The following is a 72,089-nucleotide window of genomic DNA, read 5'->3' as shown; positions in this document are numbered from 1 at the left end:
CATGCATAATAGGTCCCTCAATAATATAGGTTGTGAGCTGTGATAACGGGGCAATAGGACACGTGTTATACTTCCTAGTGGGGTGGTCCCATATAGTTGTACACCTTGTATGAACACGTGCTTCTGGGTTCACCACAAAAAAAATAAGGTTTAGTGACATGGTTATTTGGGGCATTTTTGGCCAAAAAAAACGTCTATTGATTTTACAACGCTTAATTAGAGGCACTTGAGACACGTCGGTTTTTATGGCGACTAGAATTTAAGTTTGAGACCTTTTTTTACTAAAAAGCGCATCGAAAAGGGGACGTTTGAAACAAAGTGCCCCCCTTTTTAAAAGGGGGCGCTTCCTAGGCAAGCGCCTCCCTTTTAGAATGTGGACGCTTTCTAGGCAAGCACTCCATTTTTTAAAAGCCTCGTCATGCATCCTTATTTTGACTGCACCAATACCAACAATCTTGCAAGCAACATTGTTTCCCATCATGACTGAACCACCATTGATTGACTCGTAGGCAGTAAACCAATCCCTTTTAGGGGACACATGAAAAGTACATGCAGTATCAAGGACCCACTTGTCGTAAAAATGATTGTCAAAAAAGGAAACTGTAAGAGCAAATTCTACATCCTCATAATTTTCTTTGACAACACCAGTCACATAAGAGGAGCTTGCCTTATCAACTTCCTCTTTATTTCTCAACTTCGGACACTCGGATTTATAATGCCCATATTTTTTCCAATAGTAACACTTAACTCTGTTCTTTGAGTTGGACTGCGATTGGCCTCTTTTATCTGAGTCTCTCTCACTGGATCGACCTCTAAAATTAGAGGAATTTTCTGAACGACTCCTAACAAATAAACCCTCAGCCTAATTGCCACTACCTTTCCCATTCAATCTTGTCCTCAACTCCATAGAATTCAAAGCAGATTTAACATCAACTAAGGAGATAGTATCTCTACCGTACAACATTGAATTAATGAAATTATCAAATAACTCAGGTAGTGAACATAACAAAATCAGGGCTTGATCCTTATCATCAACTTTAATATCAATATTTTTCAAATCCATAAGAATTTTATTAAATTCATCAAGATGATCACAAAGAGGCATACCTTCCTGCATCCTGAGGGTATATAACCCGTTGATTCAGAAATAAACGGTTGGTGAGAGACTTCTTCATGTTCAAACTTTCTAGTATCATACATACGTGATTGTTAAATTATTAATTGTCTTAAAAGTTTCAAAATTTTTAGTGTTTAAAAAGGAATTGAATTTTTTCGCGCTAATATTTAATAATAAAAAAAAAGATATGGAAATGTGAGGTATCGATCCCCATTCCTTCTATCCAAGCATTGATAGAGGCTCTACCAATTGAGCTACGTTCCCAACAATATTAAACTATATGTTTATACAATAAATAAATGACCCAAATTTAATTAGAAAATAAAGCCATAGAATGATTGTGACCTAAGAGAAGGCACTCAAGTCATATTAGCACTAACCAATAAATGATAGAAAAAAATCATGGGAAGCCAAAGGAAATTCCATGTTGAGTGAAAGAAGTTTGGAGAAATAAGGAAATTAACCCATTAGGTTATCATTATTTTTCTGCAAGTATCTCATTAATTAAATCGAATAACTTGGGATTTACATGAGAGCTATATTTTTAAATATTTTTTTGCTTTTATTTTTGGATGCGGGTATTTCAAGAAGGACAGAAATTTCCTTAAAAATGATGTGAGGAAAATTTCGTCCAACTTAATCTAATAAGTGCCAAGTGTCATATCTCACATGTTTTTTTTTTTTTAATATTTTAAGAGTCATTTATTGTCATTTCATTAATTTATGAACCCAAACATTAATTTTTGAGAAATTTAAACATGTTGAATGACACTTGTCATTTATTAGAGTAGGTTGAAGGAAATTTCTCCTAAACCAGTTTGAAAAAAATTTGTGTCAAAAAAAAAAAACCGGTAAAGAGTGATGGTGCTAAAATTTGGATATATATTAGAACTATGCATGATCATTTCAATTCAAAAGAAATTGAAATATTGTATTGAAATTATCAGCATATTCTAATAATTAGTAAAATAACAAATCAATAAAAGAAAATTTTAATAAAAGGAACAAATGAAATTACAATGTAACAAAAAAAAAAAGTCGGATGATTCCAGAATCAACCAATAAAACAATAAAAAAAATGATTAAATGAAATTAGAACGTAAAAAGCATAATATTTGCCATTTTCTTTTGGCAGTTCTTCAAATGTTGATTGAATGGCGCGTACCATTGCACCACGTAAGTACGTACATGTAGTGGGTCGATTAATCATAGAAATAATTTGAATCAAATACTGCATTGAGGAAACCTCGATTCTCTATTTCATACACCGGAAATAGTAGTTCCGATGTTGTCGGAGCTAGTTCATACACCGGAAATAATGGTTTTGATGTTGCCGGAGCTGAATATTGGAGCATCTCGCCTCCCGAAACAAATTGCGCATTACCCATGAGGCTTGTCTTTACAGGATCCAGTTCATCACATGCAGATGTTTGATAACATGCATTAAACTGTGATTGTGTTGCTGAAGATGCTTCGAGGTTCATCTTTCTTGCATTCAAGATTTGGATCTCGTGATTTTGAACTTGTTGACTATTATGTTTGTGCAAATCTTGGGGCATCTCGCCTCCTGAAACAAATTGTGCATTACCCGAATCCAGTTCATCACATGCAGGTGTTTGATAACATGCATTAAATTGTGATTGCGTTGCTGAAGATGCTTCGGGGTTCATATTTCTTGCATTCAAGATTTGGATCTCGTGATTTTGAACTTGTTGACTGTCATGTTGGAAGCTTTGTACAGGATATTTCATGTTATCCATGTCTTTATTTCTGATTCTACAAATAACGTACTTGTCAAACTGCAAAACACCCAAAAACAATAAGAAAAAAGATAGATATAACTTTAGTTGTCAGAATATTAAAAGATATGAATACAAAAACATTAAACCTTCATGGATTTGTGTTGTATATTTTAATTAAAAGATTCAAAGTGATCATACAAGTCAATTAGTTGATATGATATATATTTTTAAAAGATATGTTGTGCGAGTACAATAACATAAAACATTAATGAATTTATAGTAATTTATTTCAATTTTCAGTTTCAAAATAACCATACTAATTAATCAAGTTGCTCCGATATATTAAAACTCTAAAAGAATTATGTGATACGTAAACTAACATGCATGAACAGGGTAATTAACGTTATTCAGTTGTGAAAAACCAAAATAATAATAATAATAATAATAAAACATAAATCAAATACAAGGAAGCTTCAAGAAAACAAATAAAGATGGATGAAGGAGCTGAAATACTTACATCTTCATGGTGTGAATAGTCTCGAAGAGAAAACTCATGCATGATCCAGTGTCCATTACCAACACCTTTGGCCTTGTTCTTCTTCTATTCGAAGACAAACGATTTTTTAAACCTAATAAGTTTATTTTCACCATCATGAATTGCTTCGGTGTGTTCTATTTTCCAAGTGCCTAACCCAACTACTCTCTGCATCCTTGATTTGCTTTTCTTTTTCAGCTTCTTGAAGACGAAAAAAGCTGTTTCAAAGTCTTATAAAAAATCATCCATGGCTCCTTGTCGCCATAGAGGTCACAGTCAACCACCCAATCATGAGGTAGCGGCTCTCCCCTGACTTTCTTTTAAAGAAAGTCAACAAGAAGTTCTTTATCCGTCGGAAAAAAAACGAAATCCGACTGGTACTACTAGGCTCCCTCTCTCCATGAAATAATTTGCCGATGGATCGACTTAACCTACGAAATTAAGAATTAGAATTATGGGAGGGCCACACACATAAACTAACTATGGAGCTTTGGAGTATTAGAAACCTAATAGAAGAATTAGATTGTGGGTGACGTACCATAGGCGCGAGAATGAAGCCCGAAGAGACGATCTGCAAGAGAAGAGACGATGGTTGTGATTTGTTTAATGAAGCAGGCTGGGTGTTCTTTTATAGTAGCCATATGAAGAAGCATGTCCGACTACAACTACTATTAATTCCCAAGTCAGTCGAAAATACTAATTCTATCTGCATTCATATTCTTCTTGATGTTTATAAAAAAAAAAAAAAAAAAAAAAAGATTCTTCTTGATGTTATCTTTTACTCTATCTCCCCCTTCGGCGTATGCGGCAACGGCATGCCACCTGGGTTAATTAAAAAACAAGCGGCAAACTTAACACGTTAGAACATACAAATTACTCCCTTTTCTCTTTCCCATCTTTCATTTCTTCATGGCTCTGTTTTGCTCTGTTTATGGAGGCCAGAAACATAGTAGCATAAAAGCTCCTTTTGCACGAGCATGGAGCGTGGAGCACTTCACGAGGTTGTTGAACTCGTTCTGCAGAACACCTTCGTACGGAAACTTCATCAGAGAAAGATAGTGGAACCAAATCCAGTAGAGTGAAACTCGTCCTGCTGAACAAGAGGAAGTAGGTCATTTACTGTGATGGTGAACACAACATACCAAAAAGGAGGAGGTATTGTAGTTTTTTTTTTTTTCTTTCTTTCTTTCTTCTTTTGGAAACTTCACTTTATACTCCTGAATTGCCGCGCATTTTGACAAGACCTCCCAAACTTCAAAACCTCTCAATTTGAACCATTGAACTTTTAATTGTAATCAATTTAACCCACTCCGTCAGATCTAAAAAGTTAAAAGTGAGATACTAACGTTTATACCTCTGACTTTTTTATTATTATTATTTTTTATTTTATTTTATTTATAAAATTCTAAATTACAAAATAAAAATAAAGTTAAAAAAACGAAAGTCATGGATATATTGGTCTTTTTAGGTATTGCCGTTAGAAGGTAACAACTAAATTTGATGGAGGGGTTCAAATTTACTGCAATTGAAAGTTCAGGGGTTCAAATTGAGAGGTTTTGAAGTTTGGGGAGTTTTATCAAAACGCGCGGTAATTCAAACGTCTAAAGTGAAGTTTCACCTAATATAAAAGGATTGTTGGTTTATTAAATCCTGAAAAATAATAATGATAATGGTTGTATGATAGATGCAGAGCATACTGGTCACCATTTCATTTATAACTAACTTATCCTTTTACCTTATATTCAAGCAGAGGTCATGCAATACCAGATATAAGATGAGCCTTAACAGGTTATGCTCTTGTTCTTGAGAAAACTTTGTGAGCCTACATTCACAGTCATCTTCAGTCATCAAAGAGAATATCCTATGGAGAGATCTTCACACCAACTGATGGAAGATCTTGATATTCTTGATCTATGATCAAGTGTTCAAGAAATGCTTCGTGAATATGATGAAGAACATAAAGATGTTCTTAAAGTTCACAAAGAATGCAATGAAGGCAAAATGAGTATGGATGTTAGAACTTCAATTACTCAATCCAACACTGACAGAAGAATCAATGGATACTTCTACGATCTCATGCCTAGGAGAGGCCGAATCTACATGTAAGTAACCAGAGACGAAGGAGGGGGGGACCGGCGAGGTCCCCCCTCTTCCCAAAAAAAAAAAAACAAAATTTAGGCTGTAAAAAATTAATGGTCCTCCCCCCTCCCCCCCAAAAAAAAATAATAATAGACTGGTCCCCCCAAAAAATTTTTTTTAGGTCTACTTCTTGACTTCCTTATATCTCACGCTCATAGTCCCGGATACCCCCTTCTCTTCCTCCTCTTTCCTTCACAGCTTCATGCACAGCACACCTGACACCACCGAGAGAGAGTCAGAGAGAGAGATCGACAGTGACAGAGTGAGATGCAGAGATTGAGAGAGAGAGTTTCGAATTCAGAGAGAGAGTTGCTGAGTGTTGGCTGGTTAGAAGAAGAAAAAAAAGTGGGATTCTGCCATTCCGGGTTCCGGCTGCTGTGGGAGGTAAAATTCTTATCCTTTTCTTGTAAGTTTCATTATATTCTTGGGATTATAAGCAAGAAATTGTGAGGATTTTTGAATTGTGAGACTTTGGGTTGGGTGACTTGGGTTCGAAAGTTAGGATTCTTAGTACATGGGATTTTGGGGATTTCTATGTTTTGTTGTTGTTATTTTCTTTATGTATGTATGTAATAATGTAAATCTTGGATCTTTTTTCAGTGGGGATTTCTGGGTCTTGATTTGGTATAGCCATGTTGTGGGAATTTTTATGGGTTTTCTTTCTAAAGCATTTTTGTGGAAGTTTTTTTGTTATTTGGTAAATTGGTATAATGGTATAACCGTTGATTTGGTATGGCCGTATGGAATTTTATGCTTTCTCAGTGGATTGGGTCCGAAGTCTTGATTTGGTATGGCCCTATGAGAATTTTGATGGGTTTTCTTTTTGTATATGTGTTTTACTGTTTTATGTATATTTAAGCATACACAATGGTGCAAATGCACTGGTTTTTATAACTAATGGGTTTTCTTTACTTTGATGAACATAGAACATGATCTTTTTAAGTGAAGTTTCTTACTGTAAGAGTTTCCAAGTATTTGCAGGACAAATTTTGTTCTTGTTCATCTCCATGAAATTTGTGAGTTTTCTTATGCACAATTAACGTTAATTAAACATACATTAATACATAAATACCTGTTTGTTGTGCATGCTCGGTGTGTGTGAATATATATACATACACATACACATATGCATATCATTATCAGCATAATAGCATATGTATATATTAAGCTTTTGTTTTGGGGAATTAATATGTTTCATATTTTGGCAGACATGTTTGATGGGTGTTTTTTCAAAAGCATTTTTGTGGAAGTTGTTTTTGGAATTTTATGCTTTCTCCTCATTTTGATTGTGGATGATGGAGAAATCAAATACAATACTTGATTTTTTCAGACCAAAAAATGCACAAAGTTCAATTACACAAACTTCAAATGCACAAACTTGAAATGTCAATGTTGATGATACATCATCGCCAGCTTCTGATATCCTAATTTTTGAAAATTCTTCTAAAAGACTTCGAAGATTTGATGGGAATGAATTTAATATTAGTTCATTGGAGTTTGATCCTGGATTACGTTGTCAAATATGGGAATATAATGTTAATCACCGAGATGAAATTTAAAAAGCTTACATTAAAGCTTATTTGTACCGACCCTATCTGAAATCTAAAAAGCAAAGTCATCTTCGTAGCTTTCAACTTTCATGGTGCAATCTATTTCCTTCATGGCTTGAATATTCACGTGAGAAAGATGCCGCCTTTTGTCTACCCTGCTTTCTCTTTAATAGGCCATCTGGGCATTTTACCTAACGTGTAATCACTGTAGATGGATTCAGTAATTGGAAGAAGATTAGAAATAGAAAAGATTGTGTTTTTCACAATCATATAAGGAAATATCCTAATTCATTTCACAAAGTTGCTGAGAGGTCATATGAAGATTTGAGGAACCAATCTCAATATATACAGAATGTGTTAGAAAAGCTCACTTTTGAACAAATTGCAAACAATCGACCGCAGTTGAAAGCCTCAGGGCCTGTTTGGGATTGCGTTTGAGAGGCCTAAAAGTACTTTTAACTTTCCAAAAATCCGTTTGAAGAAAAAAATACTCATTTGGTAAAAAAATTAAAAGCGTTTTTAAGGGTCCAAAAAGCCTAAAAATGGTCAAAACGCACTTTTGGTAAAAGCTTACAAATGAAGCTTTTGCCCAAAAGCTTTTTTTGACTTAAAAGTTCTATTTCTCAAACGCAATCCTAAACAGGCTCTCAATTGATGCTGTTTGAGTACTTGCATTTCAAGGTGTTGCTTTTAGAGGTCGGGATAAAAGTGTGAGTTCAACAAACCATGGAAATCTTCTTGAGATATTGGGTTTGACGATTTCATATAATGAACAACTTGCTGAAGTGATCGCTAAAGCTCCCAAAAATGCCACTTTCACATCACCAACGATACAAAAACAAATTTAACATGTTTTTTCAACCAAAGTGAAGGAAGTAATTCGTGATGAAATTGGTGATGCAAAGTTTTATCTAATTGCTAATGAAGCTCGTGATGAATCAATGAAGGAGCAAATGGCTATAGTTTTAAGATTTGTTGACAAGAATGGCTTTATGTGAAAACCTTTTTTGGACTTGTTCATGTCTTTGATACTGCGACATTAACCTTAAAAAAGATGTATATATTCTGTATTGTCTAAACATTAGCTAGACATTCAAAATATTCGAGGGTAGGGATACAATATCACAAGTAATATACGAGGGGGGTGGAATGGGTTGCAAGCTTTGGTTTCAAATGATTGTCCATATACCTAGTACATTCATTGTTTCGCACATCGTTTGCAATTGGCATTAGTGGCGGCATCAAAAGAATTCATTTCTGTTCATCAATTTTTTATCAATTTGAATTCCGTTAATTTTGTTTGTGCCTCATGCAATCGGTATGAAGAATTGTAGGTCGCCCAAGCTGCTGAAAATGCTTACATGATTGCAATTGATAAGATTCAGAGTGGAAGGGGACATAATCAAATTAGTACACTACAGCGAGCATGAGATACGCGTTGGAGTTCTCACTTGAGATTAGTTTCTAACTTGACCAAATTTTTAGTCCAGCTTGTGAGTTATTGTTAAAATCATTGATGTGAGAACTACTTCTTCCCAACGAGTAGAAGCTGATTTAGTTCATCAGGTAATGACTTCATTTGAATTTGTATTCATCTTACATGTCATGAAAGAAACTATGCAGATCACCGATCATCTATGTCAAGCATTGCAATCCAAATCTCAAGACATTTTAAGTGCTATGCATCTTATTTCATCCACTAAAAGGTGTATCCAATGATATAGAGATGGTAAATGGGAAGTTTTACTTACCAAAGTGAAGTCGTTTTGCAATAAACGCAACATAGATGTTCCAGATCTGAATGCCCGTTACGTTGAGAGAAGAGGTCGAGCTCGCCATCAACAAGCTGACTATACAATGGAGCATCATTATTGTGTGGATATTTTTTGTGCTAGAATAGATTCTCAATTGCAAGAATTAAATCGCCGGTTTAGTGAGCATGCAGTGGAGTTGCTTATTCTCGGCTCGACTCTTTATCCTCGAGCTATGCGTGAGTCTTTTAGAATTGATAATATTTGTCAGTTGGTAAATAAGTTTTATCTGCAAGACTTTACTGATCTTGAAAAAGAATAGTTGGAAATATAACTTCACCATTATGAGCATAATGTAGTTCAAGATTTAAGTTTCCAAGGATTGTTAAATATTTATGAATTGTGCCAATGGTTGGTTAGAACCGGAAAATCAACTATCTATCAACTTGTTTTTCGAGTTGTTGTACTTCTGCTTACTCTATCCGTTTCTACCGCAACTACAAAACAAGCATTTTCAGCCATGAATATCATCAAAACTAGGCTTCGCAACAAAATTGAAGATAAGTTTATGATGGATTCTCTAATGTTGTACATCGAAAAAGAAATTGCTGCGACACTTAGTATAGATTCAATCATAGATGATTTCCGGGATAAGCAAACACAACGAGTTCCATTTTGATAGGCGTTTGAGCTGAAATTTGAAATGTATTATGAAACTATCTATGTATTTTTTTCTTCGTATGTTTATCTTTTTGTTAAAACTGAATTGAAAATAATTTTGTTTTTATACTTTACTTTTATGCATTTTGAATTTATACCTCGATCCCTCATCAAACTTTTTGGATCCATCCCTGTAAGTAACTATAACTTATACGTTTGCTTTAGATTTAAACATGTTTATCTTGATGATAGGTCTTAGGGATCATTTTAATCCGCTGCGTAAAAAGAAAATTTTTGAAGCTTACTTTCACAAACATACACATATCCCAACAATTGGATATTATTATTATTATTGCTTGGCTTCGAATTATTGAATAATTCATGCAATGTTGTATCTGTGAGTCAGCAGTAGACAATAAAAAAGGTTTGATGGAACCCCACAACTAATAATAGAATTATATTGATAATAATGACTCCTTTCGGGTAGGAGAGACCACAAACTCCAATTAGGGATGATGGAAAACCACAATGTTTATTACTTTTTTGATGAAAATAAACTACACATATGATCCCCTATTTATAAGATAAGGAATCCAAGTAAAAGAAGGACTAGAAAGACTAATTAATAAATGACTCCAACATAAATTAGGACTCAGACTTCTACTTGGAATATAGACTCTTTATTGTACTAGTAAACCTTTCTCATTGTCCCAAAAGAACAAGTAGACAAGTCCCTTACTTCTCAAACCTCAATTGCCATGTTGCCATGTAAGACCTATATGGCATTGGTTCTCCATCATTTGCACCCCCCCCCCCCCCCCCCCCCCCCTTTGAAGGGGAACCTTGTCTGCAAGGTTGATGCTAAAGAGAAATTAATAGTCTCTTGTTGTCGCTCAACTTATCATGGTCTTTCAATCCTGATTTCGGTATGTATGCTTCAATAAAAAACGCTTGAGAGACTTGACATCTATGGCTTGGAACAAATTTTTCATTACAGTTAAAACAAAGACCCTTTTCCCTTCATTTTTGCATTTCTTCCCAAGAAAGTCTCTTGGCTGGACCTGATGGTGTTACACGTGCATTAGTGGCCATAGTAGAGTTGTGCAGTGTTTTCTCTGGCTTGGAGACATTGGACTGTCGTGGATTTTCAGGCGGTTGATTTCTTATTTGTTTGTTGACCGTCTCATCACTCATACGGGCTAATTCAATTGCATCTCGAAGAGTGCACGGCTTGAACATCCTCATTCCCGCCCTAATCTCTTCCTTCACTCCTCCAAGAAAGGTTCCCACAAGTGCCTTTTGAGGCCATCCACTTACACGGTTTGCAAATCGTTCAAACTCTCATTGATATTCACTCAACGTGCCATGTTGCTGGATTCTTGACAGCGCTTCATCATAATCTTCTATTTCAGTAGGCCCGAAACAGACAATTAGCTCCTTCTCAAATACTTCCCGAGTGATTGGCAAGGTTCTCCTCCCTATACACCTTCTTCATCCATTGCCACCATTAGTTAGCTTCCCCTTCTAAGTGAAAGGCCGCCAATCTTACTCTTTGATCATCGGGGGTCTACTGGTAGTCAAAATACTGCGTCACCCGATCCAACTAAACCGTAGGATCATCTCCCACATATCGAGGAAAATCCAAGTTGGTTGTTCATGGCATATATGGATGGTTGTCTCCACTCATCACTTTGGTCCCACTTGAATGGCCGAAATTCCCTTCTGGGGACCCCTTCTCATTATTGTCCTTCGATGCCGATTGGGAGATTAATTCCTTAATCTCACGGAAAGACGCTGATCCATTTATAGACAAAAATTTCTATAATCTTTCAGATCAAGAAATTAGAGGGTAACTGTTGGGCCATGGATCCGCAGTTAAAGCCCAACGGGCCCCAAACCCAACCTAAGCTAAACTGAATACCCGACAAGGCCTCGGACAAGCTTTCCTCGAGCAAGCTTCGTAAACCGAGGAGGTCTCGGACACAAGTCCGAGACCACTCCTAGGTAGGTATCAGATGCCAGATCTGAGACGCAACTCTTCGAAAGCAAATAAGTCAAGTGCCAAGGGTGAAACTGTCATTTTACAACTAAAGATATGCGAATATTCTTACTAGTTCCAGTAAACATTATCTCGCATTCAAAAAAAAGGTTTTCTACAGCATAGAGTTTATCCACCTACAAACAATCCCTACACAAGCGGGATAAGCAGTTATTCAAATTCAAAAGGTTATCTAAATCAAAACAAGAACCTTATCACTTCGTCTCAAGATTCCTCCCTTATCAAAGTAACTGCGAACCAGATATTCAGGGATAGAAGTCCCGAGATATGCGGGGAACAAATTGTGCTCCATGCCTATAAATGCAGGTCTCGATTTCTATCAATGGTACGTGCAATCCTAGCTCTGAAAACTTTGGTTGCTTAAACACTCTTTCCTCACTTTCTGACTTAGGCATCGGAGCTCCCCCGCCGGGACACCACCGGGGGCTCTAATCCTGTTTGTTCTTTCTGTGTGTAGCCTGAAGCATCCACGAAGTTGTCAGCACCACCTCAAGGTGTGCCACGTCACCATCCCGAAAAACTGTTTTTTTGGACTTGTTTATGTCTCTGATATTGTGACATTAACCTTAAAAAGAGATATATATATTCTATATTGTCTAAACATCAGCTAGACATTCAAAATATTCAAGGGAAGTGATACAATAGCACAAGTAATATACGAGGGGAGTGGAAGGAGTTGCAAGTTTTGGTTTCAAATGATTGTCTATATGCCTACTACATTCATTGGTTCGCACATTCCAATGAGGGGGATGGACGGGCTTAGAAAATTTTTTAAGCTTACTTTTACAAACATACACATATCCCAATAATTGGATATTATTATTATTATTATTATTGTTTACTATTGCTTGGCTTCCAATTATTGAATAATTCATGCAATGGTGTATCTGTGAGTCAGCAGTAGACAGCTAAAAAGGTTACTACCCACACACACAAAGGGGAAAAGGTTCCCTGAATCAGCTGGTTCGCATTTACTCAACGGGGGCTAAATCTTGAGTCTTCTCAACATTTGTTTTCTGTTATTTTTCTTGTTCTTGTTAGTTTACACTTGTTTCATCGCTTCTTTTTTTGTTTTTAGAAATAATAATAATAATAATAATAATAATAAATAAATAAATACATAAAAAATAAAAAAAGGAAGGAATTGGAGAGCACTTGAGGCTGCCACATTAACAAAACTCGTTTGCCATGAAACTCAAAGTGCTCTGACTCTCAATTGCCATAGAACTCAAAGTGAGAGAGAGCAATTTTTTGTTTCTCAATTTGAATTCCATTTTTTTGTGTTCTCTGACTTTCAAGACCAATGTAAACCTACGTTTTAAAAACATGCATTTTGAGAAGACTCGAAAAAGCTAAGCGAAAAGACTTGTGAAAATGTGACAAATGTATGTGCTTTTTAGTTTCTGTTTTGTTATCATTATTATTATTATTATTATTATTATTATTATTTATTTTAGAAAAAAAGAAAAATAAATAAATAACAAAATAGCCCTTTTGGAAGACATTCTCTAGGCATGCCAAAACTAGTGGTCAAAATAGTAGATCTATTTAAATTTGGTGCAGAAAGAAAGAAAACTAGAAATGGCCAAATGGGATCAGAGATTGGTCCAGGCCATCTCTTTGCCTCTATCATGGTCATGTAGGATTTAAGTGAGAGGCTGGTGGCATTCTTTAATCTTGTTTGAAGAAGAATCCTCATCCTTTATGTGAGATAAACGTTAATAAGACCACTCAACCAACATTTCTTTTTTTTTTTTCTTGTTTTTACGTTTTAAAAGTACAAATTTATGGTGATTAAGCAATCTCGTTTAAATGCGATTTTATTATGTTTGAATGCAATTTTATGGCGTTCTAATGCGATGCGTCAGTCAACATTAAATACGTGCCAAATCTCACATAACCGACATATGTGACAGATTTGGGCCATTGATCTTCATCTACCACTCATGTGCATAATGACCATGGAAATATCATTGCATTTGAACAATGCACTTTGCATGTTCGAATGCAATTAACCCAACTCCGTACCATATGGAGATTTCTCCTCGTTCAAATGCAGCGCATGTGGATACAACACAACCCTCGAAGACTCTTTAAAATAATTTTTACATCATAGAGCAAATCATTCTAACCATAGAGATTGATTTTACAATTTTCCCTTTATAAAAAACCGAATCTCCATGGATCAATTTAGTAATTTTTCTTAATTTTATTGAACAAGATAAAGCCTTTACAACACAAATGGAAGAACAGAGCAAAATCCAGTTTGATTAATTAGGCCGAATCCTACGTTTGGAACATTATTAATCATTTCAATCCATAAAATCACGACATAAATGAATCACATTCCTACAATTATAGTTGTAATCTAAAAGATAAAAAAGATTAGATAACTTCAAACATCAAAAGATAAAAACACTTACCCCTTTTGACATGAGACTTCTAAACTAACACCACCTTCTTAGTATTTAGTTTTTTTCCTTTTGTTTAATTTTTAAAAAATATAAAAATGTCTAATTTGACCTAAAATATTTAAAAATGACATCAAAAGACAAATTAGACCCTTCAAATAGTGAAAAAAACTGCTTATCAAGGGAATTATGGCGTGATAGTAGGAAAAGTATATTGTAAAACAGAGACGACAGCTGCAAGTATTTTTCTGCATCGGAGTCCATGCTTCTCTCGTGGGAATGAATACGCCAAATCCCACAGCTGGCTCTTGTGCCTTTGTGGCTCCCCGATCCAATTAAAAAAAAAACAAAAAAAACTCCAATGTACGCAAAATTATACACGATTCCGATCCAAATTCTCCTCCAACAAAAAAAAGAAAAAGAAAAATAAAAGCTAAAGCACTGTAAAAAAGAGAGTAACAAACGGCAAAAGAGAAATCAAAAAGCAAATTTAATAAAGATATGATTGACTAGCATAGAATATTAACTGCAATATCTCATTCAAAAAGAATCAAGAATGAAGAATAAGAATTCCAATCAGCAAGATGGTAGTACAAAAATGATAAAAAGAGAACAACTACTACAAATGATAATAACAATAATGATAAACCAATACCAATTGATTATAAGAATTTTGTTTGTAACCTCTAATCGTGAATTTTTTTTTTTTTTTTTTTGGTATCACCGCCGCCTCTTCAAAGAATCTCTCTCCTCGCCGCGTATCCGTACTGAGATCGCCGAATGTTGTCGCGGCGCTTCTTGTACACGAAGCCTCCCACTACCACCAGTCCGGCCGCCAATATCACTCCGATCGCGATCCCGCCCTTCTTCGCTCCGCTCATTCCCTCGGACGAGCCCGTGCCTTGTCCATCGCCGTCGGCCGATACGTGACCGATATCGCTGAGGGCGGAAGGAGCCGGAACCGGAGCCGGAGCCGGAGCCGGAGGCGTCGATTTCGGGGCCAACGGTGACTGTGACGGCGTCGGAGAGGAGCCTGGAGAGAGATCTGACGGAGGAGGTGCCGGAGGAGACGAAGTCGACGGTGAATTCGCCGGGGAAGTAACGTGTGGAGCAGGAGCAAGTGACGGTGGCGAGTCGGCGCCGAGTTCTGGCGGTGGACTTGGTGAGGTCTCCGGCGAATGCTCTGACACAGAAAATCCAACCAAGGCGAACGCCAAAAGCAGAGCGAGACTGAATTTCGCGAGTGCGGCCATTAGCAGCGAAAAACCAAGAATGCGTGAAAGAATGAGATTGAAAATCTTTGGATCTGAGAGCAACGAGAAAAGCAAAGCTAGTGAGAGTGAGAGTAATATAAGCAACCGTTCGAAATGCAGTAGATCTGAGGGAATCAAAGAGGCGGTTTGAGAGAGAGATACAGGATTGGACCTCGGGAGGAGCGAAAAGCGGAGGGCCTAGATTGACGGGAACGGAAAGGAAGGAGTGCAGTGAGATCCCGCCACGTAGACGCCGTAAAGGAGAAGAGAAGCGGTGGATGGAGAGGAATGCGATAACCGTGTAGAAGAGAAAAGGCGTGGAATCTGGAATTCAGAGGAAGGGAAATTGGGATTTGCGCGTATAAATAAGAAAAAAAAAAAAAAAGAGGTTTATATAGGGAAGAAAATAGTGCAGAGGATTTCAAGCGCTTTTTAACGGTGAGGCGTGTAAGTTAAGGGAAAGAGAGAGGGAAAGGGATTGAGGTGCTTTAATGCATGCTAACAACGCGACGATCGAGAAACTTCCTTTTGTGTTGAGGGATTGTTTTTTTTTTTTTTTATTTATTATTTGTTGTGTGCGCATTGTCGGTGTGGGACTTATTATTCATTTCCTTTTTATATGGGGGTTTGGGTTTTTATCAATTATGGATGGGTTTTATTTTTTTTAACCTTCGTCATGATTGAAGTACCTTATAAGTTGCCGCTTTAAAAGTATGTTACTTATTGTGATTTTATCCATTAAAAGTGTAAATTTAAGTTAAATTGTAAAAAATTAAATGTTTAAGATTATATTTTTTAAAAATTACAATTTATAAACATATAAAATCTATGTTTTTAGATACACTTGGCTTACAATTTCCTTTTTCTCTCACAAGGCCTTGATTGAGATTTTTTCTTTTAAATATGTAGTTAATTCTCCTTTTTTTTTTTTTTTTTTTTTGTTATTTTTGTTATTATTATTATTTTTTGTTTACATGTCCGTATAAAAGGGAAGATGTGGATTCGAACTAGTAAACTTTATTTTATAAAGCGTGGTCTTTAGCCGATTGAGTTAATCCTTGGGACACTTCTCTAACTTTTTTAGTATACTTTATTGACTAGAAGCTTCATATATACAGCACATGTTACTCGATTATAATATAAAATTCAATACAATAAAAATGTAGTCCTAAGGTCTTTAAGAAATTGTTTAATTGATTAGAAATCATGCCTCATAAAGTAGAGGTCAAATTCTCTACCCCCTTAAGGCCCTTAAGAGTGGCGGATAAATTTCATGTATTTGCTTCTCTTTTTTTTCCTTTATTTTATATTTTAGATGAATTTGTGAAATGACAAATACAAGGAAATAAATCATGTCTTACCGGTACACCAAAGGCCAACTTATTGCACTGTTTAACGATGGGGATCTTAAAAAGGTTCTGAAAGATCTCAATAGAAAGAAAAATTGAGAAAAATTGTGACACATTGATGTTGGTTCATATATATATATATATATATATATATATATATATATTGGTTCTATGTGTATCGTATCGTATTTTTCCTCTTGGAATGCCAAGACTTAGTTCCAAGAATTGATTCTACCCAAAGTCAAAAATATCAAAAATATCTTTTCATGGCTACAACGATGTTGAAGAAGACTATCACTTTAATGCATCAACAGCAGAAGTAGGCAAAGTAGCTATCGAAAAAGTACAATTTTTTACTTTAATTATTCATTTTTTTCATATACACTCCAACAGATTATCTATCATATTCTTTATTTTTTTTTAAATATTATTTTGTGTGAGAAATAATGTGAAAAAAGAAGAGGAGAAAGGGTAAAAGAAAGAACCTGAAATGGAGAAATGAGGAAGAAGGATGCCTTTTATAAGGGTCCTCTTTTAGCACTTGAGTGAAAAGATGGAATAGATAGTGCAAGCAAACCCTAGGGTTGTTTCGGAACCTGCGAACATCTTAAATGCCCTCAAAAACTGACATGTGGTCGCCGTACTTTTGACCAGAAAGTTGATGACACGTGGCAATACACAAAAAACGAGGTATGACATGCAAGCTATCGACCATCACTAGGGAATGTCAACGGTCTCAAAGATTATTGCCTGAGGAAGTTCAAACAGATAAATTTTCCTTGGAAATTTGTTTCCCAAAATTTCAAATCTTGGTAGACCAAGCCGATTCATTTTGAAAAGACAAGAAATTGCCATAGTCACTCGGACAAGGAAATTAGGGGGTAACTGTTGGGTAATGGATAGGTCACTTTAAGCCCAACTGACCTCTAGGCCCCATCCAATATGCTGGCCTACCTAAGACAGACCTAGGCCGAGATATAGTTGGCCCAGACCAAGCTATAGCCGGCTCAACATAGCCCAAGGGTATAAAAGACCTTCCACCGAGGGTACAATAGTCCTTTGGCAAGTGAAATAGGCCCATGTTCAACTAATAAACGTGGGATACTCCCAGCATCCATGCAAAGCTCCACGTTCAACGGAACGTGGTCCAGCTATCAGCGCCAAGCCGAGTCATGTGTGCCCGAGAACAAGTCGGGAGCCCATGTCCAACATAAGCATGGCCAAGCCACCCACCAAACCCATCGTGGAGTAGCCCACTGTAATAGGTTGTACATGAGGGCCGAGGTGGCAGTTGATATGCATTCAAGGCATTGAATGACAGCTGGCAGGTGATTGAGAAGGCACGTGGGGAAATGGAAGAGATGCAGCAACTACTTGGCAGTTAGTCTGTTGTGGTAGTTAGTTCTGTTTAGTTTGTTAGCAATTAAGAGAATTGGAGGGAAGCTGTAGTATAAAGTTAGAGTTCATCTTGTAATTAGTTAGCTTTTGTTTGTTGTAAAGTTCATTATGAACTTGGAGGTAGAGCATCCTTGAAATGTTCATAGAGATTAAGCAATCCTCGAAATTGCTTGTTCAATAAAGATTCTTCCATTCTCTCTTTTCCATTCCTTTTACATTTTTCCTTCTTGTTAAAGCTCATTTATAGTGCATTCATCATCAGGACTGTAACAAGTGGTATCAAAGCCTTTGATCCATTGAGTTTTTTTTTTTGTTTTCTTTCTTTCTTCATGAGAACGAGGTCTACAATGGTAGAAGATCCACAGAATGATCAAATGTTAGAAATTCAAATTGCTCTTACCACTTTGGCTGCCAATCTCAGGCAGGAGATGAATGACATGAGGGTTGACATGAGGGGGGAGATAGCTAGCATGTGTAAACAAAAGGGTGCGATGCATCAGACTAAGGAGAATTTTGATGATGCTCGTGTTCATCCAGCTCAGTGGGGAAGGCAATCAAGAGGAGCGTCATCAAGCTTTAGTGAGGGAATTTACACTATAGGCTTAAAGGTTGGAATTCCCTTGTTTTAATGGAGAAGATCCATATGCTTGGTATTATAGAGCAGAACAATTTTTTTAGTTGTATGACATTCTTGGAAAGCTGAGGTTAAACATTACTGCATTTCACATGGAAAGTAAGGCTTTGTCTTGGTTTCAAGTTTTACGTAGTGCTAATAATCTTTTAAGTTGGAATGAGTTCTTGATAGCTATTCAAGTGAGGTTTGGTAGAGGGTCTTATGATGATCCTATGGAGACTCTATCAAAATTAAAACAAACTGGTTCGTTGGATGACTATAAGACTCAGTTGGAAGTCTTAGCAAATCGAGTCCATTGGTTTATTGATCTCCATAAACTAAGCTGCTTTTTGAGAGGATCAAGGGATGATATTAGATTGCCTGTTAGAACGGTTAACCCTAAGACATTGAATGATGCTTAATCTTTAGCAAAGATTCAGGAGGAGTGTTCTGCAAATAACATCAAATATGGAAGTCATTGTGGGGTTCTAATAGAAATCATGGTGTTGGGGGTGAAAACAATCCTGCTTTTATGAGAAATGGGAATCCTTATGGTAATAGAATGCAATTTTCTCAACCTAGACAATATCAAGGACGGTTTGGAGGGAATAACCAGTAAAAAGGTTCCACTCATGAGCATCCTAGGGCATTTGTGCCTGTTAAGAAAATTTCTCCTACTCAAATGGATGAGAGGAGGAAGAAGGGGTTGTGTTATTCATGTGATGCCAAGTGGAGTAGGGGTCATGCTTGTGCTGTCCCTAAATTGTTTCTTATTGAGAAGGTTGAGGAAGATTCCATCACAGTTGAAGAAATAGTGAAAAAAAGAAGAAGAAGATCCTAGAAAATTTTTTATGGACCAGGAACCAGAAATCTCACTAAATGCCATCATAGGAACCCATAATCCAAAGACTATGAGAATGATATGAATTATAAAGGGTCAGTAGGTTATAATTCTCATTGATTCGGGTAGCACTCATAATTTTGTGGATGAGTACGTGGCCAAAATGAGTGGGATAACAAGCACAAATAAGGATGTGATTAAAGTGAGAATAGCTAATGGTCAACAAATCAGAAGCCCAGGCAAGTGTGAAGCTCTTTCTGTTAAGGTGCAGGGGAATGTGTTTCAGGTGGATTTGTACATTTTGCCATTAGCTGGTTGTGATGTAGTTTTGGGGATTCAATGGTTGGGGTTGTTGGGTCCAATTTTGTGGAACTTTGATGACCTTATCATGGTTTTTCAGTGGGGTACTAGGAGATGTAGTTAAAAGGGATTATAGAAGGGTCCTAACTTGAGTTTGGAAGATGAAAGCTCATTTAGGTGGCTGAAAAAAAGGAATAAGGGAGTGCTGTTACAGTTGATGGAGACAGAAGATCACTTAAGAAGGACACAGTGTAGCTGCTCTAGAGATGGTTCAAAATTCTGGTTTGTGGGATGATATTCCGGAGGAGTTTAAGGATATTTTTCAAGTACCTACTGAATTGCCACCAAAAAGAGCTCATGATCATGCAATTAACTTGCAAGAAGGGGTGCAACATGTTTCTGTCAGGCCTTACAGTTACCCATTTTATCAGAAAATAGAAATATAGAAGATTGTCAAGGACTTGTTGAAGTCTGGGGTGATTCGGCACAAGAACAACCCTTTTTCTTCTCCAGTGATCCTAGTTAGAAAAGCTAATGCAACTTGGAGGATGTGCATGGACTACAGGGCTCTCAACAAGGTAACAATTAAAGATTGTTTTCCAATTCCTGTTGTAGATGAACTATTGGGTGAATTGTGGGGAGCTACTTTTTTTTCTAAATTGGATTTGATTTCTGGTTATCACTAGTTAAGGGTGGTTGATGTACAAATTTAATTGTACTCGCAAGCGCACGAGTCGTGTGCAATATAGTGTGTGTGCAAGTGCGAGGTCGATCCACAGGGAATTGTGTTTGTGAAATTTAATTTCTATCTAGATCAATTATATCTTAACTTAGTTCCGAATGATTTTGATTTTGAAAATAAACTAACATAAACTAAATAAAATAAAAATAATCAAAAGATAAACGACTAAGGTTTTAGAATTCACCTCACCAAATCAAAGCATACATTCTTATGTTTTCATTCATGCATCCGACAAACAATTAAACCCTATATATATGTTCTATTGTTTTTTTATAAACCAATTGAATCATTCGATGAATCCATCTCTATTACAAATCACAACGAATATCCAATTAAGATCAAATCATCCATTGTATCCGTAAATCACAATGGATATAAGTCTCAATCAAATCATTCGATGTATCCGTTGGATGAAACACAACGAATATCCAACATTTTCACGATTTATAAACAACAATCAATCACAATTTTGTCACACAATTGAACTAAAACGAACATACATTACATTAAACGACGGATTTGTATGAACGAAACATAAAAATATAAAACTAATCAATGGTGAGGCTTCATCTTCAACCTTAGTTGAAGAATTAGCCTTTCATGACAAAATAAATCATAAAGAAACTAAATTACTTCATTAAAATTAAAAACTTACAAAAGAATTCGAGTTCCAAGCTACAAAAACCCAGAAAACACGGAAAGCGACCAAGAACGGCGCCCCCGGCGCGTCTTCGTCTGATCCCCTCAATTGTGAGGCTTAGAGGTCTATTTATAGGGCTTAGGAGAGTCCTAGAAGCCCTAGTAATCCTAGGAATTTCGGAAATTTAAGTCCAAGCCCAATTAGGTTAAAGAAAACCTAAGCCCAAATAGGAATAGGATTCGCCCAGAATTGCGGTCCTATCTTGCGGCGTGATTTTGGCCTTGCGACGCTCCGAATTGGGAAAATGATATTTCACAATGAATTGTATAAGTTTGAGTTATCTTTCCAATGCCGCTTGAATCACCTCAATCGGATATCTTAGCTGAAAGTTATGGCCAAAATACCGAGATATATTCAAAATCCAATTTTGCATCCAATCCGATTTGATTTCAAATTGAGAAATTCCGAATTAATCCTTTTCTTTATTTGATTAAACTTTAACCATGATTGGTTAAGCTTAACCATATCTTCTAGATCTTCCCAATTTGCCCTTTAAGCTTGGAATTTTTCCAGAAACGCTTTATTTTCTTCCAAAAGCCTATAAAACAAAGAAAATACAAAAAGGAAGTAAAATGACTTAATTAACCAAAAATAAAGGATTAAAACATGCAAGTTAAGGGCTGAAAATATGAATATTCTAGCACTTATCAGTGGTTGAAAAAGATATTCATAAGACTGCCTTTAGAACTCATGAAAGTCATTATGAATTCTTGGTTATGCCATTTGGTTTAACAAATGCACCTTCTACTTTCTAGAGCCTAATGAACCATATTTTTCAACCTTACCTTAGGAAGTTTATCTTGGTATTCTTTGATGACACTCTTATCTTTAGTAAGGATGAAAACAGCCACAGACATCATTTGCAATTGACTTGAGAAGTCTTGCGGAGTCACAAGTTATTTGCTAAGAAGTCAAAATGTAAATTTGGCTGTAAAGAGGTGGATTATTTGGGTCATATTATTTTTGAAAGTGGGGTAAGGGCTGATCCAGGAAAAATCCAAGCCATGGTTGAGTGGCCTTTTCCAACCAACATCAAACCTTTGAGAGGTTACTTGGGATTGACAGGGTACTACATGAAGTTTATAAAAGGCTATGGTTCAATTGTTGCTCCCTTCACAGCAATGTTGAAGAAAAATGCATTCCATTGGGATGCTGTTGCCAAGGAAGCTTTTGCAGAATCTCAAGGCTGCAGTGATTGAAGCTCCTGTTTTGGTTTTACCAAATTTTGCATAACCCTTTGTAATTGAGTGTGATGCAAGTGGTTTGGGTATAGGAGCAGTCTTGATGCAGAATGGTAGACCTAATGCTTACTTGAGTAAGGCTTTGAAAGGGAGGGCTCTTCTCATGTCTACATACGAGAAAGAGCTATTTGCTTTGGTGACTGCTATTAAGAAGTGGAGACCATATCTGCTAGGCCAATTTTTTGTGGTCAAAACTGACCAACAAAGCTTGAAATTCTTATTAGAGTAGAAGGTTGGTACTCCCTTTCAGCAAAAATGGATCACCAAACTGCTTGGTTATGATTTTACAGTGGAGTTTAAAAAAAGGGTAGAGAATCGAGTAGTTGATGCATTGTCTAGAAAGGAAGGTTGGGCAGAAGAGGTGGCTCTTTCTCTTTTATCTATTCCAACACTTGATTGGATTGATAAGCTTAAGGAGCAATACCAGGAGGATGACGAGTTGAAGTCTTTGTTTGCAAGGTGGCAGAGCAATACCTTGAATTCATCCAAGTATGCTGTCAGGGATGGTCTTTTGTTCTATAAGAATAGACTGTATTTGGGAAGTTGTCAAGCCATTAAGAAGCAAGTGTTAGCTTTTGTTTATAGTGATCCTGTGGCAGGCCATTCAGGTTATGAAAGAACAATGCAGAGGGCAAAGAGGGATTTTTTTTTTTTTTTTTTTTGAAAGGGAATGGAAAAAGAATTGAAGCAGTTTATAAGGGAGTATGAAATATGCCAAAAGAATAAGCATGACAACACATCTCCAGTTGGATTACTGCAACCTCTTCAAATTCCTTTTCAGTGATCTTAGTGGTGGTGGACCGATTGTCTAAGTACAGTCATTTCATTTCTTTGGCTCATCCATACACTGCATCTAAGGTTGCTCAGCTTTTTGTAGCTCACATCATTAAGTTACATGGTATGCCCACATCCATTGATGCTGATCGTGACCCTACATTTACTAGTGCTTTTTGAAGAGAGCTGTTTAGGTTATAGAGAACCTCACTTAAGATGAACACTAGCTACCATCCACAAACAGATGGCCAGACTGAAGTGGTTAACAAGAGTTTAGAAAATTATTTGAGGTGCTTCGCTCAAGATAGGCCTAAGCAGTGGCTATCTTGGCTACCTTGGGCTGAATATTGGTATAACACCAGTTAGCAAGGATCTATCAAAATGACTTATTTTGAGGCTGTGTATGGCAAATTACCACCTAGGTTGTTGACCTATGTACCAGGTACTACTAAGGTGGCTGTTGTGGATGAAGTTTTAAGATCTAGAGAGGAGATTCTAGCACACTTATACTATAACCTGCAGCATGCTCAACAGAGGATGAAAAAATATGCTGATTTAAAGAGTTCTGAGAGAACTTTAGTGGTGGGGCAGCAGGTTTATCTCAAGCTGCAACCCTATAGAAAGGGCTCTATGGTGGTTAGGAGAGCTTTGAAATTAGCTCCACAGTTCTATGGACCCTTTACAGTGGTCAGGAAGATAGGTGCGGTAGCTTATGAGCTTAATTTACCAGCGACTCCCAGGATTCATCCTGTGTTCCATGTCTCTCAACTGAAGGCCAAGATAGGAAGAAGCAATGTTGCACTTCCAACCTTGCCACTTGTGGACTTGAATGGGGTTATTCAACTTGAACCTGAGGCAGTTTTGGAGAGGAGGGTCATAGCTCATAACAATCATGCAGTCACTGACTTGTTGATTAGGTAGGCAGGACAATCTCCTGGAAATGCTACTTGAGAGGAGTTTCAAGCATTGAAGAAGGCCTACCCACACCTCGTGGGCAAGGTGTTTTAAAACAGGGGAGTAGTGTAATAGGCTGTACATGAGGGCTGAGGTGGCAGTTGATATGCACTCAAGGCATTGAAAGACAGTTGGCAAGTGATTGAGAAGTCACGTGGGGAAATGGAAGAGCTGTAGCAACTACTTGGCAGTTAGTTTGTTATGGTAGTTAGCTTTGTTTAGTATGTTAGCGGTTAAGAGAATTGGCGGGAAGTTGTAGTATAAAGTTAGAGTTCATTTTGTAATTAGTTAGCTTTTGCTTGTTGTAAAGTTCATTCTGAACTTGGAGGTAGAGCATCCTTTAAATGTTCATGGAGGTTAAGCAATCCTCAAAATTGCTTGTTTAATAAAGGTTCTTCCATTCTCTCTCTTTTCCATTCTTTTTACATTTTTCCTTCTTGTTAAAGCTCATTTACAGTGCATTCATCATCAACACTGTAACACCCACGATCCCATGATCCACTTTCCTAACATTGTGCATAGCAGATCCTCGGGAACGTGGGGTTGAGAATTCGGGGACAACAACTGCTACCTTATGCTTATAAAAGTGAAGCTTCAATTCATTATTTGGTAATTACAAATCATTCTCAAGCTATTTTTGCTCACTTGCTCTCTTTCTCTCAAATCACATACTGACTTAGGCATTGGAGCTATGCCTCGCCGGCACACCCAGACAACTCTTATCCTATTTTCCTTCTTTTGCAGATCAACGACTCCTCAGATTCTGTGCAAAGTAAATCCTCATAAAACTGTCATCAACATAGAGCATGTTACTCGATTATAATATACAAGTCAATACAATAAAAATATAGTTCTAAGGTCTTTAAGAGGTAGTTCAATTGGCTGGGAACCACGTCTTATAACATGTCACTAGTTTGAATTTCCTTTCTCCTTCCTTTTTTCCCTCTCCTTACGTGGGCGTATCATAACATGTCGGTTTCTTGTATTTGGTTCACTTTTTCTTCATTTATTTTATATTTTAGGCTCCGTTTACTTCGACGTAAAATGGTTTCCGTCGGAAAATATTTTCAGGAAAGTCATTTTTCCTGAAAATGTTTTCCACCGAAAACATTTTACGGTGTTTATCGAGCGCACGGAAAATCAATTTTTTTAAAAAATATTTTTAAAAACAATTTTTAATTTTTTTTTTTAATTTTTAAAAAACTATTAATATAAAAAACTATTAATTTTAATATTAGCTATTCCACTGTACTGAAAATCAATTTTTTAATTTTTTCTTAAAATATTTTATATTAACCTATAAAATATAATTTTTATTCAAAATATAAAAAGTATTAATATAAAATAATTTATGTTTGAATTTTAAAATTCGACAAAAACATCATTACCACGATAGGGAGAGAGAATTCCATTTCGATTTCCATAACTAACATCACCAAGATAATACTTTCCTTCAGGAATTTTGAATCCTCCTGGCCTAGTGAGTGCATCGTTTAAAACACGAGAATCATGTGCACTTCCTTCCCAACCAGCTAACACATATGTGAATTTTACATCAAAAGTAATGCCAGCTAACACATTTTATGTTGTTCGATCTTTTCGACCATGAAACCTTCCTTGGATTTCAACTGGAACAGATGCCCGAATATGAATTCCATCTATTGCTCCAACACAATCCTAATGAAGACCAATACAAGTTATGTTAATTTGACAAATTACTTGATTTTTTTAAAAAAAAAATTCAAATTTTAAAACTTACCTTGAAGTATGGGTAAAACCTTCGGCTATTCCTTATTTCCAGCGGAGTAGAGTTATCAGGTTGTTTAATTAAATGTTTATATAGCGTAAAGACTCCTCCAAGTACAACCTTAAAACATCGATGAATAGACCTAATCGATCTATAGAACCTTCTACCAACCACTCGAAACCTCACATTATGCCCTATAATGTGTAAAAATATCAACACTTGTTCCTTAACATGTGAATGGTCTCACATACAAGGTTGTTCTCAGCAAGAATTTTACATAATTCAAAGAAAGATATAGGATTCATTCTTATTTGGTCAATATAATCTTGTCTGCTTCCATAAAGAATACTATCCATATAAATTCCTCTTTCATACTCTCGATTAACATGAGGTTCCCTACGTAATACTCTCCTAGATCTAATACCTTTTAAGATTACAAGCCCAACAACAAGAACAGATGCAACTGTGGTCGTAATTGTCGAAAGAAGTGTTTCATCCATCTACAAACAACATAAAAATAAGTAATAAGCAATAAATCATATATGCATTGTTTCTTTGTGACAAATGATTAATAAATTCCAAAAAATTTAAGTCTCACATGGTGCAATAAGCAGTGCAATAATATGATATGTGAAAAAATGATAGAGCCGTTGCGCTTATGTCTTTCAAGCCCCAGGACATCAATGGTAACCTTGAAGGTCTAGATGCATCGGAGTTTGATATTTTATAGGACTGGGAAGATAAATCCATAGCCGACCTTATAAGAAACAAGCATTCTGGACTCAAATGTCAATCAATCAAAACACTAGATTATCAATACTATGAACAAACTTAACCAAAAGCTTACAAACAAACTAACCAAAAAGCAGAAACGTGTCTATATAAACTAACAAGCAACTGTTAGCATATATATTAAGCATACAGCAGAAAAGAAACAGAGCAAAAGAAACCTCAGCAACCAAGCAGAAAAGACTCAAAAATTGCTTAAACACCCCAGCAAACCACTCCACAGCAACCAGAATCAACCCCAGAGAACCTATATATGTAGGAGATCCCACATGGAAGAATGAACCTATATATGTAGGAAATCCAACCAAGACCTCTCATAACAAAACACCAAGCAAAGAGCCAAGAGCCACCAAAAATCCTCCCCAATCTGCAATCACACAACCAGAAAATCAAAAGGAAACAAAAATCCATTCGGTTGAGGTTCATTTCAAAGTCAGAACTTCCAAGAATTAACAACCAAAATAACCCATAACAACAAAGATCGCAGAAGTTTTCATTTTCCAAAATCCACACCCAAAACCAAAATCGCAAATCTGATACATTAATAGGAAAAGAAACCAAAATCAAAATCGCTCCATGATTTCCAATTGTCCAACAGAGAAAGAAACCAAAATCAAACGAAAATTACTAAGAGAAATTCGTAGATTTGAATCGCTCCATACATATGGTTCAACATAGAAAGAGAAAGATGAGAGTACCTGCGTCGGGGTTGAAGAGTGAAACTCGGTCGAGAGAGAGATGAGATGTGCAGGTGAAGGAGAATCAGCAGCTAGCGCTTTGAGTGAAGGTGAAGGTGAAGGAGAAGCTGTGCGTGAAGGTGAGGAGTCAGGTTTTTTTTTATTTTTTTTATTTTTTTAATCAAAAGAGCGTCGGGTTTTTTTTTGGACTGAGCAGGGAAAATGGTTTACGAAATTAAAAAGTGTAAACCATTTTCCCCAGAAATGTAAAGGATTTTTGGTTAAACCGAAATCATTTTCGGTTTGACCACTATTTTACGTCGTAGTAAACACCGTAAAATGTGGAAAATATTTTCTCGAAATCATTTTACGTCGAAGTAAACGGACCCTAAGATGAATTTGTAAAATGACAAATATAAGGAAATAAATCATGTCGTTACCGGTGCACTAAAGGCCAACTTCTTGCATTGTTTAACAATGGGGATCTTAGAAAGTGATACGATCCTTATAATTAGACATATTGTCTAGAGATATTATCTAGAGAATTGTAGATAATTGTAGGAGTTATCAATAGGAGTCCTCTTTACATGAGACGATGAGTACTGGTATTTTATTAGGATATGTTGGAGTTTAGTGATAATGTTCTATTTATTATAGACATTTATCACCTTAGGACTATTTATATTATTTAATGGCATTTGCTAATGAATAAAAGGGGAGTTGAATATTGGTATTATAATATTCAACTTGGAGTTGCTAATGAATAAAACAGTTTACTATGTTTTTAAGGTCAAGGCTCCCTCGAAGTAAATAGCCATTGGAGATTACAACTCTCTCAAAGTAACTGATTTATCTTTTCTATGTTTTGTTGTTAGTGGGTTCGCATCAAGTGGTATTAGAGTCGGGTATGGCTTCACCATATTCCAATTTGGATCAAAGGCTTGATTGTTTAAAGATAAAATTAACCAAATTGAATTTTGCAATGGAGGGTAAGATTCAAGAGTTATTTGCTACTCTTCTCTCTAAGATGAACAAAATAATTACTTCTCAGTCTCCACTACCATCGGAGCCAAAACCACAACCACCACCCCATTCACCCAACCTAATCACTATCGACCCACTATTCACCCAGCCGGATTTTCAACAAAACAAAAATCCAATCAGTTGCTGTCTAAAATCGAAGAACCCAAAATTCACCGATCTCCATCAAAAACTCAATCACCCCATGATATCCACATTGCTGCCAATTCCCAAATTTTGGGTTTGGAGTTTGCAGGGACTCTCTCGATTGGAAGCAAAGTTCAACAAAGCCGATTGGAAGTGCACCACCCACGGGGAACGACCTTCTAAGAAGAGATTGAAAGGCAAAGAGCTCATGTTGGAGAGAGAAGTAGGAGCAAAAGAAATCTTTTGTAGTTCTATTTATTTATTATTATTTATTAGTTTTTATTTAGATTAGTTTTAGAATATTTTCTTGGGGACAAGAAAATTGTAAGAGGAAGGGAATGATACGATCGTTATAATTAGATATATTGTCAAGAGATAGACTCATTCATCCAAAAAAAAAAAAATTATCTAGAGAATTATAGATAGTGGTAGGAGTTATCAATAAGAGTCTTCTCTACATGAGACAATGAGTAGTGGTATTTTATTAGGATATATATGAGTTAAGTGATAATGTTCTATTTATTGTAAACATCCATCAGACTATTTGTATTATTTAATGGCATTTTCTAATGAATGAAAATGGAGTTAAATATTGATATTATAATACAGTTTACTGTGTGTTAGAGGTCAAGACTCTCTAAAAAATAGTTATTATAGATCACAGCTCTTTCGAAGTAGCTCATTTATCTCATTTATCTTTAATATGTTTTGTTGTTAGTGGTTTGCCTCGAAAAGGTTGTGAAAGAACTGAATAGGAAGTCAGAAAATTTGTGACACATTGACGTTGTTTTATATATATATTATTGGTTCTATGGACTGTGTAGTGTATATTTTCCTCTTGGAATGCCAAGACTTGATTCTACCCAAAAGTCAAAAAGATCTTTTCACGCCTACGAGGAGGTTGAAGTCTTGAAGAAGACTATCACTTTACAGCTTTACATATACCAGTTAAAGCCTGTTTGGTTTATTTTATTTTCTTTTTCTTTTTTTTTGGTCAAACTCTTTTGTTCATATTAATAAACAACTTTTTTAACCATTTTTCTCACGTAAAATTTAAAACTCGTCACTTGTATATCCTATTAATCAATTTGTTTATCTTTTCAAAAAATAAATAAATAAATAAAAGGGAAAAACTTGTTGTCTCATCAAAATTTTTGAAGAGTTGAGTAGACTCCTAGTGAGCAAGCAGCTTATAACACTCTTAGCTAGGGATATACAAGTGGTGGTTGTTGCCGTTATTTCCTCTTAATTGCAACCGTAGCTTTACACAATTATCACTTTTAAATAATCGAATACTTTACACGATTATAACTTTTAAATAACCACTATGCGATTATTGAAGGCCAAATAGCAACTGCCAACCGCTATTGTACTTCCTTTAGCATTTTGGGCACTCTTTTAGCCTATTTTTAAAGCCTACTTCAGACCGTTGGCAAGTTTTAGAGTTTTCAAACATAAAATCCTTGGACTTGGAGTGATCCAAAATCTGATTGACCACATGCAATTACTGTTGGGAATTATGCCCCAAATCTCAATAATTTTAGAGACATGATGACTTTTAATGTTTGTAATGAATATATGTTTTATTCACTGATTAAACTATTTTAAGCATATGACATATAAAATGTGTGTTTACATGTCTATTACCAATAGCTCATGCATGTGAAAGATCCTGAGGATGACATTGAATATGGCTATGAGTGTGAGTAACGTGGTTATCACACAAGATCTTAGACCATAATTCTTATATCCTTAAAGATATAAAGTTCGCACTCGATAAATAGAACTAGGACAATTCCATTTTGAGTAAAACTGTTATACATCGAATCTTAGTAGACCTTGATCAAGCGAAACGGTGTCTTCGGATTAATGTGTAAGTGTTGAGACCCTAAGGCAATGAACGGACCAAGGAGTTATCTTTTCATAAAGATACTGTCTATTAAGAAAAGACAACAACTTCTTAAAAGACTGCTTTAGACTTTGATTCTAAATTCTAAGGAAATTGTGGACTCAGATATTTTATGTAGATTACTTAGATGTATCCAAGAGTAAGACCTATCATCGGTTGAACTAACCTGGGTAATCGCATGAAACATTGTGGGAAATCATTTTACAACAAAGAATTCAAATACTTTGTCAATAGGCAAAGAGAAAAGAAATTTTTCCTTGAGATAGATTTTATGGATATTATTTTTAAGACTCTGGCCAAAACATTTTGGTTGGCGTACCAAAATACATATGTGATTTTCACATTATGAGAATAACGTAAAGTCAATGACTCAAGGATAAAGATGTAGAGAATTAAGTGGCAGTATCTTTAGACTTAATTATGCTATGGAAGATTTCATGGAGGAATCAATGTTACGTAAGTCAAAAGAATTAATTGTTTAATTAAAATATATTGGAGTGCAATCACAATTATTTAGTGGAATTGTGATTAAAATATTATCGCGTAACGAATGTCAAGGAGACATGATTACCGAAATATTTCAACCAATAATTATTTTTCTCTTTAGATCCTTCACCAAGCTGATATAAGTTAATCATATTTCAGGCTTTTTTATTTATTGGGCTAAGTGTTTTATTTATTTAAAATATGAGTTGGAGAGTATATATGAGATTGAGCTTATGATAAAACCATTGGCCTAATCAGAGCAATGGGCGCATAAGGCTAGTGAAAAATTCCCAGGCCCTATGCACTGGATAGGAGAGAGGAGGCCTGTGATTAAATCCTAAACCTAGCTCCCAAGGTTGGGAGCCGCATGGCCCAGGGAGAATTTCTCCTTGGCCCATGCAACAAATGCATGGAGGCTAGGAGTATGTCCATGCTGGTCCTAGTGTTAAGGATTTCTGCTCCTTGTCCCACATTGCTAAGATATAAAAATTCTTTCTCAAATCATCTCATCAAGTTCTCTTGATACATAGTGGAGTGGGGTACATGAATGGATCTCAGGAAAGCCTACTATAATTATCCAAATAGGGTTGAAGGCCCAATCCCTCTCATAAAAAACAAAGCCCAAAGTCCACAAAGAAAAGAAATACTAATGCTCCAAGGCCTAAGCTTAGCGCCCCGCATGCACTCAGTCAACACATAAAGATACATCATGTATGGGTGGGCAAATTAACCGCCTACTGATTAACAACCAAACCGAAATTAACCGTCAACCGACTTTTATGGTTCAAAAATCGGTATAGATTTTTTATACCGATGTCGATTTGGTTAATCGGTATAAAATTATTTTTATCGGTTAATCGAACCATATAAAAAATCCATAATGGGCCTTTGTTAAAGCTTGTAACCAATTTGTGAACATTTAAAACCATGAGAACAGAAAGAACTTTTCACTGAAAATATATGTTAGAAAAGTGTTACACTTGTTAAAGCTTTTATCTTCGTTAAAGCTCCAGGCTGACGGTTAACCAATGAACTGACCGAAATTAACCAAAATTTTTGAAATACTTTCTTTTTGAAATGCTATTGACAAGTTAACCGACTGATAACGACTTTTCCGAACCGAACCAATACCCACCCCTACATACTCGTGATATATACTTCAACAAATAAGAGAGTCCCAACTTGATTCGTCCACGTCCAATAGCTACATACGGTCAAAGAGTTCCTATAGGGGGTGTAAATAAGTCGAGCATGAGCGAGCTTCCCTTATTCAAGCTTGGCTCCTTTAAATTTTACTCGAGCCAAGCTTAAGGGCGAGCCAAAAAAATAGAGTTCGAGCTCATAGTAAGTCGAGCCGAGCCAGCTCGTGTATTTATTAAAAAAAAAAAACAAATAAATAAACTTCAAGTACTCTTTTTTTGACCTCTGCTTCATGAGGCGTGGTTCACTGTCGATTGATCTACCACTTAGGGACAGTAACTTCAAGTACTCCTAAACGGCTTAAGAAGCCTGTTTGCATATGAGCATGCGCTTAGCCTAACTAGTCGAGTATGGAGCCTGAGTCAATACAGCAAGTCACTTGGTTTCAAAGAGAGGGGATTTGCATCCTTTTATAGATAAGCAAACTTGGGGATTAGTGTTTTTTTAGCAATGTGGGACAAGTTAACAGGTTATATTCAGACTGCATTGGGACAACGCCCCCTTCGAAAAAAATATTTTTTCAACGTCTCTCTCTCAATCTCCCTCACCAGTCATAGCGCATCTTCTACCTGAACTCTCATTTTCCACTCTCTAACTCTCGCTCACAAGACAAGTAGTGATAGCGTTTGAGTTTGTTTGATTCTTTAATAGTTTCTGCTTGATTCTTTTCCTTTCGTTTGAGTCCGCTCTAATTGAATCGGGGTCTTTTTAATGATTGCTCTCTCTCTCTCTTTGATCACGAAGGGTCTAGAATTTTTCATTTTCTAATGCTTAAATATAAATACAGTTTTAAGATTTTAATAATTATGAGATTTATAATTAATTATGTGTTACTTAGTTTTTATATATATTATGTGTTACTTAGTTTTTATATATATATACACACACACATGAGCTTATACGAGTTTGTTCACGAGCCTAACTGAGTCCACCTGAACTTGCTTCGTTTAATATTCGAGTCAGGATTTGTACTCACGAAGTGTTTCATTTAATAATCGAGTCAAGCACGAGCCGATCCCGAGCTTGCTTGCAAGCGGCTTGCTCACTTAACACCTTACATTCCTATACCACATTTAAAAATGTGATTACCATAAAGATCCCAAAAGTCAAGGAAATAAGTAAGAGTACTCCAATGACTCACACACTCACATTTCAATTAATTATTATTATTATGATTATTTTTTATCACCGCCTCCTCTTTACATAATTTCGCGAGTTCGGCCATTAGCAGCGAAAAACCAAGAATGTGTGAAAGAAGGAGATTGAAAATCTTTGGATCTGAAAGCAACGAGTAAAGCAAAGCTAGTGAGAGTGACTGTAATATACGCAACCGTTTGAAGAGAAGCAGTGGATCGAGAGGAATGCGAAACCGAGTGGAAGAGAAAGGGCGTGGAATCTGGAATTTAAAGGAAGGGAAATTGGGATTTGAGCGTATAATAAGGAAAAAATAAAAAAGGAGGTTTATAAAGGGAAGAAATTACGTGCAGAGGATTTCAAGTGCTGTTCACCGGCGAGGCGTGTAAGAGCACTGCAGCAGTTTTTCTTGAAAAATATATTATTTTTCTTACTTACATTCACATTGTTTTACAAAATTTCAACTCAATCATCACATTTTGCTTCATGAAGAAGATAAATATGATTGTCAAGAAAGATAATACGACACAAAAAAAATATTGGGAGGGTATACAGTTGATGCTTTCTTGTCCAAATGATATTTATACTTGGCAACGTTTAGGACTGCTCCAATCACTGCAATGAAATGTGCATTATATGTATTCTCAGTCCAGGTTGTGATTTATTCACCCACAAATAATATATTCAAAATAATAAAATCTTCAATGCCTACGTGATATCCTACGAATTCAGAAATCTTCATGTTGTTTAATTACTTAAATCAATTAATTCATACTTTGAGGACAGCAAATTCGCCTCTACCATATTAAAAACTGTAAGTTTGTCTTTTCAGCTTCAAGCACATGATTAAAGAGATGGTCCCTAAGTACACATGATTAGGAATAAAGATTAAATTTAAGCTTAAGGGTGACAATTCACGTTCGTGTTCAGTCATAGGTATATAATTAAATAGGTTATAACTAAATAGGTTAGAGTCTTAGAGGAACACATTGCCTCAATAGAAACCGATTATAACAAATATCTATCTCAAACTTCATTTTTCAATCTCAATTGCTAACTACGTAAGGCCAGCAAATTCCCACCCCACTTACAAGCTGCAATAGTGCTCGTCAATGACAATATTCTTCTTCAGGAAGAATAGTGATACAGGGGACACCGGCTTACTTGAACAGTATGCACCCTGGTGACATGGCACATGCCACGTTTGCCCAAATTTTTTTCTTAATAATAATAAAAAAAAGGTCGAAAATTCTGAGTGAAGACAAAACCCATCCCCTCCCATTCATTTCGGGTCCATTTGGGATTGCGATTTTAATAAGTACAATTTTAAAAATTGCGTTTTTAAGAAATTACGTTTTTAAAATTGCTACTTTTTAAAATCGTGAAGGAGTTTGATAAAACATATTAAAAAATATTTTTTTTTATCAAATATCTGTTTTACAAAATCGTGATTTTGATTTAAATTCGCGCATTTTCAAATAAGCATCTCTTAGCCTGCTTATAGAAATCATAAACTTTTATTCCTATTTTAGATTAAGTGTTTTTTAAATCATAATGCCAAATGCTTTACGTTTTGCGACATATTTTAAAAACGCAAATTATTCTTACAAAATTGTAATCCCGAACACACTTCATTTCCCCCCATCCCATTCTCCCTCTACCCCCTTTCTCCCCCCACCTGCACACCGGCGTCGTGACCCCCCACCAGAATCGGCAGCATGATGATCTCCTCTCCCCACCGTCACTGCCGCAGATGACCCCAAACCCTTTCCCCTGTAAATCACATTGCATTTTCCCCCTTTCTTCCCCAACCCATTTTCTCCCCCGCTGGCACCGGCATGACTCCTCCCTCCCATCGAACGTCTCCCCACCATCACTGGTGCCAACAAAATCTTCCATTAATTCCCGCGGGTTCTAGTTCTCTCCCCTATGAGATTTTTCCGCTCTAATTTGCAACAGATCTAAAGCAAGGTGAGAAATATAGGGTCCTTTTTGGGAGACAAACAATAAGGGAGTTAAACAAGAGTAAATTAATATACATATTTGGACACCACTTCTAGCCCAAAAGCCAAAACTAATGGGCTTGAATCCACTTACGTATATTAAGTACTCTTATTCTTTATATTTCTTCAATGTGGGACACAACCTTTACAAGTGTATACACAAAAAATCTTCCCTCAGTTGTGAGTCTCTTTCATATTGACCAAACTCCTCCACACACAAAAGTTTCTCAAGCGTACTCCAAGAGAAGCAACTCTTTTTACCGGAGTAAAACCAAACGCGTCAAACTAAGACACTCATATCAGCTGCAACGGAAGCAAACCATGGGCTCTAAAACCAATTATTAGGGAGATAAACACCAAAGGAGTCAAACAAGAGTAAGTTAATATACATATTAGGACACCACTTTAGCCCAAAAGTTTAAGCTAATAAGCTTGGGTCCACTTATGTATATTCACCACTCTTATTCTTTATACTTTCTCGATATGGGACACATATCTCAAGGGAACATGTATAACAAATCTCCCATCACTTGTGAGTTTCTTACGCATTGACCAAACTCCCCCATACACAAGTGTCACGAGTACTCCAAGAGAAACGACGTTCTTTTTACCAGAGTCAAACCAAAGGTGTCAAATCAAGAAAATCATATCAACAACAGCGGAAGCTGACCATGAGTTCTGGTACCATTTGTTGTGCTCGGAATTAAATACATGATCCCAAAAAAGCAGAATAGAAAATAAATTAATTACACAAAATACCAAGATTTAAGTAGTTTGACTTAACAAGTCTACATCTACTAGCGGAGACAACCCAGAGGAAATTCACTATCAAAACATAAAGTACAAAAGATAGCAGGGAGAAAATCACTCAAAGCCCCAATACACCAAAATCTCACTATTGTTGGAAATAATTTAGAAAAAATCACTTAAGATCCCAAAAGTCAAGGAAATCAAGTAAGAGTACTCCAATGACTCACACTCACATTTCAAATTGAAAAATGTTAAAGTCACAACATAAATTCAACTTATGGCCAACTTCTCTCCTACGTGTCATTTAAAAAAAAAAAATTGATAGAAAAGATTTTGGGATTCTAAAAATTTGGGAAAAAAGATAATTTGTTTGGTTTAAAATTCAAATTTTTTTTACACGTGAGAGAGAAGTTGGTCATGAGTTTGGTTTGTATTGTGTCCGTATCAAACTTCTTTCAAATTATTATTATTATTATTATTATTATTATTATTATTTATCACTGTCGCCTCTTTACATCTCTCCTCGCCGCCCGTATCCGTACTGAGAACGCTGAATGTTGTCGCGGCGCTTCTTGTATACGAACCCTCCCACTACCACCAGTCCGGCCGCCAATATCACTCCGATCGCGATCCCGCCCTTCTTTGCCCCGCTCATTCCCTCGGACAAGCCCGCGCCTTCGGGGGCGGAAGGAGCCGGAGGCGTCGATTTCGGGGTCGACTGTGACAGCGTCGCAAAGGAGCCTGGAGAGATATCTGACGGAGGAGGTGCTGGAGGAGATGAAGTCGACCGTGAATTGGCCGGAGAGGAAGCCTTTTGGGTGGGAGCAAGTGGAGGAGGCGAGTCGGCGCCGATTTCTGGCGATGGACTTGGTGAGGTCTCCGGCGAATGCTCGGACACAGAAAATCCAACCAAGGAGAACGCCAAAGGCAGAGCGAGACTGAATTTAACAAGTTCGGCCATTTGCAGCGAAAAACCAAGAATGTGTGAAAGGAGGAGATTGAAAATCTTTGGATCTGAAGGCAACGAGTAAAGCAAAGCTAGTGAGAGTGACAGTAATATAAGCAACCGTTCGAAGAGAAGCAGTGGATCGAGAGGAATGCGAAACCGAGTGGAAGAGAAAGGACGTGGAATCTGGAATTTAAAGGAAGGGAAATTGGGATTAGAGCATATAATAAGAAAAAAAAAAAAAAAGAAAAAAAAAAGGAGGTTTATAAAGGGAAGAAATTACGTGAAGAGGATTTCAAGCGCTGTTTACCGGCGAGGCGTACGTGTAAGAGCACTGCAGCAGTTTTTCTTGAAAAATATATTATTTCGTTACAAAATATTAGTTTCTTACTGTTACGTGTAGTCATTGTTAGGTAGTGGGTCTGTTATGAAGTATTATTAATTAGGTTATTTAGTTCATTAATATTTTATAGTTGTTTTATTATTTTAATATTGTTGTGTGAGTAGGACTCTTATGTTATGTTTATCTCTTTTATCTTGTTATTTGTTATTTGGGTAGGATTAGATTTATCTATTTTAAATGGAAGTCCTATCTCATGTGGGACTCTATTTTCTACCACTTTGTTGCGTGCTTACGTAACGTGATGAGAACTAAGTAGAAAAATTGATATGTTAGGATTTTCGAGGAATCCTGAACCTCCTATAGAATTTTTTTGGAATCCTAAACCTCCTATGAGCAATTCGAGGTGCTCTCAACTCTTACAAACACAGGATTTGAATAATTTACTTGATTGATTTTCTTATTCATAAATAATGCAGTATTTAAAGACAATAGAAAATAGAGTCCCGCATGAGATATGACTTCCATTTAAAATAGATAAATCTAATCCTACCCAATTAACAAATAACAAGATAAAAGAGATAAACATAACATAAGAGTCCTACACACACAACAATATTAAAATAATAAAACAACTATAAAATATTTATGAACTAAATAACCTAATTGATAATACTTCATAATAGACTCACTACCTAACAATGACAACACGTAACATTCCATCCCTCTTTGAATCGACCTTGTCCTTAAGGTCGTAAAAATCTTGCGGTGAAAATCTTTTTTCTTCTCCTTTGACTCACCTATTTATTTTATTTTATTTTATTTATTTATTTATTTTTTTTGCGTTTCTTTCTAAACCAAACAAAGAAGGCAATTTTCTTTTTCTTTTTTCTGGTGAACCACAAAATCAGGTTGCATTGATCACCAAATTTCTTGTCTCTGTTATGAAATGAGAACCTGATGGGGTTTGTCCCACTAAAGACCGGTTTGGTATGGTGAAATTGTGTTTGCTGGTGGACTAAATAGTGCAGATGATTTTTTGGTGGTGGAACTTCGATGTAATGATGGTGCTGTGGTCGGATTTTTGAACATGATGGCTGCGTTTCGGTGTTTTCGAGGTCGTAGTGGCGGTGTGGGGCATGCGGCTTTTGCACCCGCAACATCGTTTGTTGTTGCTCACGTAGGCGTTCATTTTTTATTTCAGCTAAAGTGCTCTCGAATCTGCTAAACGACTCGTCCATTTTTCTTTGGAATTCTTCCACTTTTCTTTGGTGTTCATGCACTTCCATTTTTCTTTGGAATTTTTTTACTTTTCTTTAGAGTTCATGCACTAGATCAACACATTGATATAGACAATCCTTCATAACTTGAAGTAGTGGGTTACGGAAAGTTGGCTCTGATACCACTTTGTTGCGTGCTTACGTAACGTGATGAGAACTAATAGTAGAAAAATTGATATGGTAGGATTTTCGAGGAATTCTGAACCTCCTATAGAATTTTCAAGGAATCCTAAACCTCTTTTATGAGCAATCCGACGTGCTCTCAACTCTTACAAACACAGGGTTTGAATAATTTACACGATTGATTTTCTTATTCATAAATAATGCAGTATTTAAAGACAATAGAAAATAGAGTCCCACATGAGATAAGACTTCCATTTAAAATAGATAAATCTAATTCTACCCAAATAACAAATAACAAAATAAAAGAGAAAAACATAACATGAGAGTCCTACACACACAACAATATTAAAATAATAAAACAACTATATAATATTAATGAACTAAATAACCTAATTAATAATACTTCATAACAAACCCCTACCTAACAATGACTACACATAACACTTACTTACTTTCACATTGTTTTACAAAATTTCAACTCAATCATCACATTTTGCTTCATGAAGAAGATAAGGATGATTGTCAAGAAAGATAATATGACACCAAAAAAAATATTGGGAGGGTATACAGTTGCTGCTCTCTAGTCCGAATGATATTTATACTTGGCACGTTTAGGACTGCTCCAATCACTGCAATGAAATGTGCATTATATGTATTCTCAGTCCAGGTTGTGATTTATTCACCCACAAATAATATATTCAAAATAATAAAATCTTCAATGCCTACGTCATATCCTACAAATTAGGAAATCTTCATGTTATTTAATTTCTTAAATCAATTAATTTATACTTTGAGGACAGCAAATTTGCCTCTACCATATTAAAAACAGTAAGTTTGTCTTTTCAGCTTCAAGCACATGATTAAAGAGATGGTTCCTAAGTACACATGATTAGGAATAAAGATTAAATTTAAGCTTAAAGGTGACAATTCACGTTCGTGTTCAGTCATAGGTATATAACTAAATAGGTTAGTCTTAGAGGAACACATTGCCTCAACAGAAACTGATTATAACAATTATCTATCTCAAACTTCGTTTTTCAATCTAATTGCTAACTGCGTAAGGCCTGACAATTCCCACCCCACTTACAAGCTGCAATAGTGTTAGTCAATGACAATATTTTTCTTCAGGAAGAATAGTGATACAAGGAACACCGGCGTGCTTGAACAATACGCACCCTGGTGATGTGGCACATGCCACGTTTGCCCCAGATTTTTTTCTAAAAAAAATGGAAAAAAAAGTCAAAAATTCTGCATGAAGACAAAACCCATCCCCTCCCGTTCATTTCGGGTCCATTTGGGATTGCGATTTTAATAAATGCAATTTTAAAAATTGCGTTTTTAAAAAATTACGTTTTTAAAATCGTAAAGGAGTTTAGTAAAACATGTTAACAAATATTTTTTTTATCAAATATCTATTATGCAAAATCGTGATTTTGATTTAAATTCGCGTCTTTCAAATAAGCATCTCCTAACCTGCTTATAAAAATTGCAAATTTTTGTTCCTAGTTTAGATTAAGTGCTTTTTAAATCATAATGCCAAAAGTCTTACATTTTGTGATATATTTTAAAAAGGCAGATTGTTCTTACGAAATCGTAATCCCAAACGCACTTCATTTCCCCCTTCCAAAACCCATTCTCCCTCTACCCCCTTTCTCCTCCCTCCTGCACATCGGCGTCGTGACCCCCCACCAGAACTGGTGGCATGATCTCCTCTCCCCACCGTCACTGCCGCCGATGACCCCAAACCCTTTCCCTTGAAAATAACATTGCATTTCCCCCTTTTTCTAGCCCAGTCCATTTTCTCCCCTACCAACATTGGCGTGACTCCCTCCTCCCACCGTACATCTCCTCACCATTACCGGCGCCAACAAAATCGTCCATCAATTCCCGGGGGTTCTAGTTCTCCCCCATGAGATTTTTCTGCTCTAATTTGCAACAGATCTAAAGAAGGGTGAGAAATATAGGGTATTGTTGGGGAGAGAAACAAAAATGGAGTTAAACAAGAGTAAATTAATATAAATATTAGGATACCACTTCTAGCCTAAACGCATAAGCTAATGGGCTTAGGTCCACTTATGTATATTAAGAACTTTTGTTCTTTATATTTTTTCAATGTGGGACACAACCCTTACAAATGTATACACAACAAATCTCCCATCACTTGTGAGTCTCTTCCACATTCATCAAACTCCCCCACACACAAGAGTGTGATGTGTACTCTAAGAGAAACCATTCTTTTTACCAAAGTCAAACCAAATGTGTAAAGACACTCATATTAGCTGAATGGAAGCAAACTATGGGCTCTGATACTAATTGTTGGGGAGATAAGCACCTAGGGAGTCAAACAAGAGTAAGTTAATATACATATTAGGACACTACTTCTAGCCCAAAAGCTTAAGCTAATGCACTTGGGTCCACTTACGTATATTAATCACTCTTATTATTTATATTTTCTCAATTTGGGACACAAATCTCACAAGTGCATGTACAACAAATCTCCCATCACTTGTGAGTTTCTTCCACATTGATCAAACCCTCTTACACACAAGAGTGTCACACGTACTCCAAGAGAAACGAGACTATTTTTACCAAAGTCAAACCAAACACGTCAAACCAAGACACATATATCAGTAGAAGCGGAAGCTAACCATGAGTTCTCATACGACTTGTTGTGCTCGGAATTAAATACTGGATTACAAAGAATTAGAAAAGAGCATAATAGAAAATAAACCAATTACACAAGACACAAAGATTTAAGAGGTTCAGCTTAACAAGCCAACATCCACTAGCGGAGACGACCCAAGGAAATTAATTATCAAAAGATGAAGTACAAAAGATAGTAAGGAGAAAATCATTCAAAGCCCCAATACACCCAAATCTCATTCTCACACAAAAGGGAATTAACAACAAAAGAAGAAAAATTATCTTTCTTCCCTATGCATCCTACGGCTACAAAAGTGAGAATAAATAAATACGGACTTCAAAGCTTTTAGTTTTTCTCCAATTTGGGTCCACTTATGTATATTAAGTACTTTTGTTCTTTATATTTCTTCAATGTGGGGCACATTCCTCACAAGTGTATGCACAACAAATCTCCCCTCACTTGTGAGTCTCTTCCACATTCATCAAACTCCCCCACACACAAGAGTGTTATGCGTACTCTAAGAGAAACCACTCTTTTTACCGAAGTCAAACCAAACGTGTCAAACCAAAACACTCATATTAGCTTAATGGTAGCAAACCACGGGCGGCTCTGATACTAATTGTTAGGGAGATAAGCACCGAGGGAGTTAAACAAGAGTAAGTTAATATACATACTAGGACACCACTTCTAGCCCAAAAGCTTAAGCTAATGAGCTTGGGTCCACTTACGTATATTAACCACTCTTATTCTTTATACTTTCTCAATGTAGGACACAAATCTCACAAGTGCATGTACAACAAATCTCCCCTTACTTTTGAGTCTCTTCCACATTGACCAAAATCTCCCACACACAAGAGTGTCACGCGTACTCCAAGAGAAATGATGCTCTTTTTATGGAAGTCAAACCAAACACGTCAAACCCAGACACTCATATCAACAACAGCGAAAGCTAACCATGAACTCTGATACCACTTGTTTTGCTCGGAATTAAATACATGATCCCAAAGAAGCATAAAAGAGCATAATAGAAAATAAATAAATTACACAAGACACTAAGATTTAAGTGGATAGGCTTAACAAGCCTACATCCACTAGCGGAGACGACCCGGAGGAAATTCACTATCAAAAGATGAAATACAAAAGATAGTAGGGAGAAAATCACTAAAATCCCCAATACTCTCAAATCTCACTCTCACACAGAAGAGAATTAACAACAAAAGAAGAAAAATTATCTTTCTTCCTTATGCCTCCTGTGGCTTCAAAAGAGAGAAGAAATAAATATGGACTACGAAGCTTTTAGTTTTTCTCCAATTTGGGTCCACTTATGTATATTAAGTACTCTTGTTCTTTATATTTCTTCAATGTGGGGCACAATCCTCACAAGTGTATGTAAAACAAATCTCCCCTCACTTGTGAGTCTCTTCTACATTGACCAAACTCCCCCACACACAAGAGTGTTATGCGTACTCCAAGAGAAACCACTCTCTTTATCGGAGTCAAACCAAACGTGTCAAACGAAGACACTCATATCAGCTGAACGGTAGCAAACCATGGGCACCGATACTAATTGTTGGGGAAATAAGCACCAAGAGAGTCAAAGAAGAGTAAGTTAATATACATACTAGGGCACCACTTCTAGCCCAAAAGCTTAAGCTAATGGTCTTGGGTACACTTACGAATATTAACCACTCATATTCTTTATACTTTCTCAATGTGGGTCACAAATGTCACAAGTGCATGTACAACAAATCTCCCATCACTTGTGAGTCTCTTTCACATTCACCAAACTCTCCCATATACGAGTGTCATGTGTACTAATAGAAACAATGCACTTTTTACCGGAGTCAAACCAAACGCATCAAACCAAGACACTCATGTCAGTAGCAGCGGAAGCTAACCATGAGCTCTGATACCACTTGTTGTGCTCGGAATTAAATACAGGATCTCAAAGAAACAGAAAAGAGCAGAATCGAAAATAAATCAATTACATAAGACATCAAGATTTAAGTGGTTCGACTTAACAAGCCTACATCCACTTGCGGAGACGACTCGGAGGAAATTTACTATCAAAAGTTGAAGTAAAAAAGATAATAGGGAGAAAATCACTCAAAGCTCCAATACACCCAAATCTCACTCTCACACAAACGAGAATTAACAACAAAAGAAGAAAAATTATCTTTCTTCCCTATGCCTCCTGCGGCTTCAAAAGAGAGAAGAAATAAATATGGACTACGAAGCTTTTAGTTTTTCTCCAATTTGGATCCACTTATGTATATTAAGTACTCTTGTTCTTTATATTTCTTCAATGTGGGGCACAATCCTCACAAGTGTAAGCACAACAAATCTCCCCTCACTTGTGAGTCTCTTCTACATTGACGAAACTCTCCCACACACAAGAGTGTTATGCATACTCCAAGAGAAACCACTCTTTTTACCGGAGTCAAACCAAACATGTCAAACCAAGACACTCATATCAGCTGAACAGAAGCAAACCATGGGCTTCAATACCAATTATGTCGGAAGATAAGCAATAAGGGAGTCAAACAAGAGTAAGTTAATATACATACTAGGATACCACTTCTAGCCCAAAAGCTTAAGCTAATGGGCTTGGGTCCACTTACGTATATTAACCACACTTATTCTTTATACTTTCTCAATGTGGGACACAAATCTCACAAGTGCATGTACAACAAATCTCCCCTCACTTGTGAGTCTCTTCCACATTGACCAAACTCTCCCACACACAAGAGTGTCATGCGTACTCCAAGAGAAACGACACTCTTTTTACCGTAGTCAGACCAAACATGTCAAACCAAGACATTCATATTAGTAGCAACGGAAGCTAACCATGAGATCTGATACCAATTGTTGGGAAGAGAAGCACCAAAGGCGGTTACACAAGAGTACATTAATATATATATATATATATATATATATATTAGGGCACCACTTCTAACCTAAAAGCCTAAGCTAATGAGCTTGGGTCCACTTATGTATATTAAGTACTCTTGTTCTTTATTTTTTTCAATGTAGGACACAATCCTCACAACTATATGCACAACAAATCTCCCATCACTTGTGAGTCTCTTCCACATTGACCAAATTCTCCCACACACAAGAGTGTCACGCGTACTCCAAGAGAAACGACGCTGTTTTTATCGGAGTCAGACCAAATGCGTCAAACCAAGACATTCATATCAATAGTAGCGGAAGCTAACCATAAGCACTGATACCAATGGTTGGGTAGAGAAGCACCAAGGTAGGTTAGACAAGAGTACATTAATATACATATTATGATATCACTTCTAACCCAAAAGCGTAAGCTAATGAGCTTGGGTCCACTTATGTATATTAAATACTCTTATTCTTTACATTTTTTCAGTGTGGGATAGAACTCTCACAAGTGTATGCACAATAGGGACGATAGCGGAAGATGTGGAAGGCCTCTATGTCTATTGAGAATGGTTTTGGGTTTAGTAATATTTGATTCGGTGTTACTCTGTGATTATAAGAATGCTGATTTTTTTTTTCTTTCTTTTCGATTATGTGATTGAATTTGTTGTTGTCCTAAGTTGTGAAAAAACTGAAAAATCCCTAGACTGTTTATGGTTCTTTTGAAGTAATTTGTGTTTGGAGATAATGTAATCACTGTATTTTTTGGTTATGACATTACCATGGAAATTTATAGTCCAAATGATGAATCCATTGGAAAAATTTGTAAATTCTTGATGAGGATGGCAGATTCTGTGTAAACACTAAATTCTCAATTTGTGGTTTTGTTCTTTCTAATTTATTACTTAGTATTTTTGTACTATTTTCATGGTATGAATAAGAATGTCACTATGAAATAAATTGTAGTTTAACTCACGCCATATTGTTCATGGTTCCTTGGCATATATGTACATTCAAAGTAAAAATGATTATCATTTTTGTCAAATTCATGTGATTTTTGTCATTGGTCCTTTGTAAATTCATGTGATTTCGATCATTTATTGTGTCTGTGTAAATATGCCGCTTTTGTGTTACTAATGGCTTTCATTTCTATATTTTAAACCAAATTGGTGATTTATCAAACTTGTGAGGAATGCTATCGTCATTAGAAGCCAGCAATTGTTAAAGAAGAGGCTCTTGCAGGGTATTATTTTGGAAATTAGAAGTCGTATTAGAGGTAAGGGTAGTATAGTTAATCTTACCTCAATAGGTGAGATCTGTAAGAGTTACAGGTTAGCTCCTAATATTTTGATTTAAGAAGCTTGTTGTTTTGGCTCTATTGGTAGATGCTTTGGTACAACTTTGTTGAGTTAGAGTGTATTTTTGGCCTCTTATCTTTATATTTTGGTAGTTGTTTAGTTGCTGGTAGGGGTGAAAAGGCTGCTATGGTTAGTAGTTTTAGCCAATAATCACTAACCGTAACCGCCTAGGCGGTTAATAAAATCTAGTAACCACCTCCACTAACCGCCTAGGCGGTTAATAAAATCCTAAAATTGCTAACTGTAACTGCCTAGGTAGTTAGTGGTTTTTACTAACTGCCTTTAAAAGCGGTTAGCGGTTAGCAGATGGTTATTAATCGCTTGCCTTTTTCACTCTTAGTTTCTGGGGTTGTTTGTTGTGTTTAGAGTTGTGGTTATTGCTGGGTTGATTTGTAAAGGTGTTCCATTGCTTGCTAGTGTATGGTTGTTTTTCTGTGGTTATAAAATTTTCATTCATTCATTCAAAAAAAATCTTGTGTGTCCAAGCATTTATGGAAGTCTCGCATGCAACATATTTATGTGTTATGGAAACTAATTAGTTACTCTAAGAACTTCAATTGTTATTCCTAGTGAAATTGCGAGACTGCATGCATTCTATTTGGTGAGTTGTGTTTCTTTTATGTTGATTATATACTTAAGTTGATGATTATATTACATTTGGATTGAGGTTTAATCCTTTCATTGATTCACAGGATTGCTGATACAGATATTTGCAATTGGTACAACAATTTTTCTTATTGGTAACATATTTCCTCCCAAAAAAGCCTCTTAATTGCTTCTTGTAGCCTAGAACTCACTCTCCATTTCAACAGCTAACCTAAATTTCTTCTCTCTTTTTTTGGTTTCTTTAGAAATTATATTGATTCATGAAAGATTGATTCCTTAATTTTAGTTAATAGCCTGCTAAGAACCATGTTTAGAAACAATGTTTCATTTCAGAACTTATATATTCATATCTTTTTACAAGAATGACTACGCATATTACAAAAGTTAGGGATGAAAAGGCGAGTGGTTAATAACCGCCCACTAACCACTATCTACTAACCGCCTAGCGGAAGCAATGAGTGAAATCTAGTAACCTCCTTTACACGCCTAACAAAATTGATAAGGAATGGACATCATAGTTGCTTTGTAAATTTATGAAGGTGATTATTCGTGGTGGTCAAGGTAAAAATAAGGTTAACTACTTTATTAGTACATCCGTTTACACGTTTTTATTTTTCCACCGCTATGTTTTCAAAACTGCCAAATATGATACCTCATCTATGGGAAAATACAAAATCGATACATTGTTAAGTTTTCGTCAGTCCCAATTAATGGAATTCCACGTCATCTCCATTAATATCACGACACTTGTCCTAAAAATTAAAAATAATAAAATAATAATTGAAAAAGTAAACCTATAAAAAAAAAAAAATTAAAAAATTAAAAAAAAAAATTGAAAATTTGAGGGGTGGCCGGCCACCCCATTTTAGGGGTGGTTGAGGCTGGTCTGGGGGTGGCCATCATTCCAGCCAAACCAAACCCAGCCCCCATCGCACCCCATCATCCACGCCAACCTATCATCATCATCTTCATCAGAAACTAAAGCATCTGACATTGCTAGATTTTGTTCCATATAGTTGGAACAAATCAAATTGAGATCAAACTTTTCACCCATTGCACGAATTGAAATATAAGCCGGTTCGACAAGAAGCTTTTGAAAACTCAGTGCACCTAGGTAAATAAGAAACAAGATGAATACAAAGGCTAAACGAGCATCCCACAACCAAAAGGTGCCCCACATCGATCTTTCCAGAAACCCCCTAGTAACTAAGGTAAACAAGGTTAAAAAAGCACCCATTTTTGTACCAATTCCGGAAGAGCGAAGAAAAAGGGGAAGTTTTGTTAATAGGAAGAAGAAAGTGTTTATAGTCGTAGCAATATAAACAAGAATACTCATGGGGACAGACATTGTGGGTTGCATGGAAGATGGGTGGCGATGGGTTGCGTGCGTTGCAAATTGGTTTCAGGCGTGGAAGAAGGGGACGTCAAGGTTTGGTTTGGTTTGGCATGGCGGGGTGGTTCAGCCACCCGAGACCGGCCTTGGGGGTGGCTAATGGCCAAAATGGGTGGCTGGCCACCCCTATATATATATATAGTTTTTATTATTATTATTATTATTAATTATTTTAAATTTTTAGGACACATGGCATACTTTGGGAGTGACATGTGGCAAATTATTAATTTTTTCTAATGGAAACTTAACAAGGTATCGATTTTGCATTTTCCCATAGGTGAGGGGTATCAGATTTGGCTATTTTGAAAATATAGGGGGGAAAAAAATAAAAACATGTAAACCGAGGTACTAATAAAGTAGTTAACCCGTAAAAATATAGTATAGCCAGACTGATATATCAGACTATTTCATAGTGCAATAGGCTTGAGCTCTTCTCAATCTTAATGTAAGATTAGCTATAACATTTTCTTTGACATAATTCAAAATTATTACATAATTCCATCATAACCACCAAGTATAACACTAAATTCCTACACATGAATATGAGTAATTATTAGACCAAACAAGGAATAAATAGAATTTCTAGACAAGAAAGATAAACAAATTGCCAATGCGGTGAGTCACAATCAGAAAGCAAGCCTCTATGGCTTACTTGTTTCAACAAGTATGTACAAAAATGTCTTGACCAGAGTACTAAAGCTGACACTATCCCGCTTCAGCAACAACATACCTCTTGATAGGGGTGAAAATCCTATCTCGATTACCCGATTATGCAATAATAAGCCAGTTCCAATTGGTACCCGGTTATTTGGACCGAGTAACGAACTTTTTAAAATTTTGGCATTTTTGGCTTATTTTAGGTATTTGGCTTAATTTAACTATTCTTTTACAAAATAATTATCCTTTTTGTCCCAATAAGCTGAGCTTTGTTGTGATTGTTAAAAAAAAAAAACATAAAAAAGCCCAAAACTATTGAAAAATCACTACTTTTGCCTTTTTGGGCCTGAAAGTTAAAATTCAATGTTTAAAAATGCCCTAAAAAATAAATAATAATAATAATAATAATATTACCTCCCTGAGCTTACACCTTTTACAAACACCCTCCCAATGTTCAAAGTCTCTTACTTTGATGTATCGAACTTTCATTTTATTTTAGTTACCCCATTCCCTTAGGATTTTCGGTTAAATCCTACCGGAGGGGTGTGAAATACCTAAAATGCCCTTATTTTTTATTAAAAAAAAAATCTTGACCTGTTGGTTCACCAGTGGATCTAACCCACCCGTATTGTGACCCACGGGTCATATTATTATTATTATTATTATTATTATTATTATTATTATTATTATCATTATTATAAATTAAAGGGAAAAAAAAAAAAAAAAGACGGGTGAATCACGGTGGGTCACTTGTTTGTTTTTTTTAATATAATAATTTTTTTATTTATAAATAATGGTAAATTTGGAATTTTTAAAAAAAATTAGGGGTATAAAGGTCTTTTACTCATTCTACCGTTTGATTTAACTGCAATATCTAACGGTAGGGGGTATTTGGAACTAAAAAAAAGTTTGATATACCAAAGTAAGAGACTTCGAACATTAGGGAGTGTTTGCAAAAGGCGCGTAAGTTCATAGGGGGTAAATGAAGTTTTCCCTTATTATTACTATTATACGGTTACCCGATTATAACCGGGTATATAAAAATCTCAAAACCTCTATCCAGATCGAGGTACTCGGTTACCGATTTTTTTCAACCTGTTTTAAAATCGGATTCCCGGTAACCGGTTGGAACCTAGTTACCAATTAGTACTTGATTATACTGATATTTTTTACACCCCTAACTCTTGATAACATCAATCACAATTGGGTTTAAAATCTCTCCCAAATAAGATGCGTTTCAGAGATAATAAAGAGGACCAAACGCATAATTCACCTAAAAATCAATGTGAATTTTATATATGAATACATGTATGCAAAACCATAAAACATATATACTTTTGGTTAGAATCAGTCATGATTTTTACGACATGAAAAACTACGTGTTTACAAGCTCTACAAGTCAATTTTACAGCATGCAAAACAAAATCACCAACATACACGACTTCCAACTTCAGTCATTGGGTGCATCCCATTGAACATGGTAGTTATTAGCACAAACAATCATGATAGGTTTTGAGGGTAAGTTTAGCAAATCATATTGATTTAGAAAATCCAAAGACACGAGTCACAAATCTTTTTTATTTTTTATTTTATGATTTTTGTTTTTAAATTCAATTTGCATGACTCAATATATTCTGATTTTATGAGGTTAACATGTGGCCTAACATGTCACGTCAACTAAGGATGTGTACAAAAACAATTGCTATTCACCCACCTAATGATGATAAAGAACCACATGGATAACATTGTAGCATTTTTTTTAGAAAACTGAAATTTGACACATTTCAAGAAGCAAAATCAGACTATCACCTAATTACCATCTTTTAAAAGGTAAAAGAAATCATTAAGTGGATAGCAATTGAAATCTTTGATAAAAAGTAAAAATAATGCACATGTTATAGGTGTACAACTAAATGCAGGGATAAATCAAAGGTAATGCAAGGATAACAATTTTTAATCATAGAAACAACATAGGTAAATCAAAGAACATAACACAGGCATACAACTAAATACAAAGATAAATCAAAGGTAATTTCTTAAAACGCCAAAAAAAATGTGCTTACAAATATTGTTAGTATTTGTGTTGGCTTAATTCGGTTCCAAAATATAGAGGCTACTGTCCACGGGCTCAAACACTGATATAGAATGTTCAAAATCCAATATTCACCATTCATAATGTGGATTCAAGTGTTATGAACGTTCCTACAAAGTTTCAACTTAATCGGACCACAAACACTCATCGATCGAAGCTGCTGATCAAGGACCGACGGAATGTCCTTTGCAGGGGGTGTCTGGACATGCTGCTAGGCTGTCCGGACACCAATTCCAGCAAGCATGTTTTTTGTTCACAAGGCCCTGTCCGGACAGGAACTAACTCTGTCCGAACATCCCGTACCTATTATGCCCAAAAACGTGTTTTTAGTGGGTCCAGGTCTAGGGTTTAATGTACTGATATATATACATCATTATAGAAGAGAAAGGGACGAATTTTCACCCCCAGAGAGTTCGTTAGAGGCTGTGCTAAGAGAGATCATATGTGGTAAGCATTAAATTGAATCTCTTAGAGTTTGAGTTATTCCTTTGATAAATGTACAGCTGAGAAGTCTATCGGATAGGTCCGGTAATGGAGAATCACATTGAAGAAGATTGTAAGCAAGGACACAAGTTGTAGGCTTGTCGATCTTACAGAGCCAAGGTCTTGCGAAGGGTTGTAAGTGTTTCTAGTGTCTGTAATTTCTGAATAATCTTTTGATAGTGATTTCCTTGGTTTGGCTGCCCTAGAGAAGTTTTACTTTTAGATTGGTTTCTAAAAGGTTTCATTTTCGTAACCAAAATATTTGTGTCTGCCTCTTTATTGCTTTAAATATTTTGGTGATTGAATTGTTTATTACTTCATAGTATTAATTCCGCATAAATTGTGATAAACATGCTTTTGGAGTCGTTAAGCGTTTTTCAAATATCCTGAATGAAAATTATCTCAGATTCTCAAGGGTATAAAATAGAGTCTAGAACCCACACCAAATTTACAAAAAGATCCAAACTTGGATTGAAAACTCCTATAGGCTCAATTTTAGATTGATTCTTGTTCTAACTAGACTCAAGGTAATGAAAAATCTAAAGAAAATTTTATCAAAATATAAAAAAGCCATTTACATATGTATGTATCAAGCTAAGAATCGAAGCTTCAAAATTTGTGTTGTGAGATGGTGAAAACCCACATCCAAAAGCTTGATAAGTCAAATATTTTGTACAAAACCCAATTCGGTTCAACTTTTAAAGGACCAAAAATTCCTGCCCAATTCCAGAAAAAGCAAATGTAGAGATCTTAAACATACATGAGGAAAATCAAAAGAGAGTCAAATCGAGGAAAGTGCAGAAAAGAGTGGCAGGGAGAGAACTTCGGCTACCCACTTCCATTGCATTGTATGGTGTTTTGATTGTGACGAAAAGAATTTCCATTACAAAAAAGTAAGTTCCTATTTGGTTGCCAGGAAACCGAGGGAAAATAAGAGAAATTTTTGAGTCATAGTTATTCAAATTGCAGCTAAAAGAACTAAAAGCTCAACTCAAACTAAGTTTATTCCCTTTACAGCTAGAAATTTACAAGTTTTTAAACAAACATTTCCTGTAAGAACAAACAGAAATAGGGTGTGTGGCCAAAGCTCAACCCAAAAATCTCAGCAAGGACCAATCGGCTAAGGCAAGAACAAGAAGTTAAAACCGCACAATCAAAACTAAGTCAAAAATCAAAGAAATTTTGCTAAAGTTAAACACCAACCCATCTGATTCCTATTTGAAAGGGACCAAACGTGCTGGTGAAACTTGCCAGAGTTGGGTCGAGATCCACTACTCCAGTCACTGTCCTTCGCACACCAATAGTTTCTATCAGGAACTCAAAGTATTTTGAGTTTCTATAACTGCGATCGAGCACTGTTAAGAAGTGTGATCGATCGCACTAACAGAGAAGAAATAATAAACTCTTTGTTAGTGCGATCGATCGCTTTCACACAAGCGATCAATCACACTTGCAATGTCTTGAACTGCTACTGCGCTGCTACTGATTAGTCTAGTTGTTGAAGAGTAGTTATTCTTTTTGTTAAGTTGGTTTGTAAATAACAACTTATTGTTATGTCATTAGCAGTTAGGATATGCTATATATACTGTAAATGTACAAGAACCAATTTGTTGAATAAAATTCACAAGAAAATATTTCTCTCAATTCTTGAGTTCACTAGTTTTACACTTTGCTAGTTCTATTTTTGTTATGGTATTAGAGCTCTTCATGAGTTTGTGAAGATTCATCAATGGAGTCTGTTCCATCATCTCCCTCAAGTGGCGTTCCTTCTATTCCTTCTTCTGACCCTTCTTCAGCTGAAACTAGTCCATTTTTTCTCACCAATGCTGATAATGCATGCATTATGCTGGTATGCACACCTCTATCTGAAGATAATTACAATTCTTGGAGTTGATTTATGCTCATGGCTCTCAGTGCCAAGAACAAGATTGGAGTTGCAGATAGTACTTTGAAGAAACCAATGAACACAGCTAGTGTTGAGTTTAGAATTTGGACTCATTGCAATGATCTAGTTGCATCTTGGATTATGAATTCCATCTCGAAGGAGATTGCAACTTCTCTCATCTATACGACCAATGCTGAAGCTATTTGGTTGGATTTGAAAGAAAGGTTTTCACAGAAGAATGGTCCAAGGATTTTCCAATTACAGAGGTCTCTTTCCACTCTCACTCAAGACAACATGCCTATAAGTCAATATTTTACTCGTCTTAAGGCATTATGGGATGAATTGAATAATTTCAAACCTTTGGATTTGTGTGATTGTTGTCATTGTGGAAAGATAAAGCAAATTCTTGATCTTCGAGGCCAAGAATATACAATTCAATTCCTTATGGGTCTTAATGACTCATATTCTCAGATTCGAGGCCAAATTCTTCTTCATGATCCAATTCCCTCTATAACCAAAGTTTTCTCTTTGATTGTTCAAGAAGAAAAACAGAGAGAAATATCTCTTAGTTCCTTGTCTCATGAGACTGCTGTACTCATGACAAGAACTCCACCAGTTGGAAATAGGTTTAGTGAACCTACAAAACAGAGTTTTGTCGAGAAGGAACGTCCAATATACTCTCATTGTAAAATTCCTGGACACATTGTAGACGAGTGTTACAAGCTTCATAGTTATCCTCTAGGATACAAGTTTACAAGAAATAAGCCTGCATTTGCTCCACATTCAGCAAATTATGTTCAAGAAGCTACTGTTATGGAGGAATCTTCTCTTCTTCTCAGCAGTTCTCTCCACAACTGCCAATTAATTTTGATCAGTGTCAACAATTGGTGAGCATGCTGAAACAATATTCTCCAAGTCCTTCTGCCATGTCTATCATGTCTCCAGCCTCTGCAAACACAATCAGTTGTGTGCATAATAAGGATCATCTTTTTTCAAAGATGACAGGTTCATCTTCTACTATTGATCTTGATTTTAAACATTATCTTTTTTCTGCTAACACAATTCACCTTTCCATTCATAATGATCCAAAACATAACCATTGGATCATTGACACAGGTGCCACAGACCACATGATCTGTTCTTTGTCATTGTTCACTTCTATAATAGCTGTAGTTTCCACTCATGTCAAATTACCAAATGGTTCTATTGTTTCTGTTACACATGTAGGTACTGTCAAACTTTTAGAGTCTTATACTCACTGATGTTCTGTTTGTTCGATCTTTTACTTTTAATTTGATTTATGCTAGTAAACTCATAAAGAAATTGCATTGTTGCATTATCTTTCTTGCTGATTTTTGTTTTATACAAAATCTACACCATTGGAGAACGATTGGGGTGGGTAAGGAGCAAGGTGGATTATTTCTTTTACTACAGCAACATGAGAGTTTGGCTTCATCACCTCACTTACTTTCACATGTTTCTTCCACCCAAATAACAGCACCCTCTATTGATGTGTGGCATTACAGATTAGGTCATCCTTCTATTGCTAGGTTGCAACTATTGCATAGTATTGTACCTGAAATTTCTTTTGATTCCAAACATGTTTGTACTACCTATCCACTTGCTAGACAGCATAGGTTACTTTTTCATTCAAGTTCTTCTGTTTCTGTTTTCCCATTTGATTTGATACATTGTGACATGTGGGGACCTTTCTTTACCAAATCAATAAATGGTTCTACCGTTCTAGTTACTTTCTAACTATTGTGGATGATTATAGCATATTCACTTGGGTTCATCTGTTACAAAATAAGTCACAAACTAGAACTGTTCTTCAATCTTTCCTTCATTTGGTCGAAACTCAATATAATTCCAAAATCAAATGTGTGAGATCTGACAATGGTTCTAAATTCAAACTGAATGATTTTTTTTTTCTAAACAAGGAACCATACATCAACTCAGCTGTGTTGAGACACCTCAACAGAATTCTATTGTTGAAAGAAAACGTCAACACCTCTTAAATGTAGCTAGGTCTCTAAGGTTTCAAGCTCATCTTCCATTATCTTTTTGCGAGATTGTGTTCTTACTGCCACACATCTTATAAACTGAATTCCTACTCCTAATCTAGCACATAAGTCTCCTCATGAACTTCTATTTTCACAACCCCCATCATATTCTCATCTTAGAGTTTTTGGATGCTTAGCATATGCTTCTACCTTAACCAGAAACAGAACTAAGTTTGACCCTAGAGCTACTCCATCCATCTTCATTTGTTATCCGTCTACAATGAAAGGTTATAAACTTTATAATCTCTCTACAAAAACTGTTTTTGTCTCTAGAAATGTCATTTTTCATGAAACCACTTTTCCATATGCCTCCAACCTTACTAATCCAAATGCATATAGTTGTTTTAGTCATGTGTCCATTCCAACTATTAATACTGATTTGGTTAACAATGATCATTCTATTCTCACCAATGACATTCAATCTCCAAATTCTAGTTTTTTTGATAATGTACATTCTCCAAATCCAAGCTCTTCTGATTCAGTAAATGCTTCTGTTGATCTGCATTTTGATTCCAATAGTTCTCATTCAAATCCTATCATTAATGACAACCAATCTCCTCAAACCATACTTCAACCTAGAAGATCTTCTAGGATGAAACAAACTCCATGTTATCTACAAGATTATCATTGTCACTTGGCTTCTTCTCCATTCTTGTCTAATTCAATGGCTCATGATTCTTCTACCATTCCAGGTATTCCTCATTCATTGTCTTCTTTTATTTCTTATGATCGTTTATCATTGAATCATAAACATTTTTGCTTGTCTATTTCATCACAAGTTGAACCACAATTTTATCACCAAGTTGTTTCTGGTCCAAAATGGAGAGATGCCATGAAAAAGGAGATAGAAGCTCTTGAGGAGAACAAGACATGGATTGTTACTGATTTGCATGCCAATAAACATCCCATTGGTTGCAAATGGGTATACAAAATCAAACATAATGCTGATGGTAGTATTGAAAGGTATAAGCCAAGGTTGGTTGCCAAGGGTTATACTCAAAGTGAAGGGTTGGATTATCATGAGACGTTTTCTCCTGTGGCAAAGATGACCACTATCAGAACCCTATTAGCCATTGCAACTACCAAAGGTTGGGTTCTCCATCATTTGGATGTGAACATTGCGTTTCTTCATGGGAATCTTGATGAAGAGGTCTACATGACCATGCCACCTGGTTTCAGGATTAAGGGGGAGCCTAAGGTGTGTAGATTAACAAAGTCTTTATATGGCCTTAAACAAGCATCAAGACAGTGGTTTGCTAAACTTTCTACCACAATTCTTAGTCTTGGTTTCACTCAAGCAAAGTCAGATTATTCCCTTTTTACTAGGGTTCAAGGGTCTTCTTATATTGCTTTATTGGTGTATGTTGATGATATTGCAATTGCAAGCAATGATCCTGCAACAATCAAGGTTCTAACTATTCTTCTCAATGAAAAATTTCATCTCAAAGATTTGGGGATTTTAAAATTTTTCTTAGGCCTAGAGATTGCTAGATCAGATAAGGGAATTTCTGTCTCTCAAAGGAAATATGCCCTAGAAGTGTTACAAGATTCTGGTTTATTAGCTTCTAAGCCAACTAAATTTCCAATGGAGCAAAATGTGAAGTTGTCTAAGGGTAGTGGTCCTCTATTAGATGATCCCACAAGCTATAGGCGCCTTATTGGAAGATTGCTTGACTTGATAGTGACTAGACCAGACTTATCTTACTCAGTTCAAACATTGAGTCAATTCATGGATAAACCTTACCAACCACATTTAGATGCATCACATAGGATTTTAAGATACATTAATTCTGCTCCAGGGCAAGGGCTATTTTTTCCAGCTATCTTAGATTTCAAGGTTAAGGCTTTTTCTAATTCTGATTGGGCTGGTTGCCCTAACACTAGGAGGTCCATCACAAGTTTCTGTGTATTCATTGGTGACTCTATGATATCCTGGAGATCCAAAAAGCAACAAACTATTTCCAGATCATCTGCTGAAGCTGAGTACAAGTTTATGGCTGCTGTATCTTGTGAGCTAACATGGTTGTTTTCCCTTTTGGATGCTTTGCAAGCCCTTTATCAGAAACTAGCTTTGCTTTCTGTGATAGCCAGGTAGCACTCCACATTACTGCAAACCCTATTTGCCATGAACGAACCAAGCACATAGAGATTGACTGTCATTTGGTTCGTGAGAAAATTCAGTTGGGGCTACTCAAGACTTTGCATGTTCCATCTCATCATCAATTGGCAGATATCTTTACCAAACCTCTTGGTTTTGCATTGTTTATTGATCTATTGTCCAAAATGTCTGTACTTGATCTTCACCATCCATCTTGAAGGGGAGTATCAAGAACTCAAAGTATTTTGAGTTTCTGTAGCTACGATCGAGCGCGATCAAGTACTGTTAATAAATGCGATCGATCGCACTAATAGAGAAGAAATAATAAACTCTCTGTTAGTGCGATCGATCGCTTTCACACGCGATCGATCGCACTCCGATGTCTTGAACTGCTACTGATTAGTTAAGTTGTTGAAGAGTAGTTATTCTTTCTGCTAAGTTGATTTGTAAATAACAACTTATTGTTATGTAGTTAGCAATTAGTATATGCTATAATAAAATTCACAAGAAAATATTTCTCTCAATTCTTGAGTTCACTAGTTTTACACTCCGCTAGTTCAATTTTTGTTAGTTTCCAAGCCACAGTGATTCAACTGCACCACTCTCTCTCACTAGCTTGGGTTTTTCTTTCTCTCTCTAACCCGATTACTACTCTCTCTCTCTCATCAAAAGCTAGGAAGGGGTGTTTTCTTTTCTTTGTGGCTGTCGATGGTTGTAGAGGAAGCTCTTGTCGCAGGAGGAAGGATTTGGAGGGAAATTTGCACGAATGAAAATTTGGGAGAGGGTTATTATGTTTTGACCAAAAGAAATGCGCACCCAAAAAAAAAATGAAAAAGGGTCAAACGTGGCATGTGCCACATCACCGGTCATGCACACCGGTGTTCATAATATCATTACTCCAGGACACCCATGTAATACGGCACGAGCATGGATTACATTTTCCGAAAAAGAAATAATGCGTGGAAAAAAAAAATTGAGAAAGTCCTGAACAAAGTAGTCCCGAAAATTAAAGGTAGGGGCTTTTTATTAAACTTTTCCGTAGAATGTTCCAAATGCAAAATTTAAACTTAATACCCTTGTGTTTTCTCTTTTTCTTTTTTCTTTGGGGGATTGGGGGTAGGGACTTACTCTATCCTCGTCTTAAAACTATTTCTTTTCTACCTCGCTGATGGCAGATAAAAGATACTTTTATCAGTTGTCATGCGATTAAAATCCTCATAGCTCGTCCTTCAAATCACTGGTGCTGCTCTCATGGCTCTCTTTCGCATCAGAACTCTCAGATTTTGGTGCTGGAGTTGGTTTCTGGAGCTTGAAAGGGATTGATGCATTTTTCTTGAGGAATTTATAAAACGCCACCACTGTACGATCGGTGTCTACCGTGATCTGCAAACACAAAGGAACCAAATATAGTTATATGATTATATAGAAATCAACAAAAGCAGAATAGATAAATTTTTGAATGCCACTCACTGGATCAAAGCTCTTGTTTCCTGCTGGGAAGAAGAGAAGCGTGGGGAAGCCGTCAGACTGCAAAAACGGTCGAACAGATTTTCAGAACAAAGTTTCTCTTCCATTTGGGTATTTAGTTTTCATAAAAAAACCAATGGCATAGATTTGACTTTGGTATTACCTTAGCCCTAGGATGCTCATTTGTTGTTCCATCCATCTTTGCTATAACGAGAGACTCAATGCTTCGTAGATGTTTGGCAAGTTTGTTGTATGTTGGCTCCAGGGCTTGGCAATGCCCACACCAAGGAGCATAAATCTGGTATTGCAGTTATAGACTAAAATTAGCCCCATAGACAGACAGATGGACATTATATATTTGCTTTTAATTGGATTCTGATGATACCTCAAGGAGAACATCCTTTGACTCGTCCAAAACAATTTCATCGAAGTTATTCCCAACCACTATCTTTACATCCCCATCATTCTGAGTCAATCGGAATACAGAATGTAAGTTCGATTAGAGGACCACGGCGACAAATCAATCAGCAAAAAAATGAAGATAACTTACAGTCTCAGGAATTGGATCTGACTTGAAGAATGGTTTTAACTTGTCTTCCAGGAAGTCTTCCCCAAAAGCCTGAGGAACCAAACATTCACATTCTTTAGCCAATAGTGAGCCTCCTCCAAGCACATTAAAAAGATACAATAAAGCAACTTAAGCAAACCCAATCCTATTCCTAAGTACAGTAACATATGCATACAATAAGTGGGAGAGAGAGAGAGAGAGAGAGAGAGAGAGAGAGTTCCAACCTTAATGTTCTCCAAGGTCAGTTCCCGATCAAGTACAAATTTCTTGGCATCGTCGTTTCCTGTGTACGCAATAACCTGTATGTACAAAAAAAAAAAACTCAATTCTACTGCACTGCTACCGAATTGAAGAATATAAGAAAAAGACAGATTGAACAAGGTAGGAAAAGATTACTTTGGGATCATTGCCACTGACACCAAAATAATCTGAAACAGGCCTTCCAACATCTTCATTATCCATTTCCACATGCACGAAGATAAGCTGCAATTAACCATTAAAAGAAGTACATTAAGTACATGGGAAATTTAGATTTGATTTCTGATTTCAGAATAATGCATGTGGCTATCACTGGCAGGAAAAAAAAAAAAAAAAAAGGTTTAGATATCATTCATACATCAGTAAGTTGACTTTCATCACCCAATCCTCTTGATTCCAGTTTAATCGTCCAATTGATTGTTTCTTTTAATTCACTTTTAAGACACAAACTCCACAAAGTTTATAGGAAAATCCCTCAATGGTAAAAACATGTTGCCTCATATACTGGATTCCTTAAATTTTTATATTTGTTCTCCAAAATGGAAAATACTATAAAAAAAGAACCACATTGGTTGCTAGTGAGCTTTCCATGTATTCATTCCAACCATTCTTCATATTCAAATAATAGAATTAATTAAAACCCCTTAAAGAGTGGTTTTGAGACCCCTGTTAACACTAAAACTTTCCTTGCATACATTCCAACTATTTCTCAAAACTCAGGCAGAGAATCTTAAAAGTATGTGATCATACCTTTCCTTTGAAAGATTTTGATGCCTCGAGAAATACTGGGACAACCTTCTCTGTATCATTTGAAGCGGCAAATAGCATCAGCTGAAAATAGAAGAGAGAGAGAGAGAGAGAGAGAGAGAGAGAGAGAGAATCAGAGATTGTTAAACTCTTCACTTCAAACAAAACAATAACCTAGAGTCAAAATTAACACAGCATACACACCCACTTACCTGTTTCTTAATGGGACTTTCAAAAATCAAAGGGGCACTTTCCCTAGTAAAAGTTGTAACCAAAGGAAGCTTGTTGGCGAATACAAACTCAGCTATTTTAGACTTCACAAATTGACTATCTGAAAAATGAAAAATTGTTAAAACGATGCATCGACACAAATTTAATTCAAGATTTGCAACCAAAATTATAATTACAAAGAAACTAACCAAAGTAGCTCAATTTCTCAGCTTCCTTCTTAAGCAGGACCAAAGCAGGGCGTTTGGCTTCAGGGTCAACATGGAAAATTTTTGCCACGTCAGGATTGACAGTTTGGTAAAAATTGACATCATCTTCAAGCTTTGAAGCAGATGCAAGCTCCTCACTCTCAGGACCCTACGTTATTAGGGCAGCTCAGAGTTCGTCACGAAATCACAGCAATAGCCAATCACAAGAGTTACAGGAGCTTCTTCCAATATGAATTTAGCCTCTAGCTATATAAATATTAAAATGCCAAATGTACTAAAAGTTCCCCATAAATCTTCTTATAAAGTGTACATGGCAGTTGAGCTTTCACACCACGTGTATCAAACAACAACCCCCCCCCCCACCCCCCCCAATGCATTTGTTGTGTAGAGTACCCTGCATATGAGCTACAACATATTTGAAAAAAGATTTTCATGAGATAGATTTTGCACCACTCTTTGTGCATCTAGCATTAATCTAATAGTTCCCCTAAAACTTCCTACTTTGTTATTCACGGCCTGGAGAATTATTTGTAAGTAATAACCATAAAGGAAAATCTTCTACTAACGCTAATCCCCTCTATATTACAACACTCAAAAGCACATGCATTTTTCACAAAACTAGCGACGCATAAAAGGAAAGAACATCAGCCTACTATGATCTTGTATATATGTAGTCACCAGTCCAATTTAGCTCAAGAAATGCAAGAAAACAGAAATACTAAGATATGGTAGAGATTCAAAAACATACCACCAAAGAGCTGAGGTAGCCCAAAACAATTTTATTTTCGGAAGTCAATATGCGTTCAGCATCATCCAATGTGGTTATGTTGACAACACCAGGTCCTATCTTCTTCTTAATCCAGGTCACTATAGCATCTCTGAAATTTAAACAAAGAAAGTCAGCAGCCCTTCGCACATACAACGATGATAGAAACAACAACAAGACCCCTTCTTATCATAAATTTATTACTTCATATTCAGACCACTTCAATCTAGGGAACATCCTCACAAAAATAATTTACATATCATATGAATTTGATTAAAACAATTACTAACGTTAAAAAAATAAATAAATAAAAATAAAGAAAAAAGAGGAAAGATTTATTCATTTAAATCTAGAATAGGACATTTTCAAACTTTCAAATAAAAAGAACGATTTATTCATGAATTATTATTTTTAAATTAAAATGTATTTCCCCCTAGTCCAACGGATTTCTCAGCAACCAAACAGAGCCAGAACTAGAAATCTCAAACAAAAAGACCTCAATTATAGCGCAATTCAACACACTTACTTGTTCCTCTGCCCCGTATAAGGCTTGTGAACCCCGTCGACGAAGAAATACACAGTCGGAAACCCCTGAACCTCGTACTGTTGAGACAAATCGCTCTCCTCCGTCGCGTCCACCTTCGCCAATGCAACGTTCTCGCCCTTGAGCTCCGTCGCCGCAGCCGCGTACTCCGGCGCTAGCGCCTGGCAGTGCCCACACCACGGCGCATAGAACTCCACCATCACGAACTGATTCTTCTCCACGAACTCGCTGAAATTCCCTTCCTTCAGAACGACGACGTCTTTGTCGTCCACTTCCGGCTCCTTGTACTCGTCCTTGTACGCCGACTCGTCGAGATCGGTGTAGTCCTCGAGATCGTCATCATCGACGAAATCATCTTCAGGATGACCCGGATCTGATTGGAGGTGGTGGTGGGAGTTGTCGTCGGGTTCTTCGAGGAAGCTGAGGTCTTCGTCGTCGTCTTCGACGTCTTTGGAGAGCGTTAGGGTGAGCGAGGAGAAGAGGAGGAGAGCGGTGAGCGAGAGAAGAAGAACGAATCGACTCGGCATTTTGAACACTGAGTCCGTGACACGGAATGAGTGAGATCTGAGAGTAAGAACCGAGGAGTAGGGTTTATGGAAACTAGAAAGTCAATAGTCTGAATCAATAAAAGAAAGGCCAGGCTTTGACGACGCCGTTTTCCTTGGGTTTAGAAACTGTTAACCGTCACCCATCTATGCCTTGAACCGTTAGCGTGCATTTAAACAAATCCAATCTTAAAACCGGATTTACACGCTGTAAATTATCATTTATCTTTATTTTATTTTTTAAATTTTGGGGTACAGATACAAGAACAAGAAAAGTCTTATTTATGATTTTATTATATTTTTGGGCCAAAACTGAAATATATATATATCTCTTATTCATGTGATTTGTCACCAGTCAACACTCACCAAAAGTGTGACCGCGAGAGACAACCAATAATAAGCAAATAAACAGGCTGTAAAACCGTAATTGTTCAAGAGTATTGGCTCTTTTTAACACACGCCATTTCTTGGTTTCGGTACGATATACATGCTGTTATTTTAATAATAGTATGTATGCTTTAGTTTAATTAATAGTTAAAATTAAATTTTAAAATTGACTTAGTTTTATAAGCTTTTAATAGGAAAAAGAAAATGAAGAAAGATTTTGAGAAATTCAATCTTGACCGTTGATTAAATTGCAATATATCTGTTTTTTTTTTTTTTTTTTTTTTTTGAATGGGTATTCAAATCTTCATTAATAATACTGGAAATCGATCAAAATTACATAATAGTGAAAGTCATTAGAGGGGAAAATCATCTCTCCAAATTCTGTTCGCTCCAAGAGTCAGAGCAAGTTTGGCTAGTTTATGAGCTTCTCCATTAGCCTCCCGCGGGATATGATTCACCTTGTACTCCAGGAAACCTCGTAGCAGTAGTTTCATGTCATCAATAATCAGTCCATAAGGTTGCCACCCTCCCCCTTCAGACTGCAACGCTTGAACAATCTGTTTCGCATCGCCTTCCAGTACAATTTTCCGTATGTCCATCTGTAGACTAAGTTCAATACCTCTCCTTGCTGCCAACCCCTCTGCCGTAGTTGGGTCATTGATAAAAGCCATCGTTTCACAGAGCATGGCAAGAGCTTCACCTTCATGGTCTCTCACAATGACCCCAATCCCTATCCTCCGCCCTTTACTATCGACAGCGGCATCCCAGTTAACTTTGGTAGTCCCCAGAGGAGGTTTCTGCCACTGAGCGATGGCTGGCCTTCTTGAATTAGAGCGGTGCTTAACAACTTGCCTGGCTGCTGTGTGATGAGCTTCCAACTGGTCCTTTGCTGCACGTAAAGTTGATTGTGGACTCCTAAAGTTACCTTCAAAGACCATTGAATTTCTCCGAAACCAGATTTGCCTCGCCACAATCACTACCAGCTGCAATTCCTCAACAGTGCTCCTTGCCAACACATTCTCCATGATATCCATGAAACTCGTTTTTGCACTGGAACTTTTTTGAATTCTCATAGAACAAACCGACTGATAAGTGCCAAATATTGCATATTTGGACCCCTTTATTTACATTAGTTAATCCTTTAGCTGTGTCGTTATTTAATATTTTGTGTTAGTTTTGTGTTTTTAGTGTTTTGTAGGTCATTGAAGAAAAACTGCAGCTTTAAAGGGAAAAATGCGAAGTTTGGAAGAAAGCATACTTTGAGAAGACCTAGATTGTGTGGTTAAGTCTAACCAAATCTAAGGAAAGGTTAAATCAGATTAAAGTTCAGATTTGATAAGATTTCGGATCGGATTCAAATTCAGATTCTGCACATGTCTTAGTATTTTGACCATAACTCTCCGCTCAAATATCGGATTGAAGTGATTCAAACGGCATTGGAAAGCTAGCTCAAAATACTACAATTTGTTGTGAAATAGGATTTTCGTAATTCGTACAGTTACTATGCCAAAATCGCCCCGCAATTAAATGACACAAATCTGGACGAATCCTATTCCGATTTCAGACTTCTATTTTAACTAGGAGACAGACCTCCGAATTATCTAGGTTTACTTGGGCTTCTAGGACTTCCCTAAGCCTATAAATAGACTTCTTTGCATTCAAGAAAAGACACACAATCCAGAGAGCAAAATTCTTTTGTTTAGTTTTTCTTTAGGTTTAGGTTTAGGTTTAGATTTTATTTTTATGTGGAGTTAAATTCCCAACTAAGGTTGGGGATGAAGCCTCACCGATGAAGAACAACATCACTTTTATGTAAGTTTTTATTATTCTGATTTTATTGGGTTTTATATTTCAATTGTTTTACTTCTAATCAATTGTGTGGAGTAATTCTTGGATATCTCTTGTGATTCAAGGATACATGTGATGATTTGAGATAATTTCATATGATTGATTGCTTGGCTTTTAACTCATAAAAATTGGATATCCCTTGTGATTTGTTCTACGGATACATCTGGTGTTTCAATTGAATTTGGATTCCTTTTGTGATTTGGTCAATGAATGGATACATGGGATGGTTTTGATTAATTCTTTGAAGCATAGTAAAACATATCTATGATTTAATTTGTGAGAACTTCGGATTAATATTGATGAACATAAAGTATTTTGTTATGATTTGGTGAGTGTGAATTCCCAAACCTTAGTACCTTTATTCTTAGATTTACTTATTTTATTTAGTTTATGTTTATCCTTTAATTTTCAAAACTCAAAAAATCAAAACCCTTTTGGAACTAGATTATGATTTAATTAGTTTAGATATAAATTGCTCTTTCAAAAATACAATTCTCTGTGGGATCGACCTCGCACTTGCAATCCATTAAACTACAATCGATTTGTGCACTTGCGAGTTAAATAAATTTGCACAACACCGACCACACATCCTGGGCCGAGGGACAACTCCAAAGTATATGCCCAATCGTTTCCACCTCAAGGTTACAGATGGGGCAAAGAGGGTCAAGAGTGATACGCTTCTTGTATAATTTTTCCTTAGTAGGCAGTATATCATTGCATGCCTTCCAGAGAAAAACTTGAACTGCTTGTGGGACTTCAATTTTCCAGATGGCCTTCCATAACATTTTGGTTCTATCCCCATTAGAACAGCTCCCTTTGCCCACTTGTCCAGCCATATGCTAATGTTGCTACCGTCCCCCACCCTCCAAGATAGCCCCTCCAGTAATAACTTCCTCGCGTTCCAGCAGCTCCGCCACACATAGGATGGCTGTCTTCCCAATGGGGCATTCAGGAAATTGTCATATGGGTAGTATTTTTCTTTGAGAATTTTAGACACAAGACCATCCGGATTCTGGAGGAGTCTCCACCCTTGTTTTGCAAGAAGGGCCATATTGAACCACTCCAAGTCTCGAAAGCCTAGGCCTCCTTTCTCCTTGTTTCGCCCAAGTTTTTGCCAACTCATCCATGTAATATGATTCTCCTCATGCTTATGACCCCACCAGAATTTTGACATCAAAGAGTTAATTTCCTTACATAAAGTCTTCGGCAATTGAAACACACTCATGGTGTAGGTGGGGATAGCCTGAACCACGGCCTTTAGGAGCACCTCCTTACCGGCTTGGGATAAGAAATTTTCCTTCCATCCTTGCATTCGCTCCCATATCCGCCCTTTAATGCCCGCAAAGGCCCGCGAACGAGAGGGACCTATTCTTGCCGGCAATCCGAGATACTTCTCAAGACTTGTAGTAGCCCTCACTCTTGCCGTTGAGGTAATAAATTGCTTCACTACCGTTGAAGTATTCTTGCTAAAAAACATGGAGGTTTTTTCTCGGTTGAGCTTTTGCCCCGAAGCTCTCTCATATTTAACAAGAATTTCCTGCACGTTGCACCATTCTATAAAGTTTGCCCTACAAAAGAGCAAACTATCATCCGCAAAAAATAAGTGGCTAATTTTGGTTCCTCCCTTTGCAATAGGCAAGCCTGTGATTTTGCCCTCCCTGTCGGCCTTATGTAATAGGGTGCTAAGACCCTCCGCACATAAGATGAAGAGGTATGGGGACAATGGATCTCCTTGCCGAATACCCCGAGAAGGTCTGATATTTTCGTAGGGCACCCCATTAATGAGTATTGAGTATGAGACAGTCCGAACACACGTCATAATTCGATCTACCCATCGTTCGTCAAACCTAATCCGCCTCATCAATAGCTCCAAAAAATCCCATTCCACACGGTCGTACGCTTTGCTCATGTCAAGCTTTAACGCCATATAACCTTTCCTACCTTTAAGCCGAGTGTTCATTGTATGGAGAGCCTCAAAAGCAACAATGACATTATCCGTAATTAATCGCCCCGGTAGGAAAGCACTTTGTTGTGGCGATATAATAGAATTCAACATTTTCTTCATTCTATTTGCAAGCACTTTCGCGATAAGTTTGTAAAGGACATTACACAAACTTATGGGTCGGTAATCAATGACCCGAGAAGGAGATTTGCATTTTGGTATAAGGGCAATATGAGTACTGTTAATATTTGGGTCAAACATGCCATTATTCAAGAAATCAAGGGCAGCAGTACCTACCTCCATACGAACTGTGTCCCAGGAGCGTTGATAAAAACAAGCCGAGAAGCCATCCGGACCAGGTGACTTGAGAGGGTGCATTTGAGAGAGAGCGATGTCGATTTCCTCCAAAGTGAACTCTGCTAGCAGTGCAGCATTCATTTCTGAGGTTACTCGTGGTTCCAGAGATGACAAGCACTCCTCTGCGCCAATAGTTCCTTCAGACTTGAACAGATTTTGGTAAAATCCCACAAACACTTCTGGAATATCCTCCTTCTTCTTCCATTCTCGCCCCTCCTCATCTCTGACACTGCGAATATGATTGATTCTTCTTCGATGATCAGCCCATGCATGAAAAAATGGCGTATTCCGATTGCCATATGTGTACCAATTTTGTTTCGCTCGCTGCTTCCAACGTATATCTTCTTGCGCCATAATGAATTCTATATCAGATTTGAGCCGTGAAATTTCTGCCCAGTGTTCCGGTCCTTCATACCGTTGTAAGTTCTCCAACTCCTTTGTTTTCTTCTTCAGCCTTTTGGTCGCATTACCAAATTTCACCCCACTCCAACGTTTAAGAACATTCTGACAAGTGGCCAATTTATTCTGCACCATTTGTAAACTAGTGCTTGTTGCTTGCTCCTTATGCCACGCCTCCTCCACGATTCCACCGTAGTCCTCATCAAGCTGCCACTTTGCTTCGAATTTGAAGATGCTCTGTGTCCCCACTTGCCTTGACTTGTCGTGGTTGAAGGACATAAGTAAGGGCTTGTGGTCCGAAGTCCTTGCAGCCAACACATGGACAGCAACTTCTCGGTAAGCAGCACACCACTCCAAATTGGCCACAGCACGGTCAAGTCGTTCCTTAATAAACCCCTCATCATGGCGTCCATTGGTCCAAGTATACCGAGCACCTGTATAACCCAAGTCCTTTAAGTTGCAGGTATCTAAGGCATTCCGAAACCGGACCATTTGGCTCTCCCTCCTTACTGCAGTTCCTGTCTTCTCCTCTTGCGTAAGAATTTCGTTGAAGTCGCCAATGCACATCCATGCTTGAGGATGATAATGCCTCAAATGCTCAAGTAACTCCCACGACTCATGCCTCTTAGCTGCAACCGGGTGACCATAAAAGCGGGTAAGTTTCCAGACCCCTTCCTGGCCAGCATCTGTCACTATTGCATGAATATGTCTATGAGTATAGTTTTGAACCTCCAAAACATGTTCATCATGCCACAGTAAAGCCAGGCCTCCGCTCAGCCCAACTGGTTCTACCACAAACATGTGCCTATATCCCAGCTTCACTCTAATGCCTTCCATCTTACCCTTCCTACATTTTGTTTCCATCAAAAACAAAATGTTGGGCTGCTTCTCCTTCATCATTAGGCGAAGGTCTTGAACTGTCCAGGGGTTCCCAAGCCCCTGGCAGTTCCAACTGAGTAGAATCATGGCTCCTGGCGGGGCTGTGAGACAGCCGCCGCCAATGAATCCAAATTCTTGCTCTGAGACACAGTTTCTTTCTTGCTTCTTTTCTCCACTCTCTCCGGGTCTGAATTTTGTTCATCCGTGGGATCGCTCCTATCCCTTTTCGTCTTACTGGAGGGCTGGGTTATTGCCCGAGCATTAGTTATGTTTCTGGCCATCCGCTTCCAGGTTTTCAAAGTAGGCCTGAAATTATTGGAATCATTTTCCCCGTCTCCCCCGTTGTGTTCAGCAGCCCCTGACAGTAAAACCTCCATGCTAGTGACTTCCTGATCTTCCATATCCCCTCCCGCAACTGTTTCTCCTACTCTTGACCCGGCAATTGTTGAGCCCAAGTGTCCATGGCCCATATGGCCCAAGCATGGGCCCGGTCCAGAAGTCTTCAGTGGACTATTTGCCGCTGGACGTTCCATAGTATTTATGGTAAATATTTCATGCAATTCAGCAGTCGTAGAATCTTTCCTTATGACGTTACCAGCTTCCTTTTCTGTGTTGCGTATCCCGCCTCCTCCGCTCCCAGCTGGCGCCTTCGAATTTATTCCCTTGGAAGGGTTTCCGAGAAATTCGGAATTTGCCATATTGGGAGAGCGTTCCCCGGAGTGTCTGCCGCTGTCCGTTTCGTCAGACTCCGATGGAGAATTTCTGGTCGGCTACTCCCTGTATGAGTATCTTCCCCTTGCTCCTCGTCTTCGTGGGTCCAGAGCTCTGAGCCCTACTCCCCAATTGTTGAACTCCTTTGCCGCACTACGACTGGTCGGGGGTGGGATCGGGCATCCTCGCGGACCATGCACTATCCGGCCACATCGGAAACAGAACATGGGCAGCTTTTCATATTTGAACTCTACCCAAGATGATTTCCCTTCCAGTTTGAGAGCTCTACCTCGGTCAAGAGGCTTTGTAATGTCAATGTTTACCCGCAGTCTTAAGCAGCTCCCCCAGCCCATTCCATCACCTGCTACATCAACTTCCTCAAGTTCTCCCAATGATCTCCCTATCTTAGTGCCAATATTCTTATTCATACAGAGGAGAGGCATGTCGTGTACTTGAATCCAAAATGGAGACTGATTGAACTCCAATTGGGATGGTGGAGTGTTGCCATCAAACTCGTTCAAAACTAAGATCTGCCCATCAAACGACCATGGCCGTCCATCCAGTACCCTCCGTTTATCAACGTCATCATTGAACTCGAACAACCATATAGTCTCTCTCAGTTCTTTGAACTTCACACCTCCTGCAGTACGCCATATGGTAGATAATACTGATCGAAAGGCCTCCTTATTAATGTTCTTTTCCGTCCACACCTTGCCAATCAAACACTTTCCGCCCGTTTCCTTGTCCGCTGCTATCTCACCCTCCTCCACCTGTATTCCAATCTTCTCTCCCTCAGTGAGAGAAATTCTTCCACACAGGTCCTCCAGTTCGTCTGCCATTCCTCCCAATCCGTCACCTGATCACCACACCAAACCCTCCTACGCCGTTTAACGACAGGAGACTAATCCCTCGTCTCTAGCAGTTTCTCTTGAGAGGAACCCTAGCGAGGACTTGGATTACCAATATATCTGTTATTAAAATAACAGAATATAAGCCAAATCCAATATTAAAAGATACCATTAATTTTAAATGAATAATAGAATTTAAAGTTTATGGTAATCTTCATTTTATATTTATCGTTAAATGTATCAACTTTAAATCTAATAGTGAAATAGAGAGGATCTTATTCTCTTTTTGTAGCCTTAAATTGTTCATGGCTGATTTCTTTTTTTTTTTTTTTGAAAGAAAATTGGAGTAGCTTCATTAATTATCTCAAGATGACAGGTACACCTTGCTCAAAGGCAAGAAGATCTTTAATACATTCCGATGGGTTAGTGAACCACTCATTTTCCATGCCTTGTTGTGATGCCCTTCTTGCTAAAACATGAGCTATTTTGTTTGCTTCTCTTGTCACATTTAAAATCTTCCAGTGGGAAAAGGATCGGGTGGCTATCTTAATAGCCTCAATAATGTGGCCCTTATTACTCCAGTCTAGCTCATTTGATGTCACCGCCTACACCACCAACTTTGCATCGCCCACAAATTGAATCCAGTCATGGCCCAACCTACTGCAAAAATGAATGGTTTCTAGAGCAGCTAGTGCCTTACCCGTTGTTAGGTCTAAGCCTCCCAACCGAGAGGAGCACTTTGCCGCTATCATCTGCCTCGTATGATCCCTCAGGATCACCTCCATTCCCCACCTTCCTTCTTGTTTATTGATCGAAGCGTCCCAATTTGCCATTGGCCAGCCCACCGGCGGTGCCTCCCACTATGCGGATCTCACCATGTTGCTTGTAAGTCCTCCAACCACTTGAGCTGCTTGATATTCCAAGATAGCTTCCGTAGTAGACTTAACAACTGCTGCTGGAGAGGCAAAAGGACCTCCATGTACAACTTCATTTTGCCTTAACCATAGACTCCTCGCTATGCCTGCGAACTGGAGGATTTCCTCCCTATCACACCTTTCAAACATCTTCTCGGCAACTTGTAGGAAAGTTCGATCACGGAAGGAGCTTTTCTGGAATATCCTTTCCCCTACGCCCCAGACATCCGTAGCTAAAGGGCAATTCCAAAGGACATGGGCCACCATTTCATCTTCTAACTCATAGATTGGGCACTTTGGGTTCTCGATAATTTTGCGCCTGTATTGGTTTGCTCTAATCAGAAGGATTTCATGACAGGCCCTCCATAAAAAAAAAAAAACAAAAAAAAAAAACAAAAAAAATTCCACGTTTGGGATCGACAGTTTCCATAGCTTCTTCCAAATTACTCTAGGCTAACCCCATGTGAACTTTTAGCTTGAGTCGCCTTTTCCACCTCTTTTGCATATAATAAGCGCTAAATATTGAGAAAACCCCCTTTGCCGTAACTCTCCATACAAGAACATCATCGTGTTGTGAGCCACTGAGTGGTAAAGAGAGGATGAGTTGTGACTCCTCATGTGAGAAAATCTGGTTCACCAATGCATGATTCCACCCTAGTAGCGCATTATCTAGGAACTTGCTAACAGTGGCCGTAGGAGATAGAAGAGACAGCGTGGATTGAATCTTAAAAGAGTGAGGTTGAGGAATCCACCTATCTTGCCATATACGTATTTTTCACCACACCCCACTCTCCATATTCACCCTTCTCGAAGTAAATCGCACGAGCTTTGTATGCTTCTCCACGCAAACGACAGTTTTCTTCCTAATTGGGCTTCCAAAATTGAGCATTCTGGAAAATACTAGGATTTCATAATTTTTGCAATAAGGCTCTCCGGCACCTTCCATATCCTCCAACACTGCTTTGCCAAAAGGGCCGTATTAAAGCAAGTGAAATCTCGAAAACCCATGCCCCCATACCTTTTTGAAAGCCCCATACAGCTCCAACTGATAAGTGCTAAAATATTTTATTTATATTTTTAGCCTTTAACTTACATGTTTTAATCCTTTAGTTTTAGTTAATTCATGCCATTTTAGTTCCTTTATGTGTTTTCCATGCTTTTATAGGCTTTTGGAAGAAAATGGAGTAAATCTGAAAGATTTGGGCTCAAAGAGAGAAATTGGGAAAAGTTGGAGCCCCTAACAGTGCGATCGGTTGCAGGGAATCTGCGATCGAGCGCATTACCAGAGAAGACAAAGCATAAAGCGCCCATGCGCGATCGAGCGCACAACAGCACACGGGTTACAATCAAGCACACTTGTGCGCAGGTGACACATCAAGAGGCGACTAGATTGTCAAGTATTTTCATATTAGGGTTTTTCAACTCCCACTTGTAATAGGAATAAAACCTTACGAATTTCCTAGGTTTACTATGGTAACAAGGACTTCTAAAGCCCTATAAATAGAACTCTAAACCTTGAGAATAATCAAGCTGGAAAAGACACAACTGTGGGGAGAGGAATTGGAGGCTACCTTTCGGTTCTTTCTTTCCATTTTCTCTTTTAGTTTTATTTTTATTATGT

At 37.1% G+C, this 72,089-nt stretch overlaps 5 protein-coding genes and 1 pseudogene across 5 annotated transcripts; 1 reads left to right on the top strand and 5 right to left on the bottom strand.

Moving 5' to 3' along the window:
• Positions 1 to 14,498: 14,498 nt before the first annotated feature.
• On the bottom strand, positions 14,499 to 15,642 carry LOC132164211 (uncharacterized). The gene is made up of 2 exons (XM_059574655.2): positions 15,390 to 15,642; positions 14,499 to 15,270 (listed from the first exon to the last, which is right to left on the bottom strand). Exon 2 carries the CDS (start codon positions 15,215 to 15,217, stop codon positions 14,699 to 14,701), a length of 519 nt encoding a protein of 172 aa, XP_059430638.2. The 5' UTR covers positions 15,218 to 15,270; positions 15,390 to 15,642; the 3' UTR covers positions 14,499 to 14,698.
• A 9,849-nt stretch (positions 15,643 to 25,491) lies between these two features.
• On the bottom strand, positions 25,492 to 35,094 carry LOC148584171 (uncharacterized; annotated as a pseudogene).
• Positions 35,095 to 36,502: 1,408 nt separating this feature from the next.
• LOC148584170 (uncharacterized) lies at positions 36,503 to 36,952 on the bottom strand. The gene has a single exon (XM_088518853.1). It carries the CDS (start codon positions 36,950 to 36,952, stop codon positions 36,503 to 36,505), a length of 450 nt encoding a protein of 149 aa, XP_088374979.1.
• A 15,756-nt stretch (positions 36,953 to 52,708) lies between these two features.
• Positions 52,709 to 53,581, top strand: LOC132162995 (uncharacterized). The gene has a single exon (XM_059573199.2). It carries the CDS (start codon positions 52,709 to 52,711, stop codon positions 53,579 to 53,581), a length of 873 nt encoding a protein of 290 aa, XP_059429182.2.
• A 4,255-nt stretch (positions 53,582 to 57,836) lies between these two features.
• Positions 57,837 to 62,252, bottom strand: PDIL1-4 (PDI-like 1-4). The gene is made up of 12 exons (XM_059574918.2): positions 61,621 to 62,252; positions 61,077 to 61,206; positions 60,311 to 60,476; positions 60,104 to 60,222; positions 59,895 to 59,975; positions 59,283 to 59,369; positions 59,111 to 59,185; positions 58,869 to 58,937; positions 58,704 to 58,784; positions 58,482 to 58,616; positions 58,322 to 58,378; positions 57,837 to 58,234 (listed from the first exon to the last, which is right to left on the bottom strand). Exons 1-12 carry the CDS (start codon positions 62,163 to 62,165, stop codon positions 58,067 to 58,069), a joined length of 1,713 nt encoding a protein of 570 aa, XP_059430901.1. The 5' UTR covers positions 62,166 to 62,252; the 3' UTR covers positions 57,837 to 58,066.
• Positions 62,253 to 68,765: 6,513 nt separating this feature from the next.
• LOC132173028 (uncharacterized) lies at positions 68,766 to 69,545 on the bottom strand. The gene has a single exon (XM_059584590.2). The coding sequence runs from the start codon at positions 69,543 to 69,545 to the stop codon at positions 68,766 to 68,768; it is 780 nt and encodes a 259-aa protein (XP_059440573.2).
• Between the last annotated feature and the right edge of the window lie 2,544 nt (positions 69,546 to 72,089).

This window comes from Corylus avellana, chromosome 8 (assembly GCF_965113065.1).
Source record: "Corylus avellana chromosome 8, dhCorAvel1.hap1.2, whole genome shotgun sequence".
Classification (NCBI taxonomy): domain Eukaryota; kingdom Viridiplantae; phylum Streptophyta; class Magnoliopsida; order Fagales; family Betulaceae; genus Corylus; species Corylus avellana.
The sequence above is the reverse complement of the archived record's forward strand: the minus strand, read 5'-3'. Positions and strand labels throughout refer to the sequence as shown.

Coding starts and splice junctions, on each gene's coding strand:
- LOC132164211 (XM_059574655.2), bottom strand. CDS start 15,217: ATGGCCGCACTCGCGAAATTCAGTCTCGCTCTGCTTTTGGCGTTCGCC.
- LOC148584170 (XM_088518853.1), bottom strand. CDS start 36,952: ATGGCCGAACTTGTTAAATTCAGTCTCGCTCTGCCTTTGGCGTTCTCC.
- LOC132162995 (XM_059573199.2), top strand. CDS start 52,709: ATGGCTCTCAGTGCCAAGAACAAGATTGGAGTTGCAGATAGTACTTTG.
- PDIL1-4 (XM_059574918.2), bottom strand. CDS start 62,165: ATGCCGAGTCGATTCGTTCTTCTTCTCTCGCTCACCGCTCTCCTCCTC. Junction 58,617..58,703: donor CAAAGGATGTTCTCCTTGAG/GTATCATCAGAA, acceptor CTGCAATACCAG/ATTTATGCTCCTTGGTGTGG. Junction 58,235..58,321: donor GAAACAAGAGCTTTGATCCA/GTGAGTGGCATT, acceptor TTGTGTTTGCAG/ATCACGGTAGACACCGATCG.
- LOC132173028 (XM_059584590.2), bottom strand. CDS start 69,545: ATGGCAGACGAACTGGAGGACCTGTGTGGAAGAATTTCTCTCACTGAG.